We start from the raw sequence: 72089 nt of genomic DNA, 5'->3' as shown, positions 1-72089 counted from the left end.
CCTAACTCTAATCCTAACCCTAAGGCTATGTGCCCACGTTGCGGATTCGTGTGAGATTTTTCCGCACGATTTTTGAAAAATCTGCAGGTAAAAGGCACTGCGTTTTACCTGCGGATTTACAGCAGATTTCCAGTGTTTTTTTGTGCAGATTTCACCAGCGGATTCCTATTGAGGAACAGGTGTAAAACGCTGCGGAATCCGCACAAAGAATTGACATGCTGCGGAAAATACAACGCAGCGTTTCTGCACGGAATTTTCCGCACCATGGGCACAGCGGATTTGGTTTTCCTTAGGTGTACATGGTACTGTAAACCTGATGGAAAACTGCTTCGAATTCGCAGCGGCCAATCCGCTGCGGATCCGCTGCCAATCCGCGGCCAATCCGCTGCGGATCCGCGGCCAATCCGCTGCGGATCCGCGGCCAATCCGCTGCGGATCCGCGGCCAATCCGCTGCGGATCCGCTGCCAATCCGCTGCGGATCCGCGGCCGATCCGCGGCCGATCCGCTGCCGATCCGCTGCGGATCCGCGGCCGATCCGCTCTGTGTGCACATGCCATAACCCTACCCCTAACCCTAACCCTACCCGTAACCCTAACCCTACCCCTAACCCTACCCCTAGTTCTAACCCTAGTTCTAACCCTAGTGGAAAAAGAAAAAAAAATATTTTCTTTATTTTATTATTGTCACTACCTATGGGGGTGATAAAGGGGGGGGGGTTATTTATTATTTTTTTATTTTGATCGCTGTGATAGAACCTACCACAGCGATCAAAATGTACCTCTAATGAATCTGCCGGCCGGCGGGCGCACTGAGCATGCGCCCGCCATTTTGGAAGATGGCGGCGCCCATGATGGAGGCGGACGGGGACCGGGAGCCTCGGTAAGTATAAGGGGGGGGAGATCGGGGCACGAGGGGGGCGTCGGAGCACGGGGGGGTGACATAGGAGCAGGGGGGAGCGGGCAGGAGGACGGGGGAGCGGACAGCAGGACGGGGGAGCCGGCAGGCGGACGGAGGGGACCGGACCCTATAACGGAGCACTGGGGGGGGCGATCGGTGGGGTGGGGGGTGGTCACTTCAGGTTTTCAAGCCATGGCCGATGATATTGCAGCATCGGCCATGGCTGGATTGTAATATTTCACCAGTTTTTTAGGTGAAATATTACAAATCGCTCTGATTGGCAGTTTCACTTTCAACAGCCAATCAGAGCGATCGTAGCCACGGGGGGGTGAAGCCACCCCCCCTGGGCTGAAGTACCACTCCCCCTCTCCCTGCAGGTAAAATAGGAGTTAACCCTTTCACCCGATCTGCAGGGATGCGATCTTTCCATGACGCCACATAGGCGTCATAGGTCGGATTGGCACGGGTTTTCATGACGCCTACGTGGCGTCAAAGGTCGGGAAGGGGTTAAAATAATGAAATTAAAAAAAACACACATGTGGAATTACTGCATCCATAAAAGTCTGATCTATCCAAATATAATCTGATTGATAAACACTGTAAATAGAAAAATGAAATCAAAATGCCAGAAATTTGTTTTCTCAGCCCCTGCAAAAGAGCAAAAAAATGCAATACAAAGCTATCAAAATGTCATATCTGCCCCAAAATGGTATGAATAAAAATGTCAGCTCGCAAAAAATCAACCCCTCCCACAGCTCCATCCAGAAAAAAAATGAAAACGTCACAGGTCTTGGAAAATGACAACAGAAACAAAAAAAAATGTATTACAAAATTCAAACTGATCATATTGCCAGGTCATTTCTACTACAACATGAATGCATAAAAGCAAAACATACAAATCAATCGTGGATAGACATGAGCGAATTTGATCGGAAAACGTTCTTCAATCTCAAATTTTGCATGAAGTTTGCACATTCAGATTCGTGTTCGGGCTCTTTCAGACGTCAGTGTTTCCTGTGGCAGCACTGGTCACAAAACATCCCGCACACATGCACATTGACGACACATGCATGATAACTCTGTGTCATCAGTGTGACATGCACTGATGCCTGGGAATCAGTGGCACTGTTCACTCTGTTCCCCGGCGCTGGGTGCTGAAGTGAAGACAGCTCGCTGCACAGTCCCCTGCTCACGCTGCGATCAGTGCTAGCAGGGGACAATGTTGAGAGTTGTATCCAACTGTTAACAGAGAGAGCAGGCGATGGCTGATGGGAGTATTCATCAACTAACTCCTGCGCTATAAATAAAACTAAAAATTTAAAAAAATTATGTGATGTTCCTCTGTATTTTGATAACTGAGTGAGCTGAACTGAGTTCATTGGCAGTGAACTCGCAGGACCTTTCTGACGGCACCGGCGAGCATGAGAAAGCATGCTTGCAGTGACGTCAGTCAGGTTATAGGAGTTAATTGCGAGACACTAAACAACAGTAGCACATAGTGCTCTGAGAACCTGCTTGATAGCAGGCTGTATAATCGCTTCATGCAACAATGCAGCCTGCCATCTAGATGTATCAGAGCTAGATCTTTTTTGGGGACAAATTGGTTATTATCTTCTCTGTGGACAGGTGAAGAATATTGTTGGTTATTATTTTAATTCTGTTACAGGAGACATTGGCTTCTGTGGACTAGGCGATGATGTGTGTATGGTTAGATTCACTAAAGGAGTCTATGTAATTTTTTCAATTAAAGGACTTTATTCTGTGTATGTTTTTTATACAATATGAATATGGGCTTAGTAATGGGGTGTCTTATAGATGGCTCTCCATTACTAACCTCTGGGCTTGATGTCACCTGGCAATACAAAGGTGACATCAACCCAACTATCAGCCCACTTGCCACCGCACCAGGGCAAGTTGGAAGTTCGAGGTTAAGTGCCAGATTTGAAGCATGTTATGGATGCACCATTTCTGGGGTGGTCGAGAGCTGATGTTTTTAGTCTTGGAGGGGCAAATATCCATGACCTCTTCCTAGGCTATTAATATCAGCCCACAGCTGCCTGACTAGCCTTTTGATGGTTGTTGAATATAGAGGGACCCTATGTCATTATTTGTGGGGTTCCCCAATTTTAATAACCAGGAAACTATTAGTATACAGTTATGAGCTGATAATAATTGCCTAGAAACTTTATGAATATTGTCTCTTTCCCAGAATATTAACAACAGCCCCCAGGTGTCGGCTTTCCTTCTGCTGATTTTGAAAATTACAACAGACCCACACGTTTTTAATTACTTTTTCAATTGTCTACAAGAACAGAAAGGTCACCTGTTCATAGCAGTTGCCAGTGCTGGACTGATGAATGGCCTAAAGTCCAGCACTCGAAGTCCAACAATCATCAGTCCTGTGCTGGAGATACTGTGACACCTTGTGGCTTAAACTCAGGTAACCTTTCAGGTTATGAGAATTCACAGCCGCTGGTTTCCCCGCAGCTGGGAGGCCCAGAAACCTCATATGAAACTTTGAGGGACATTTTAAGGTTACTGAAGTTTCCAGCTGCTGGAAAACCTGAAAGCTGTAAACTAAAGTTACCTTAGGTGTGCATTTTAAAGTACTTGTAAATAAATAAAAAAATAAATAAAGAAAAACAGAGTGGGGTCCCCCGTAATTTTAATAAACAGCTGAGGGAACGCGAATGGCTTAATTGTTAAGAACCTCATTTCATGCTAGACGCACAAACACACTGAGCAATTCAAACACATAAATATGCTTTGATCTAAACCATTCCATTGTAGATCTGGGAGTATATTTAGGGTCAGTGTTCTGCTGGAAGGCGTATCTATGTCCCAGTCTCAAGTCTTTTGCAGACTCTAACAGGTTTTCCTCCAGGATCGCCCATTATTTATCTCCATCCATCTTCCCAACAAGACTAGCCATCTTGCCGGTCTCTGCTGAAGGAAAGTATCCCCATAACAGGATGATGCCCCCAACATGTTTTACAGTGGAGATGGTGTTTTCAGGGTGCTGAGGAGTGTTAGTTTTCTCTCATACATAGGGTTTTGCATTTAGCCCCAAAGGTTCTACTTTGGTCTCATCTGACCAGTGAACCTTCTTCCAACATGTTAGTTGTGTTCCCTACATGGCTTTTTGAAAACTGCAAATGAGACTTCTTATGGCTTGCTTTCAAAAATGGCTTTCTTCTTGCCTCTCTTGCATAAAGGCCAGATTTGTGGAATATACAACTAACAGTTGTCCAGTGGACAGATTTTCACACCTGAGCTGTGGATCTTTGCAGCATCTCTAATAAGTGCTTTCCTTGGTTGGGATGTCAGTTTAGGTGGTCTGCTCTTTGCAGGACTGCCACCAGGAATTTCATGGCCCCATACAGGCAAAATTTTCGGGCCCCCTTGACACTCTGCCCAGGCTCCACCCCAGCTCCGCCTCCACACCTTGAACCTTCCACAGTCCCACCGCCCACTCTTGGAAAAACTTCACTTCTGCACAACATCCTTACCAATCACACAGTAACAGTTCCCATATAAGACCAGATCACATACACAGCCAGCAGCTTTTGTTTGAGCCAAAAGATTTTTTAAGCGGCGACCATGACAAGGTAGACTCTTCTGGCTGGGCCCTACTCTACTCTAACCTATTAAACATGCCTGGTTCCCACTTTGAAGCATGGAGGAGGAAGTGTGATGGTGTGGGGGTGCTTTGCTGGTGACACTGTTGGGGATTTATTCAAAATTGAAGGCATACTGAACCAGCATGGCTACCACAGCATCTTGCTATTCCATCCGGTTTGTGTTTAGTTAGACCATCATTTATTTTTCAACAGGACAATGACCCCAGACACACCTCCAGGCTGTGTAAGGGCTATTTGACCAAGAAGGAGAGTGATGGGGTGACCTCCAGTTACCAGACCTGAACCCAATCAAGATGGTTTGGTGTGAGCTGGACCGCAGAGTGAAGGCAAAAGGGCCAACAAGTGTTAAGCATCTCTGGGAACTCCTTCAAGATTGTTGGAATACCATTCCCGGTGACTACCTCTTGAAGCTCATCAAGAGAATGCCAAGAGTGTGCAAAGCAGTCATCAAAGCAAAAGATGGCTACTTTGAAGAACCTAGAATATAAGACATAATTTAAGTTGTTTCACACTTTTTTGTTAAGTATATAATTCCACATGTGTTAATTCATAGTTTTGATGCCTTCAGTGTGAATGTACAATTTTCATAGTCATGAAAATACGGAAAAATCTTTAAATGAGAAGGTGTGTCCAAACTTTTGGTCTGTACTGTATGTCCCCTCATCCTGTCCCTCCACATGTCTCCATCCTGCACCATAACTGTCCACTCATCCTGTACCCTCACATGTCTCATCCTGCCCCCATATATGTCCCCTCATCCTGTGCCCCACATGTCTCCATCCTTCCCCCACATATGTCCCCTCATCCTGTCCCCCCACATGTCTCCATCCTGCCCCCCATATGTCCCCACATCCTGTCCCCCATATATCTCCATCCTGCCCACATGTATGTCCTCTCACCCTGCCCCCCCCAAAATGTTTCTCCATATTGCGGATTTTAGTGAAAAAAAAAGTTTTTCCTTACCTGGCCACAGCCCAGCGGTGGACTCTTCCTCAACTATTTGAGGTTCTGGCGCATGCCGGTGACTTGAGCTGCTGGCCTCTAAAGGTATTTGCCCACGTTCAGGATTGCTATGGTTTTGACGTACTTATGCAGAGTCAAAACTGCAGTGGCCAGATGTTACCACTGCAGAAGAATGTAGAATGTAAGTCCATAAGGACAGGGTCCTCTCCCCTCTGTACCAGTTTGTGATTGTAATTTTTTTTTACTGTAAACAATATCTATAACTCTGTATGTAACCCCTTTCTCATGTACAGCACCATGGAACTAATGGTGCTATATAAATAAATAATAATAATGTTACAGCATAGTGGATGGGATTTCTAAAATCCCACGTCCACTATGCACTATGCGTGTATGTGCACCTGCGGATCACCTACGGAGATGGACAGCACGGCGCAGGTTTATGAGATGCTGCAAAAATGTCAACAATAGAAATGTATTTGGATGCAGTAAATCCGCATGGTTCACTGAACACATGCGGATTTACCTACGTGATTAGAATGCAGCACTTTGGACGTAGCGAAAATACATTGTGCGCAAATCGCTGCTACTTCCTGATTGTGGGAACATAGCCTAAATGGCCTTTCGGGTGCGAGCTGTGATTACGAACCATACAATGTAGTGTAACCACGCAGCAGACTAACCTCGCAATGGGGTGTACCCACACACTAGACTGGTGTATATGCAGACTAATCTATATATATAATTGTCTAAAGGTTTTTCTGTCTGTCTGTCTGTCCTGGAAATCCCGCATCTCTGACTGGTCGAGGCCGCCAGGCCTCGACCAATCAGCAACGGGCACAGCATGGCGACGATGATGTCATAAAGGTTGCCTCGACCAATCAGCGACGGGCACAGTCTGCCGCGAATTCACCTCGACCAATCAGCGACGGGCACAGTATCGACGTAGATGTCATAATGGTTGCCATGGCGACGATGATGTCATAAAGGTTGCCTCGACCAATCAGCGACGGGCACAGTCTGCCGTGAATTCTGGAAACATCATTGTCCATATACTACAGGGACATGCATATTCTAGAATACCCGATGCGTTAGAATCGGGCCACAATCTATATAATTGTCTAAGGGTTTTTCTGTCTGTCCTGGAAATCCCGCGTCTCTGATTGGTCGAGGCTGCCTGGCCTCGACCAATCAGCGATGGGCACAGTATCGACGTAGATGTCATAATGGTTGCCATGGCAACGATGATGTCATAAAGGTTGCCTTGACCAATCAGCGACGGGCACAGTCTGCCGCGAATTCTGGAATCATCATTGTCCATATACTACGGGGACATGCATATTCTAGAATACCCGATGTGTTAGAATCGGGCCACAATCTAGTCTATATATATATAATTGTCTAACGGTTTTCCTGTCTGTCCTGGAAATCCCGCGTCTCTGATTGGTCGAGGCCGCCTGGGCCTCGACCAATCAGCGATGGGCACAGTATCGACGTAGATGTCATAATGGTTGCCATGGTGACGATGATGTCATAAAGGTTGCCTCAACCAATCAGCGATGGGCACAGTCTGCCGCGAATTCTGGAATCATCATTGTCCATATACTACGGGGACATGCATATTCTAGAATACCCGATGTGTTAGAATCGGGCCACAGACCGGAACTCAGAGATACGGTGACGTGACATCACAGGAATTCAGAACACAGAGACCAAGCGACCAGGACAGCAGCTCAGGTAACAGAGGGATGAGAGAAAGCAAGGTAAGTCCACAGGAGCTTCTCTGGGGCAGGTATTTCATAAGTCCCTGTCATGAGAACCACCTGCCCCAGAGAAGCTCCTGTGTATCTATATATATAATTGTCTAAGGGTTTTTCTGTCTGTCTTTCTGTCTGTCTGTCCTGGAAATCCCGCGTCTCTGATTGGTCGAGGCTGCCAGGCCTCGACCAATCAGCGACGGGCACAGCATGGCGACGATGATGTCATAAAGGTTGCCTCGACCAATCAGCGACGGGCACAGTCTGCCGCGAATTCGCCTCGACCAATCAGCGATGGGCAAAGTATCGACATAGATGTCATAATGGTTGCCATGGCGACGATGATGTCATAAAGGTTGCCTCGACCAATCAGCGACAGGCACAGTCAGCCGCGAATTCTGGAATCATCATTGTCCATATACTACGGGGACATGCATATTCTAGAATACCCGATGCGTTAGAATCGGGCCACAATCTAGTCTATATATATAATTGTCTAAGGGTTTAATTGTCTGTCTGCCCTGGAAATCCCGCGTCGCTGTTTGGTCGAGGCCACCAGGCCTCGACCAATCAGCGACGGGCACAGTCTGCCCCGAATTCTGGAATCATCATTGTCCTCCACTGCTGTCAAGTGCTGCCATTGTGTAGGGTGCGTGCCTGCGTCTCCCTGTATGGGCGGCATATCCCTGTGTTTCTATCTTAGAATGGGTCGTAAATAGTGTTGAGCGATACCGTCCGATACTTGAAAGTATCGGTATCGGAAAGTATCGGCCGATACCGGCAAAGTATCGGATCTAATCCGATACCGATACCCGATACCAATACAAGTCAATGGGACTCAAGTATCGGACGGTATCCCTGATGGTTCCCAGGGTCTGAAGGAGAGGAAACTCTCCTTCAGGCCCTGGGAACCATATTAATGTGTAAAATAAAGAATTAAAATAAAAAATATTGCTATACTCACCTCTCCGACGCAGCCTGGACCTCACCGAGGGAACCGGCAGCGTTCTTTGCTTAAAATGCGCGCTTTTGCTTCCTTCCGTGACGTCACGGCTTGTGATTGGTTGCGTGCCGCCCATGTGGCCGCGACGCAACCAATCACAGCAAGCCGTGACGTAATTTTCAGGTCCTTCTAGGCATTCAGTATTTTAAAATTACGTTCCGGCTTTGTGATTGGTCGCGTCGCGGTCACATGGGCGACGCGACCAATCACAAGCCGTGACGTCACGGGAGGCAGGAAGTGCGCGCATTTTTAAAATTATGTCACGGCTTGTGATTGGTTGCGTGCCGCCCATGTGACCGCGACGCGACCAATCACAGCAAGCCGTGACGTAATTTCAGGTCCTGAATGCCTATTTTATTTTTATTTTATTTATTTTATTACCGAAAATCTAGAACCCTGGCAAAAAGTTGAACACAGGCCAGACTTAGTCGCATGCGTATTTCGACTGAAACTCATCAGCATTTTGAAAGACATCAAAAATGGGCTTTTTGGAACAGTCGTAGCAATGGTACACGTCATAGAGTTTCAGAAACGAGGTCTCCCACATGTGCATATACTAATTATCTTAGACACGGATTCCAAGATTCGTACGGAGGAAGAAATCGACAATATAGTGTGGGCTGAAATTCCTAACCAAGAAAAGTATCCTGAACTGTATAATATTGTAGTTTCTCATATGGTTCATGGCCCATGCGGTGTAGCAAATCCAAAAAGTCCATGCATGGAAAACAGAAAGTGTACAAAAGGGTTTCCAAAGGAGTTGAAACAGCACACTGTTAAAGACTTGGATGGCTACCCATCCTACCGGCGACAACACATTGATAACATTGCTTGCAACAAAAAAAATATAAATAACTCATGGATAGTCCCATACAACCCATAATTATCAAAATGCTACAACTGTCACATCAACGTAGAAATCTGTGCTTCAATAAAAAGTGTAAAATATCTCTTCAAGTACATCTACAAGGGGCATGACAAAGCTAACATCGAAATACAACAGAAAACAGTCAATCACGATGAATCATCAACTTTTGTTGACTCAAGATATGTCAGTGCTCCAGAAGCTGCTTGGAGGATATTTGCATTTCCAATGCATTCACAGTCCCATGCCATTATACGTCTAGCTATTCATTTACCAAATCAACAGCAGCTTTATTTCATTGAAGATGCTGAAGTCAAAGATGTCTCAAAAACTTTAAGCACGACATCAGCATTAATGGAATGGTTTTTGCTGAACCAACGTCACAAAACGCAAGGCACTATTTGTACCGAGAGATTCCAGAGCATTACATTTGGAATAAAACTTGGACTCCAAGACAACGAGGAGTTAGCAGAATAATTGGATGCATGTATACTGTTAGTGTCAAGGATCAAGAAAGATATTGCCTTCGGCTGTTACTACTGCATATCAAAGGAGCTAAAACTTATGACGATTTGAAAACAGTTAACGGAGTATTGCACGATACATTTAAAGCTGTAGCTTTGGCTTTAGGTCCTCTATTGGATGATACTGTATGGAAACTTACTTTAGAAGACGCAGTTACCCTACATATGCCTAAGCAACTTCGTGAATTGTTTGCCTACATCTGTGTATTTGGACCGCCTACAAATCCAGCTCAACTTTGGACAAATTTTAAAGAACATCTAACCGAGGACTACTGCTTACGTCTTCACAACAGAAGTGGAAGTTGTCAAAATTGCGAATCTTATGCCATGCAAGATGTCCAAAATATCTTACTACTACATGAAAAAACGTTTTCAGACTTTAATTTGCCTCAGCCTGCCATTCAAGTTCCATAAGTTCCAGAGTATGATGAAGCTTACGAATTATTGTTGGCAACAGAGAAGACAAACTCCTTAAATGAACAACAACGGATTGCATATGACACTATTGTGAGCGCTATAGAAAACCAAGCAGATGCAAGGCCAAAATGTTTCTTTATTGACAATCTAGGAGGGAGCGGTAAAACATACCTCTATGAAGTTATAATGCATCACGTTAGAGGGTTGGGAAAAGTCGTATTGCTCTTCTCCATGCGCATCTAAGCAAGAGTGATCACTGGATCAGCAAAAGGAGATGAAGTGTTCATTCCACGCATTGATTTATGTCCTTCAGACACGGGTCTTCCATTTAGGCTTCGGCGTCGACAGTTTCCAATAAAACCAGCTTTTGCTATGACAATAAACAAGTCACAAGGTCAAACTCTACACCGTGTTGGCATATATCTACCGCAGCCCGTTTTTGGTCATGGACAACTCTACGTTGCATTTTCAAGAGTTAAAATGAGATCCAACGTCAAGGTGCAAGTTCTTCCTACCCCTTTACAAGGAAAGTTGCTTATAGGTAGTCAAAAGGTATTCACAAGAAATGTGGTGTACAAAAATATTTTGGCTTGATATTGTTAATAAATATATTATAGTGTCAATGTCCTTCTTTTGTCCGATGATTTATTTAAATACAGTTACAGTTCATGTAATGTGGTTTATATATTTTGATGATCTGTTTCATAATTTCATTCAATTGTATTAAGTTCTATGACTAATAAAATTTAATGATAATAAATATATTTTACCCATTATTGCATTTTTCTTCAATCTTAATAAATAAACTACATACATATTCTAGAATACTACGCTATATACTACGTGGCCGGCCGCGAACAATCAGCGACAGGCGACAGGGATATGGTGCCCACACTGCTAAATACTGCGTGGGCTGTGTGATATACTGCAGGGGCTGCTATATACTACGTGGCCAGTGTTATATACTGGGTGGGCTGTGTGACATACTGCGGGGGCTGTGCTATATACTACATGGGCAGTGTTATATACGTGTGCTGTGTGATATACTGCAGGGGCTGAGCTATATACTACATGGGCAGTGTTATATACTTAGTATATAGGAGGCATGTAGTATATAGCAGACAAATAGTACGTGGCCTGTGCTATATACTATGTGGCTGCTATATACATACATACATATTCTAGAATACCAGATGCGTTAATACAGGCCACGCACTATATATAACACAGCCCACTTACTATATAACACAGCCCATGCAGTATATAGCAGCCACGCAGTATATAACACAGGCCACGCAGTATATAACACAGGGCACATAGTATATAGCACAGCCCATGCAGTATATAACTCGCCCTCTGCCTGAAGTCAGTGCAGAGAGACGGGACCCTGAGGAGCAGCAACGAGAGGTGAGTATGTGATATTTTGTTTTTATTGCCTCAGCAGCAGCATTACATGTGGCACAATGCTGTATGGAGCGTCTATGGGGCCATAAAGAACTGCATGAAGCATTACATGGGGCATCCATGGGGCCATAACTGCATGGAGCATTATATGGGCCATCTATGGGGCCATAACTGCATGGAGCATTATATAGAGCATCTTTGGGGCCATAACTGCATGGAGAAATATATGGGGCATTATATGGGGCATCTATGGGGCCATAAAGAACAGCATGGAGAATTATATGGGGCAATTATGGGGCCATAACTTAATGGAGCATTATATGGGGCATCTATGGGGCCATAACTGCATGGAGCATTATACTACGTGACTGGGCAAAATACTACGTGGCTGTGCAATATACTGCGTGGGCTGTGCAATATACTACGCATACATATTCTAGAATACCCGATGCGTTAGAATTGGGCCACCATCTAGTAGCATAAACATAAATGCGTGGTGTACCTCTCCTGCCACTCCGACCTTGTGTATGAAAATGCTCTGTAGTTAATACGGTTCAGGTAGAGCTATCCGATAGCGATATCCATGAAGAAACTGATTGGTGCGATCAACGTTTACATTGATTGTGCCAATCAGGGCACAGCGGCAGTGTGACCGCGCTGTGACCTGGCTGTGGCCTGCCTAGGATCGGAGCTGTAAGCTCCAATTCTAGGCTGTTACCTGGCAACGCCAGCATCACCAGGTCAAGCTCTGATTGGTGCAATTGATGTCATCATCAGTCGCACCAATTACAGGGCACAGCAGCGGTATGAACGCTCTGTGACCTGTCTGTGACCATGCTGCAGGTCCTCACACTAGCTGAAGATTCCTGCAGGGCAGTCATGCTACAGGATCTGCTGCTATGCTGGGCCTTGTGGTGCCACAGAAGCCTGTGACACCACAATTCCTGCTGAAGAAAGAAAAACAAAGAACAGAGAAGAAAGAAGACAAGACAGAAGAAAGAAGAGAGACAACCAGTGTGTTTTTATCCCTGATCCCTGCCCGATTTCTCTTCATCCACCCCAATCTCCCTCTTCCCCCCTTTCACCCTTCCTCCTCTTTTTACCCCCCTCCACCCCCTTTTGCGCCACTTCTGTGTGGACATCCTGTGTGTTATGATCCTTAGTGGTTGAGGATCACAAATTACTCCAGCTAAGTAACAAACATAGGACAAGCTCTAGGGAGGTGGCAAACTGGACTGACCGCAAATCGAACCTATCCAAACACACTAGAAGTAGCCGGTGAACGTGCCTAAAAATCCTAGACGTCTCGAGCCAGCCTGAGGAACTAACTACCCCTAGAGAGAAAGAAAAGACCTCTCTTGCCTCCAGAGAAATAATCCCCAAAGATATAGAAGCCCCCAACAGATAATAACGGTGAGGTAAGAGGAAGGCACATACACAGGGGTGAAAGCAGATTCAGCAAATGAGGCCCACTAATACTAGATAGCAGAAAATAGAAAAGGGAATCTATGCGGTCAGTAAAAAACCCTTACAAAATATCCACTCTGAGATTTCAAGAACCCCCACACCAACTAACGGTGTGGGGGGAGAACCTCAGTCCCCTAGAGCAACCAGCAAGCGAGGAAATCACATTTTAGCGAGCTGGACTAAAAACATAATGAACACTGATAATCAAAAAATGATCAAACAAAAACTTAGCTTGTCTTGGAGAGACTGGGAGCAAGGTAGACACGAGGAATCTGAAGAGCACTGAATACATTGATAGCAGGCAAGGAACTGAGTATTCAGGTGAGCTAAATAGGAAACCAACCAAGGATAACGAACCAGCTGATGCTGCAACCTGCAGAAAGACAACACTACACAGTACCGCTTGTGACCACTAGAGGGAGCCCAAAAATAGAGTTCACAACAGTACCCCCCCCTTGAGGAGGGGTCACCGAACCCTCATCAAGACCCCCAGGGCGATCAGGATGAGCTGCGTGGAAGGCACGAACCAAATCGGCTGCATGTACATCAGAGGCGACAACCCAGGAATTATCCACTTAACCAAATACTGAAGCCTCCGTCTAGAGATACGAGAATCCAAAATCTTCTCCACCACGTACTCCAATTTGCCCTCGACCAGCACCGGAGCAGGAGGCTCAACAGAAGGAACCACAGGTACCACATACCTCCGCAACAAAGACCTATGGAACACATTATGAATGGCAAACGATGCTGGGAGATCCAAACGAAAAGACACCGGGTTAAAGATTTCCAAGATCTTATAAGGACCGATGAAGCGAGGCTTGAATTTAGGAGAGGAGACCTTCATAGGAACATACCGGGAAGACAGCCACACCAAATCCCCAACACGAAGTCGGGGACCCACACCGCGGCGGCGGTTGGCAAAGCGCTGAGCCTTCTCCTGTGACAACCTCAATTTGTCCACCACATGGTTCCAAATCTGCTGCAACCTATCCACCCCAGAATCCACCCCAGGACAGTCAGAAGACTCAACCTGACCCGAGGAAAAACGAGGATGGAAACCAGAATTGCAGAAAAAAGGTGAAACCAAAGTAGCAGAACTAGCCCTATTATTAAGGGCAAACTCGGCCAAAGGCAAAAAAGTCCCCCAATCATCCTGATCAGCAGAAACAAAACATCTCAAATAAGTTTCCAACGTCTGATTAGTTCGCTCGGTTTGGCCATTAGTCTGAGGATGGAAGGCCGACGAAAAAGACAAATCAATGCCCATCTTGGCACAAAAAGTCCGCCAAAACCTGGACACAAACTGGGATCCTCTATCAGACACAATATTTTCAGGAATGCCGTGCAAGCGAACCACATTCTGAAAAAATAGAGGAACCAAATCGGAGGAAGAAGGCAACTTAGGCAAGGGCACCAAATGGACCATCTTGGAAAAACGATCACACACCACCCAGATGACAGACATTTTATGAGATACTGGAAGATCCGAAATAAAATCCATAGAAATATGCGTCCAAGGCCTTTTCGGAACAGGCAAAGGCAAAAGCAAACCGCTGGCACGAGAACAGCAAGGCTTAGCCTGAGCACAAATCCCACAAGACTGCACAAAGGAACGCACATCCCGCGACAAGGAAGGCCACCAGAAGGACCTAGCCACCAAATCTCTGGTACCAAAAATCCCAGGATGACCCGCCAACACCGAAGAATGAACCTCGGAAATAACTCTGCTGGTCCATCTATCCGGGACAAACAGTCTCTCTGGTGGACAACGGTCAGGTCTATCCGCCTGAAATTTCTGCAGCACTCATCGCAAATCTGGGGAAATGGCAGACAAAATCACTCCCTCTCTGAGAATACCAGCCGGCTCAGAAACTCCCGGAGAGTCAGGCACAAAACTCCTAGAAAGTGCATCAGCTTTCACGTTCTTCGAACCAGGCAGGTATGAGACCACGAAGTTGAAACGGGAGAAAAACAACGACCAACGAGCCTGTTAAGGATTCAGGCGCTTGGCAGATTCAAGGTAAATCAGATTTTTCTGATCAGTCAAGACCACCACACGATGTTTAGCTCCTTCGAGCCAATGTTGCCACTCCTCAAATGCCCACTTCATAGCCAACAACTCCCGATTACCAACATCATAATTCCGCTCAGCAGGTGAAAACTTTCTTGAAAAGAAAGCACATGGCTTCATCACAGAGCCATCAGAGCTTCTCTGCGACAAGACAGCCCCTGCTCCAATCTCAGAAGCATCAAGCTCGACCTGGAAGGGAAGAGAGACATCTGGCTGACATAAGACTGGAGCTGAAGAAAACCGGTGCTTCAGCTCCCGAAAGGCCTCCACGGCCGCAGGAGACCAATTAGTCACATCAGAACCCTTCTTGGTCAAATCCGTCAAAGGTTTAATCACGCTAGAAAAATTAGCAATGAAGCGACGGTAAAAATTAGCAAAACCCAAGAACTTCTGAAGACTCTTAACAGACGTGGGCTGAGTCCAGTCATGAATAGCCTGGACCTTGACTGGGTCCATCTCCACAGTAGAAGGAGAAAAAATAAAACCCTAAAAGGAGACCTTCTGTACTCCGAAGAGGCATTTTGAGCCCTTCACAAATAAAGCATTAGCACGCAGGACCTGAAACACCATCCTGACCTGCTTCACATGGGACTCCCAATCATCAGAAAAGACCAAAATGTCATCCAGATAAACAATCATAAATTTATCCAGATATTCTCGGAAGATGTCATGCATGAAGGACTGAAACACAGAAGGAGCATTAGAGAGTCCAAAAGGCATCACTAATACTCAAAATGGCCTTTGGGCGTATTAAATGCTGTTTTCCATTCATCTCCCTGCTTAATGCGCACAAGGTTATACGCACCACGGAGATCTATCTTGGTGAACCAACTGGCACCCTTAATCCGAGCAAACAAATCAGACAATAGTGGCAAAGGATACTGAAATTTGACTGTAATTTTATTCAGAAGACGATAATCTATACAAGGTCTCAAAGAACCGTCCTTCTTGGCCACAAAAAAAAAATCCTGCACCAAGAGGGGAAGAGGATGGGCGAATATGTCCCTTCTCCAAAGACTCATTTATATAACTCCGCATCGCGGCATGCTCTGGTATAGACAAATTAAAAAGTCGTCCCTTAGGGAATTTACTACCAGGAATTAAATTTATAGCACAGTCACAATCCCTATGAGGGGGCAGGGCACTGGACCTGGGCTCATCAAATACATCCTGGTAGTCAGACAAAAACTCAGGGACCTCAGAAGGAGTGGAAGAAGCAATAGACACCAACGGAATATCGCCATGAATTCCCTGACAACCCCAACTTGACACAGACATAGCTTTCCAATCTAAAACTGGATTATGAGCTTGCAGCCATGGCAGACCCAAAACGACAACATCATGCAAATTATGCAGAACGAGAAAGCGAATCACCTCCTGATGTACGGGAGTCATGCACATGGTCATTTGCGTCCAATACTGAGGCTTATTCTCAGCCAATAGCGTAGCATCAATTCCCCTCAGAGGAATAGGAAATTCCAAAGGCTCCAGGACAAAACCACAGCGCCTGGCAAACGACAAATCCATCAGATTCAGGGCAGCACCCGAATCCACAAAAGCCATAACCGGGTAGGACGACAAAGAACAAATCAAAGTAACAGACAAAATAAATTTAGGCTGTATAGTACCAATGGTGACAGGTTTAGCAATTTTTTTTAAGCGTTTAGAGCATGCTGAGATAACATGAGTAGAATCACCACAGTAAAAGCACAACCCATTTTGACGTCTATGACTTTGTCGCTCAATTCTGGTCAGAGTTCGGTCACATTGCATAGACTCAGGTCTCTGTCCAGAAAATGCCACCAAAGGATGAGCCGATTTGCGCTCCTGCAAACGCCGGTCAACCTGAATGGCTAAAGCCATAGAATCACTCAGACTTGTAGGGGTGGGAAACCATAACATTCTTAACGGCCTCAGAAAGACCTTCTCTGAAATTTGCAGCCAGGGCACACTCATTCCATTGAGTAAGCACCGACCATTTCCGAAATTTTTGACAATACACCTCTGCTTCATCCTGACCTTGAGAGATAGCCAGCAACGCTCTTTCTGCCTGATTCTCAAGATTAGGCTCCTCATAAAGCAGTCCAAGAGCCAGAAAAAATGCAGCTACATTAAGCAATGCAGGATCTCCTGGGGCCAGAGAGAAAGCCCAACATTGAGGGTCGCCACGCAACAAGGAGATAACAATTTTAACTTGCTGAGCGGAATCACCAGAGGAACGAGGTCTCACAGATAGAAATAACTTACAATTATTCTTAAAATTTTGAAACCTAGATCTATCTCCAGAAAACAACTCAGGAATGGGTATCTTTGGTTCTGACATAGGGCTACGAATAACAAAATCCTGAATACTTTGCACCCGTGCAGTAAGATGATCCACACTAGAAGTCAGAGTCTGAACATTCATGTCTGCAGCTGAGCTCAAAACCACCCAGAGTTCAAGGGGATGAAAGAAGCTAAACAGACTGCAGCAAAGGAAAAGCGGGAGGAAAAAAAAATGTACTCAGGTCTTCTTTTTATCCCACTTCTGTGAACACTTTTTGGCCTGCTATACTGTTATGATCCTTAGTGGTTGAGGATCACAAATTACTCCAGCTAAGTAACAAACATAGGACAAGCTCTAGGGAGGTGGCAAACTGGACTGACCGCAAATCGAACCTATCCAAACACACTAGAAGTAGCCGGTGAACGTGCCTAAAAATCCTAGACGTCTCGAGCCAGCCTGAGGAACTAACTACCCCTAGAGAGAAAGAAAAGACCTCTCTTGCCTCCAGAGAAATAATCCCCAAAGATATAGAAGCCCCCAACAGATAATAACGGTGAGGTAAGAGGAAGGCACATACACAGGGGTGAAAGCAGATTCAGCAAATGAGGCCCACTAATACTAGATAGCAGAAAATAGAAAAGGGAATCTATGCGGTCAGTAAAAAACCCTTACAAAATATCCACTCTGAGATTTCAAGAACCTCAGTCCCCTAGAGCAACCAGCAAGCGAGGAAATCACATTTTAGCAAGCTGGACTAAAAACATAGTGAACACTGATAATCAAAAAATGATCAAACAAAAACTTAGCTTGTCTTGGAGAGACTGGGAGCAAGGTAGACACGAGGAATCTGAAGAGCACTGAATACATTGATAGCAGGCAAGGAACTGAGTATCCAGGTGAGCTAAATAGGAAACCAACCAAGGATAACGAACCAGCTGATGCTGCAACCTGCAGAAAGACAACACTACACAGTACCGCTTGTGACCACTAGAGGGAGCCCAAAAATAGAGTTCACAATACTTGTGCTTGCTATTTTCACTTTTCCTTTTCACCCCTCTTTCCGCCACCCCGTGCGCATATCCAGCAGCCGCACAGCTTTGATTAGTGATGCATTTCACTCAACAGAGCTCATGCCTGCTGTTTTCTGCTTTTCTTTTTTACCCTCCTTTTGCGCCACCCCCATGCGCACATTCAGCAGCCACCGATCTTTGATTAGTGACACAGTTCACTCATAAGAGCTCGTGCCTGCTGTGCTCCACTTTACTTTATCACCCTCCTTTTGCGCCACCCCTGTGCACACATCCAGCAGCCGCCGAACTTTGATTATTGATGCAGTTCACTTATTAGAGCTCGTGTCTGCTGTTTTAGACACATTTCTTCTCTGCCACCTCCGTGCGCACATCCAGCAGCCGCCAAACTTTGATAAGTGATGCAGTTCACTCATCAGAGCTCATTCCTGCTGTTTTACACTATTCTTTTCACTGACTTTTTTTCTCCATGGTTGCTGCTTTTTTTCTTTTAGCTTTTTCCTTTCAGAAAAATAACTTTACACCAAGCACTATCTCACACACACACACAGTTAAATAAAAGACTAACTGACTGACACCATATTCATTAAAAAAAATGTTGTCGCTCTCATCCCGTTTGTCCCAACAATGCTATTTAGTGGAGGAGGCATATGCTTTCCTTGCCTTTGACACTGATAGCAAGGGAGATGATCCCAAATTTCTTATTTTTCAGATTTGTCCTCCTCGTCCTCTTCCTCCTCCTCATCTTCCTCCTCAGGTCCTGCTGAACTGCCACGCAGACGTCCCAGGAGAGAAGATGAAGCAGCACCCCCTATTCCAGAAGATGAAGCAGTATACCCATTACACAAACTGTATGCACCTCACCCCAAAAAAAATTATGAGCCACTGATTCCTGATTTTGTGGTAGAATCAGGAATCAAGTTTCTGTAATAATTATAGGGGATAACTCAGGAGACTCTCTCCATGGAACAAGACAACTACAGGACACAGTTTTATAAGTGGTAAAGTCTATATTATCACATGGTGATTCAAACAGGTGCAGAGAGAAACTCAAGTCCACAACACTTGGTGTAAATATTAAACGCAGCTTAACAGTCTATAGGAAACTTCAGAGGAAAATGCAACCACGCAGAAAGTCTATGAAGCACAATCATTCTTGAGGATACTCGACACGAATAAGTCCTTGTTTTAGTCCAAACGCAGATAGCTATGCTTATAACTTATAAGGCATTTCAAATAATATCTTAGCACAACCAGGGAGGCCTGGGTAATAGTCTCAGGTTTTTGCAGAGCAGCAACAGCTTACATGTCCAGCAAATGCAGATGGAAGTAAACACGAGCAGCAGATGAAGGACGATTACTGGAAACTGGTGAATGCAGCAGAAACTCAGAGCAGAGTAGCAGGATCACCACACAGGTTCACAGGAGCAGGTATATAGCCAGGGAGTCACCAGGGGTCATCCAAATAGATCACCACAAACTGGTCCAACAAATCTCTGAAAATGTCATTAGCAAGGTGTTGAAATGTTGCAGGGGTGTTACAAAGCCCGAAGGGCATCACAAGATATTCAAAGTGTCCATACCGGCATCCACTCATCCCCTGGACGAATACGCACCAAATTATAAGCCCCACGAAGATCCAGTTTAGAGAACACCTTAGCATGGCGGACTCTTTCCAATAATTCGGGAATCAGAGGCAAAGGGTAATGGTTTCGTATGGTTACCTTATTGAGTTCCCGATAGTCAACACAGGGTCTCAGGGTCTCATCCTTCTTTTTTACAAAAAATATAGGTGCCACTGCTGGTGAGGAAGAAGGACATATGAAGCCTTTGGCCAGATTTTCATCAATATACTCCTTTAAGGCTTGAAGCTCAGGTGCCGCCAAAGGGTATACGTTACCAAATGGAATAGCTGCCCCAGGAAGCAGCTCAATGGGACAGTCATAATGCCTGTGTGGAGGAAGCTGATCTGCATTCTTCTTGTCACAGATGTCAGAGAACTCTTTATATGCTGAAGGTAAAGTAAATACCTGTACATGTGGTTCCATAGCCGTGGACTCAGGGACAGCTTCTGTTAACGCTGAGTTGCTCCTTTTTGGAAAGATAATCTCCTTGGTCTCCCAGTTGATAATTGGGTTCTGAGAACGCAACCAAATTAGCAAGAAAGAAAGTTGCTCCTGATGATTAGGCACCAACAAAATTTCAAGGGGTACGGTCTCCTGATCCACAGGCCCAGAGATTAAAGGTGACCCATCCACTGTTTCCATGGTAATTGGAGAGGCTCTTTGCTGAATTCCAATACCATGTTCCCTGGCAAATGCGATATCCATGAAATTGCCACCTGCACCAGAGTCAATCATAGCTGCACTGGAAATCCACTGTCCTGAACACAGGATCTTAATAGGGAGAGAACAGTGAGAGTTCTTTTCCTTAAGCTCCTTGAGGGGTGAAGTCATCGAAAGTGAATGGAATACAGCGTTTAAAGGCAGGCTACATTCAGAGATGTCAGACTCATCATCACAGTTGTCATACTCCCCTACTGCTGCTAGCACCTTGTTAGGCCATCTAGGACACTTAGGACAATTGATCAAAAAGTGGTCAGACTGGCCGCAGTAGTAACATAGACTTTCACAAAGGCGATGCTCCTGGCGCTCAATAATCTCGCGCCTCTGAACGGAATCAATTTGCATGGGCACCTCCTCCACCTCCCGGGATGTTTTACCTGCAGGCTCTTTGGAAGGAATGGAAAAGTTAGAGATCCCGTTAAAGGCAGCAAACTTCTCCTGCCTACGTTCAGTAAGGCAAATGTCTATGCACACACAATGCTGTATAAATGTTTCTAGCTCTTGTGGTGACTCTGAGCGAGCTAATTCATCTTTTACAATACTAGACAGACCCCTTTTAAAAATAGGCAATTGTGCATAACTGTCTCAATTGGTATATACCGCTAATCTCCTGAATTCAGTAGCATACTCAATAACAGAACGTTTAGCCTGGCGTAAAGACAATAAAGCAGATTCAGCGGTTGCACGGTGATTAGGATCATCAAACATTAATGCCATAGCGGCCAAGAAATCATCCAAGTTATTTAACCGTGGGTCACGAAACTCAATCATCGGATTCGCCCAGGCGAGCGCTCGTGAGGTCAGCAGCATTATTACACACAATACTTTGGATCTATCATTAAGAAAACGGTCAGCATGCACATCAAAATATAGCATACATTGATTCACAAAGCCACAAAATTTGTCGCGATCACCATTAAATCTGAAAGGGGGCAACTTAGGTGGGCTAGCTGGTGGCGGTTGCCCAGAGGGTAAAGTCGCTTGTGCAGCTATTTGCGTGCATATGTCCTGAAATGCCCATCCATACTGGGACTCTATGCCAGCAAGTTTGTTTTCCTGGGCTGCCATGCGGGTGCTTAAGTCCTGCAAAGTTTGTCCAAACACTTGTTGATTGTGTTCAAAGCTTCCAAACTTCTTTTGCAGACCTTCCACATCTTTCTGCAGTGATCTAATTATGGAAAACACCTGCTCTATTCTGCTCTCTGCAGTCATTGTTCCAGCAGTCTCCTCTTTTGTGGCTAGAGTATCCTGTAATAATTATAGGGGAAAACTCAGGAGACTCTTTGCATAGAACAAGACAACTACAGAACACAGTTTTATAAGTGGTAAAGTCTATATTATCACACGGTGATTCAAACAGGTGCAGAGAGAAACTCAAGTCCACAACACTTGGTGTAAATATTAAACGCAGCTTAACAGTCTATAGGAAATTTCAGAGGAAAATGCAATCACGTAGAAAGTCTATGAAGCAGAATTATTCTTGAGGATACTTGACACGAATAAGTCCTTGTTTTAGTCCAAACACAGATAGCTATGCTTATAAGGCAGTTCAAATAATATCTTAGCACAACCAGGGAGGCCTGGGTAATAGTCTCAGGTTTTTGCAGAGCAGCAACAGCTTACATGTCCAGCAAATGCAGATGGAAGTAAACATGAGCAGCAGATGAAGGACGATTACTGGAAACTGGTGAATGCAGCAGGAACTCAGAGCAGAGTAGCAGGATCACCACACAGGTTCACAGGAGCAGGTATATAGCCAGGGAGACACCAGGGTCAGGAGCTGGATGCAAGGCAGAATACTCTAGCACAGACTGAAGGCTGGGGTGGAGTTTTATAGCAGGAAGACACAGTGCACTTGAGACCAAAGATGCCATCTTGGAAAAGGGCAGTAATGCACAAGAGGTAATAAAAAATGTTCAGTGTCCTGACAGTTTCACACCACCAGCCTCACAGAACTAGACTTTTTCAAACTTTATTCTCTGAGGATTTTGTTACCCTCATGTTGAGCCAAACTAATTTACATGTTCATCAATTTTTGGCACAAAACCACCGTTCATTATTTTTTAACTGGTCTCCTGTAGACACAGTTGAAGTGATGCAGTTTTGGGGCCTGGTCCTTCATATGGGGATCGTGAAGAAGCCAGAACTTCAGCAATACTGGAGTGTTGATGTTTTATACAACACTCCAGTGTACTGAATGGTCATGGCCCGGACACGTTTTGAGGCCACCCACAAATTCCTGCATTATACCGATAATGCACAGTGTCCCCCACGAGATGACCCCAACTTTGACCATCTGTTCAAAGTTCAGCCGGTCATCGAACACTTCAACAAAGTTTGGTGGTGTGGGTGCCCCAAAGGGACATCTACGTGGATGAGTCCTTAATTCACTTTGAGGGGAGGCTCAATTTCCATCAGTATCTTCCCAGTAAGAGGATCAGGTACTGAATTAAACTCTATAAGCTGTGTGAGAGTACCTCAGGGTACACCCACAGATTTAGAGTTTATGAAGGGAAGGACACCCGGATTGAACACCCTGAATGCCCCCTGTCCTGGGAGTGAGTGGGAAAATTGTGTGGGATTTGGTGCACCCACTGCTGGATAAATGTTATCACCTCTACATGTATAACTTTTATACCAGCATCCCACTCTTCAAAACCCTCTCTGTTTGAGGTACCACAGCCTGCAGCAAAAATCAGAGAGGCCTCCCAAAAACGCTAAATTGAGCACATGCTCAGAAGGGGTGACAGCAAAGCCCAATGTAGCGACCACCTACTGGTGGTCAAGAACAAGGATAAGAGGGATGTCTTTTTCTTGACACCATAAACGGTGATGGCAGCGACCTCGTCACTGTACGAGGTACCTCTGCACAGGTCAGCAAACCAGACTGTTTACTGGGGTACAACAAAAACATGGGGGGCGTTTATCTCTCTGATCAATTCCTGCAGCCATGCAGTGCTTTGAGAAAGGCCAATGTGTGGTACAAGAAACTGTCCGTGCACATAGTACAGATGGCAATGCTCAATGCTTTTCTGCTGTCACAATTTGCAGGACACACTGATACGTCATACCTTCAGTTCCAGAAGGTAGTGATCAAGGCCCTGATATTTGGCACTCAGGAAGGAGCGGCCCCAGTAATTGCTTGTATCATACCAGGTCAACATTTCCTGGGGGAAGTCCCTCAAATTGGAAAAAAAGGTAAGTTGTAAAAAAGGTGCAGAGTGTATTACAAAAGGGGACTGCGCAAGGACACCATTTATCATTGTGAAACATGTCCCAATAAACCTGGTTTGTGAAAGAATGCTTCAGACTGTACCACACCTCCATGCACTACTTAATTAATTTCTGACTTACACAACTGACGTATGACTGACAACCTGACGAACGTTACACAGCTGGCGTATTGTGATGAGCGAATACACTCGTTACTCGAGATTTCTCGAGCACGCTCGGGGGTCCTCCGAGTATTTTTTAGTGCTCGGAGATTTAGTTTTTCTTGCTGCAGCTGAATGATTTACATCTGTTAGCCAGCATAAGTACATGTGGGGATTCCCTGTAAACTAGGCAACCCCCACATGTACTTATGCTGGCTAACAGATGTAAATCATTCAGCTGCGGCAAGAAAAACGAAATCTCCGAGCACTAAAAAATACTCGGAGGACCCCCGAGCATGCTCAAGAAATCTCGAGTAACGAGTATATTCGCTCATCATTACTCTCATATGCCACTACATTATAAAATTTACATAACAGGAAGAAGCAGATTAGTTCCAAAAAGGGGACACTGTCATGATCTCAATGGCAAGAGAACATAGCATCAGCATATATAGGAACTAGCTCTTGGAAGATGGAAACTAAGCTGACCATGAACTAAACCTAACGCACAACTAGCAGTGGCCGGGTAGCATGCCTACGTTGATTCTAGATGCCCAGCACCAGCCGGAGGACTAAATAAAGCTAGCAGAGGAAAATATTAGTCCTAGCTCACCTCTAGAGAAATACCCCGAAAGGAGACAGAGGCCCCCCACATGTATTGGCGGTGAGTTAAGATGAAATAACAAACGTAGTATGAAAATAGGTTTAGCAAATTTGAGGTCCGCTTACTACATAGCAGAAGACAGAAAGGACACTTTCATGGTCAGCTGAAAACCCTATCAAAACACCATCCAGAAATTACTTTAAAACTCTGGCATTAACTCATAACACCAGAGTGGCAATTCCTGTTCACAAGAGCTTTCCAGACACAGTAACGAAACTACAGCTGTGAACTGGAACAAAAATGCAAAAACAAACATGGACAAGAGTCCAACTTATCTAGTAGTTGTCTAGGAGCAGGAACAAGCACAGAGAGGCTTCTGATAACATTGTTGACCGGCAAGCAACTAACAGAACAGCAAGGTTATATAGCGACTCCCACATCTTGATGGGAACAGGTGAACAGAGAAGATGAAGACACCAGTTCAATTCCACCAGTAGCCACCGGGGGAGCCCAGAATCCAAATTCACAACAGTACCCCCCCCTCAAGGAGGGGGCACCGAACCCTCAACAGAACCACCAGGGCGATCAGGATGGGCCCTATGAAAGGCACGAACCAGATCAGAGGCATGAACATCAGATGCATTAACCCAAGAATTATCCTCCTGGCCGTATCCCTTCCACTTGACCAGATACTGGAGTCTCCGTCTGGAAACACGAGAGTCTAAGATTTTCTCCACAACGTACTCCAACTCACCCTCAACCAACACCGGAGCAGGAGGCTCAACGGAAGGCACAACCGGTACCTCATACCTGCGCAATAATGACCGATGAAAAACGTTATGAATAGAAAAGGATGCAGGGAGGTCCAAACGGAAGGAAACAGGGTTAAGAATCTCCAATATCTTATACGGGCCAATAAACCGAGGCTTAAACTTAGGAGAAGAGACCCTCATAGGGACAAAACGAGAAGACAACCACACCAAATCCCCAACACAAAGCCGAGGACCAACACGACGGTGGCGGTTGGCAAAAAGCTGAGTCTTCTCCTGGGACAACCTCAAATTGTCCACCACCTGCCCCCAGATCTGATGCAATCTCTCCACCACAGCATCCACTCCAGGACAATCCGAAGATTCCACCTGACCAGAGGAAAATCGAGGATGAAACCCCGAATTACAGAAAAACGGGGACACCAAAGTGGCAGAGCTGGCCCGATTATTGAGAGCGAACTCCGCCAATGGCAAAAAAGCAACCCAATCATCCTGGTCAGCAGACACAAAACACCTCAGATATGTCTCCAGGGTCTGATTAATCCGCTCGGTCTGGCCATTCGTCTGAGGATGGAAAGCGGACGAAAAAGATAAATCTATGCCCATCCTAGCACAGAATGCCCGCCAAAATCTAGACACGAATTGGGTCCCTCTGTCAGAAACGATATTCTCAGGAATACCATGCAAACGAACAACATTTTGAAAAAACAGAGGAACCAACTCGGAAGAAGAAGGCAACTTGGGCAGAGGAACCAAATGGACCATCTTAGAAAAACGGTCACACACCACCCAGATGACAGACATCTTCTGAGAAACCGGCAGATCTGAAATAAAATCCATCGAGATGTGCGTCCAAGGCCTCTTAGGAATAGGCAAGGGCAACAATAATCCACTAGCCCGAGAACAACAAGGCTTGGCCCGAGCACAAACGTCACAAGACTGCACAAAGCCTCGCACATCTCGTGACAGGGAAGGCCACCAGAAGGACCTTGCCACCAAATCCCTGGTACCAAAAATGCCAGGATGACCTGCCAACGCAGAAGAATGAACCTCAGAGATGACTCTACTGGTCCAATCATCAGGAACAAACAGTTTATCAGGTGGGCAACGATCAGGTCTATCCGCCTGAAACTCCTGCAAGGCCCGCCGCAGGTCTGGAGAAACGGCTGACAATACCACTCCATCCTTAAGGATACCTGTGGGCTCAGAGTTACCAGGCGAGTCAGGCTCAAAACTCCTAGAAAGGGCATCCGCCTTAACATTCTTAGAACCCGGTAGGTATGACACCACAAAATTAAACCGAGAGAAAAATAATGACCAGCGCGCCTGTCTAGGATTCAGGCGCCTGGCGGTCTCAAGATAAATCAAATTTTTGTGGTCAGTCAATACCACCACCTGATGTCTGGCCCCCTCAAGCCAATGGCGCCACTCCTCAAAAGCCCACTTCATGGCCAAAAGCTCCCGATTCCCAACATCATAATTCCGCTCAGCGGGCGAAAATTTACGGGAAAAGAAGGCACAAGGCCTCATCACGGAGCAGTCAGAACTTTTCTGCGACAACACTGCCCCAGCTCCGATCTCAGAAGCGTCGACCTCAACCTGAAAAGGTAGAGCAACATCAGGCTGACGCAACACAGGGGCAGAGGAAAAACGGCGCTTAAGCTCCCGAAAGGCCTCCACAGCATCAGGGGACCAATCAGCAACATCAGCACCCTTCTTAGTCAAATCGGTCAATGGCTTAGCAATATCCGAAAAACCAGCAATAAATCGACGATAAAAGTTAGCAAAGCCCAAAAATTTCTGAAGACTCTTAAGAGAAGAGGGCTGCGTCCAATCACAAATGGCTTGAACCTTGACAGGATCCATTTCAATGGAAGAGGGGGAAAAAATATATCCCAAAAAGGAAATCCTCTGTACCCCAAAAACACACTTAGAACCCTTCACACACAAAGAATTAGACCGCAAAACCTGAAAAACCCTCCTGACTTGCTGGACATGAGAGTCCCAGTCATCCGAAAAAATCAGAATATCATCCAGATACACAATCATAAATTTATCCAAATAATCGCGAAAAATATCATGCATAAAGGACTGGAAAACTGACGGAGCATTTGAAAGACCAAAAGGCATCACTAAATACTCAAAGTGGCCCTCGGGCGTATTAAATGCGGTTTTCCACTCATCCCCCTGCCTGATTCGCACCAAATTATACGCCCCCCGAAGGTCAATCTTAGAGAACCACTTGGCCCCCTTTATGCGAGCAAACAAATCAGTCAGCAACGGCAATGGGTATTGATATTTAACAGTGATTTTATTCAAAAGCCGATAATCAATACATGGTCTCAAAGAGCCGTCTTTTTTTGACACAAAGAAAAAACCGGCTCCTAAGGGAGATGACGATGGACGAATATGTCCCTTTTCCAAGGACTCCTTTATATATTCTCGCATAGCAGCATGTTCAGGCACAGACAGATTAAATAAACGACCCTTTGGGTATTTACTACCCGGGATTAAATCTATGGCACAATCGCACTCTCGGTGCGGAGGTAACGAACCAAGCTTGGATTCTTCAAAGACGTCACGATAGTCAGACAGGAACTCAGGAATTTCAGAGGGAATAGATGATGAAATGGAAACCACAGGTACATCCCCATGAGCCCCCTTACATCCCCAGCTCAACACAGACATAGCTCTCCAGTCGAGGACTGGGTTGTGAGATTGCAGCCAAGGCAATCCTAACACCAAATCATCATGTAGATTATACAGCACCAGAAAGCGAATAATCTCCTGGTGATCCGGATTAATACGCATAGTTACTTGTGTCCAGTATTGTGGTTTATTATTAGCCAATGGGGTGGAGTCAATCCCCTTCAGAGGAATAGGAGTCTCCAAAGGCTCTAAATCATACCCACAGCGTTTGGCAAAGGACCAATCCATAAGACTCAAAGCGGCGCCAGAGTCGACATAGGCGTCCGTGGTAATAGATGACAAAGAGCAAATCAGGGTCACAGATAGAATAAACTTAGACGGTAAGGTGCAAATGGAAACAGATTTACCAAGCTTTTTAGTGCGCTTAGAGCATGCTGATATAACATGAGTAGAATCACCACAATAGAAACACAACCCATTTTTCCGTCTAAAATTCTGCCGCTCGCTTCGGGACAGAATTCTATCACACTGCATACTCTCTGGCGACCTCTCAGTGGAAACCGCCAGATGGTGCACTGGTTTGCGCTCCCGCAGACGCCTATCGATCTGAATAGCCATTGTCATGGACTCATTCAGACCCGCAGGCACAGGGAACCCCACCATAACATCCTTAATGGCATCAGAGAGACCCTCTCTGAAAGTCGCCGCCAGGGCGCACTCATTCCACTGAGTAAGCACAGACCATTTACGGAATCTTTGGCAGTAAATTTCCGCTTCATCTTGCCCCTGAGATAGGGACATCAAAGTTTTTTCTGCCTGAAGCTCCAAATGAGGTTCGTCATAAAGCAACCCCAAGGCCAGAAAAAACGCATCCACATTGAGCAACGCAGGATCCCCTGGTGTCAATGAAAAAGCCCAGTCTTGAGGGTCGCCCCGGAGCAAGGAAATCACAATCCTGACCTGCTGTGCAGGGTCTCCGGCAGAGCGAGATTTCAGGGACAAAAATAATTTGCAATTATTTCGAAAATTCTGAAACCCGGATCTATTCCCCGAGAAAAATTCCGGCAAAGGAATTCTCGGCTCAGATACAGGTGCATGACAAACAAAATCTTGCAATTTTTGTACCTTCGTGGTGAGATTATTCAAACCTGCAGTTACACTCTGAAGATCCATTACAAACAGGTGGACACAGAGCCATTCAAGGGTTAAGAGGAGGTAAGAAGCAGCTAGAAGCAATTAAGGGCTAGGCAGCAAAACTCTGAAGGGAAAAAAAAAAAAAAAAAAAATTTCCCTTAAACACTTCTCTATCTCCTGCTTCAGCCCAAACAATTAACACTTTGTGGCCGGTCAAACTGTCATGATCTCAATGGCAAGAGAACATAGCATCAGCATATATAGGAACTAGCTCTTGGAAGATGGAAACTAAGCTGACCATGAACTAAACCTAACGCACAACTAGCAGTGGCCGGGTAGCATGCCTACGTTGATTCTAGATGCCCAGCACCAGCCGGAGGACTAAATAAAGCTAGCAGAGGAAAATATTAGTCCTAGCTCACCTCTAGAGAAATACCCCGAAAGGAGACAGAGGCCCCCCACATGTATTGGCGGTGAGTTAAGATGAAATAACAAACGTAGTATGAAAATAGGTTTAGCAAATTTGAGGTCCGCTTACTACATAGCAGAAGACAGAAAGGACACTTTCATGGTCAGCTGAAAACCCTATCAAAACACCATCCAGAAATTACTTTAAAACTCTGGCATTAACTCATAACACCAGAGTGGCAATTCCTGTTCACAAGAGCTTTCCAGACACAGTAACGAAACTACAGCTGTGAACTGGAACAAAAATGCAAAAACAAACATGGACAAGAGTCCAACTTATCTAGTAGTTGTCTAGGAGCAGGAACAAGCACAGAGAGGCTTCTGATAACATTGTTGACCGGCAAGCAACTAACAGAACAGCAAGGTTATATAGCGACTCCCACATCTTGATGGGAACAGGTGAACAGAGAAGATGAAGACACCAGTTCAATTCCACCAGTAGCCACCGGGGGAGCCCAGAATCCAAATTCACAACAGGACACTTGTTGGGCATTGCCACTGTTTAGGCACATCAAGATAAATTCCTTGGGAGTCTGGTTTCCAAAATGGGGTCACTTATGGGGGGTTTCTTCAGGTTAGGCACATCAGGGGCTCAGCAAACGAAACATGATGCCCGCAGACCATTTCATCAAACTCTGCATTCCAAAATATCACTACTTCCCTTCAGAGCCCCAACCCTGTGCCCAAACAGTAGTTTTCTCCAACATATGGGGTATCAGTGTTCTCAGAACAATTTGGACAACTTTTTGGGGTCCAATTTCTCCTGTTACCCTTGGGAAAATGAAAAATTGGGGGCTAAAAGATCATTTTTGTGGAAAAAATATGATTTTTAATTTTCACGGTCAGCCATTATAAACTTTAGTGAAACACTTGGGGGTTAAAAGTGCTTACCACACATCTGAATAACTTCCTTGGGGGGGTCTAGTTTCCAAAATGGGGTCACGTGTAGGGGGTTTCCACTGTTTAGGCACATCAGGGGCTCTGCAAACACGACATGATGCTCGCAGACCATTCCATCAAAATCTGCATTCCAAAATATCACTACTTCCCTACCGAGCCCCGAAGTGTGCCCAAACAGTAGTTTTATCCCACATATGGGGTATCCGCGTACTCAGGACAAATTGGACAACAACTTTTGGGGTCCAATTTCCCATGTTACCCTTGGGAAAATTAAAAATTGGGGACTAAAAGACCATTTTTGTGGGAAAAAAATATGATTTCTTTTATTTTCACGGCTGGGCGTTATAACCTTTAGTGAAACATTTGGGGGTTCAAAGCTCACACCAAACATCTAGATAAGTTCCTTGGGGGTCTAGTTTCCAAAATAATGGTTACTTGTAGGGGATTTCCACTGTTTAGTCAAATCAGGGGCTCTCCAAACGCTACATGGCGTCCAATCTCAATTCCAGCCAATTTTGGTTTGAAAAAGTCAAACGGTGCTCCTTCCCTCCCAAGCTCTGTCATGAGCCCAAACAGTGGTTTACCCCCACATATGAGGTATCAGCGTACTCAAAACCAATTGGACAACAACTTTTGGGGTCCAATTTCTCTTGTTACCATTGGGAAAAAAATTGGGGACTTAAAGATCATTAAAAATTATTTTTTATTTTAAATGTTTAGACAAATCAGGGGCTCTTCAAATTCGATATGACGTCCATTCTCAATTCCAGCCAATTTTGCGTTGAAAAAGTAAAACTACACTCCATCTCTTCCGAGCTCTGCAATGCACCTAAACAGTGTTTTTTCCCCATATATTGGCTATTGGCATGTTCAGGACAAATTACATTTTACATTTTGGGGTTAATTTTTTCCTGCTACCCTTTTGAAATAAAAAAAAATTAGTCTAAAGTTACATTTTAGGGAAAAAAAGTTAAATGTTCATTTTTTCCTTTCACATTTCATTAATTCGTGTGAAGCACCTGAAGGGTTAATAAAGTTCATGAATGTGGTTTTGATCAGCTTGAGGGGTGTAGTTTCTAGATTGGTGTCATCTTTGGGTATTTTGTGCCATATAGACCCCTTAAAGTGACTTCAAATGTGAGGTGGTCCCTAAAAAAAATGGTGTTGTAGATTTTGTTGTAAAAATGAGAAATCGCTGGTCAACTTTTAACCCTTATAACATCCTAACAAACAAAAAAATTACAATTTTGAAAATTTCAAAAATGTCAAAATTTTTGCCAAATTTCCATTTTTTACACAAATAAATGCAAGTTTTATCGAATAAATTTTACCACTAATATGAAGTACTATATGTCATGAAAAAAACATTCTTAGAATCGCCAAGATCCATTGAAGTGTTCTAGAGTTATTACCTCATAAAATGACAGAGGTCAGAATTGCAAAAATTGGCCAGGTCATTAACATGCAAACCACCCTCAGGGGTTAAGGCGTTAAAATCTGACCTTAACATTACAATATTGCAAAACGGTCTGGATAAGATGTATGAATTGGCAAACACTTGGACAATTATATTTAATGTTAATAAATGTAGACTAATGCACCTAGGATGGCGTATTGGACCTGTGCACAGTATATACCGTATGGGAATAAACATACTAGAAATAGGAGGAAACCAATATGGCTAAATAGAGCTGTAAGGGGCGCAATAAGGGACAAAAAGAAAGCATTTAGAGAATTAAAGGAAGTAGGTAGTGAGGAGGCATTAAATAAATACAGAAAATTAAATACATTCTGTAAAAAGCAAATCAAGGCAGCAAAGATTGAGACAGAGAGACTCATTGCCAGAGAGAGTAAAAATAATCCCAAAATATTCTTTAACTATATAAATAGTAAGAAACAAAAAAATGACAGTGTTGGCCCCCTTAAAAATAGTCTGGGTGAAATGGTGGATGAGGATGAGGAAAAAGCCAATATGCTAAATGACTTTTTTTCATCAGTATTTACAAAAGAAAATCCCATGGCAGACAAAATGACTAGTGATAAAAATTCCCCATTAAATGTCACCTGCTTAACCCAGCAGGAAGTACAGCGGCGTCTAAAAATAACTAAAATTGACAAATCTCCAGGCCCGGATGGGATACACCCCCGAGTACTGCAGGAACTAAGTACAGTCATTGATAGACCATTATTTTTAATCTTTAAAGACTCCATAATAACAGGGTCTGTACCACAGGACTGGCGTATAGCAAATGTGGTGCCAATATTCAAAAAAGGGGCAAAAACTGAACTCGGTAATTATAGGCCAGTAAGTTTAACCTCTACTGTGGGTAAAATCCTGGAGGGCATTCTAAGGGATGCTATGCTGGAGTATCTGAAGAGGAATAACCTCATGACCCAGTATCAGCACGGGTTTACTAGGGACCGTTCATGTCAGACTAATTTGATCAGCTTCTATGAAGAGGTAAGTTCAGGACTGGACCAAGGGAACCCAGTGGACGTAGTATATATGGACTTTTCCAAAGCTTTTGATACGGTGCCACACAAAAGGTTGTTACATAAAATGAGAGTAATGGGGATAGGGGAAAATATGTGTAAGTGGGTTGAGAGCTGGCTCAGGGATAGGAAACAAAGGGTGGTTATTAATGGAGCACACTCGGACTGGGTCACGGTTAGCAGTGGGGTACCACAGGGGTCAGTATTGGGCCCTCTTCTTTTTAACATATTTATTAATGACCTTGTAGGGGGCATTCAGAGTAGAATTTCAATATTTGCAGATGACACTAAACTCTGCAGGGTAATCAATACAGGGGAGGACAATTTTATATTACAGGATGATTTATGTAAACTAGAAGCTTGGGCTGATAAATGGCAAATGAGCTTTAATGGGGATAAATGTAAGGTCATGCACTTGGGTAGAAGTAATAAGATGTATAACTATGTGCTTAATTCTAAAACTCTGGGCAAAACCGTCAATGAAAAAGACCTGGGTGTATGGGTGGATGACAAACTCATATTCAGTGGCCAGTGTCAGGCAGCTGCTACAAAGGCAAATAAAATAATGGGATGTATTAAAAGAGGCATAGATGCTCATGAGGAGAACATAATTTTACCTCTATACAAGTCACTAGTTCGACCACACTTAGAATACTGTGCACAGTTCTGGTCTCCGGTGTATAAGAAAGATATAGCTGAACTGGAGCGGGTGCAGAGAAGAGCGACCAAGGTTATTAGAGGACTGGGGGGTCTGCAATACCAAGATAGGTTATTACACTTGGGGCTATTTAGTTTGGAAAAACGAAGACTAAGGGGTGATCTTATGTTAATGTATAAATATATGAGGGGACAGTACAAAGACCTTTCTGATGATCTTTTTAATCATAGACCTGAGACAGGGACAAGGGGGCATCCTCTACGTCTGGAGGAAAGAAGGTTTAAGCATAATAACAGACGCGGATTCTTTACTGTAAGAGCAGTGAGACTATGGAACTCTCTGCCGTATGATGTTGTAATGAGTGATTCATTAATTAAATTTAAGAGGGGACTGGATACCTTTCTGGAAAAGTATAATGTTACAGGGTATATACACTAGATTCCTTGATAAGGCGTTGATCCAGGGAACTAGTCTGATTGCCGTATGTGGAGTCGGGAAGGAATTTTTTTCCCCATGGTGGAGTTACTCTTTGCCACATGGGTTTTTTTTGCCTTCCCCTGGATCAACATGTTAGGGCATGTTAGGTTAGGCTATGGGTTGAACTAGATGGACTTACAGTCTTCCTTCAACCTTAATAATAACTATGTAACTATGTAATCCTATTGATCCATATACATTAAATGGGAGTATACTCAGGACTACAGAGTAGGAATAGTAGATTAGTACTCAATGTCAAGCAGCAGCCTCAAAAGCAATTAAGATTTTAGGTTGTATAAAAAATAGATTAAATTCCATGATCCCAACGTATTGTTGCCCCTTTATAAATCACTTGTGAGGCCACATCTAGAATACAAGATTCAATTTTGAGCTTCACATTTAAAAAAGGATATTCAGAAGTTAATGTCAGTTGAAAGGAAACACAACTAGATTATTACAAAGGAAGAAAGGTCTCTCATATGATGAGAGGTTGCAAATGTTGGGCTTGTAGCTTAGAAAAAAGACACCTCAGAGGAAATCTCATTTACATGTATAAATACAGTGGGTACAGAAAGTATTCAATCCCCTTTAAATTTTTCACTCTTTGTTTCATTGCAGCCATTTTATAAATTCAGAAAAGTTCAGTTTTTCCCATTAATGTACACTCTGTACCCCATCTTGACTAAAAAAAACAGAAATGTAGACTTTTTGCAAATTTAATAAATAAGAAAAACTGAAATATCACATGGTCATAAGTATTCAGACCCTTTGCTCAGACACTCATATTTGCATCACATGCTGTCCATTTCCTTGTGATGCTCCTTGAGATGGTTCTACTCCTTCATTGGAGTCCAGCTTCGTTTAATTAACCTGATAGGACTTGATTTGGAATGGCACACACATGTCTATATAAGACCTCACAGCTCACAGTGCATGTCAGACCAAATGAGAATCATGAGGCCAAAGGAACTGGCCAAGAAGCTCAGAGACAGAATTGTGGCAAGGCACAGATCTAGCCGAGGTTACAACAGAATTTCTGCAGTACACAAGGTTCCTAAGAGCACAGTGGCCTTCATAATCCTTAAATGAGAGAAGTTTGGGACCACCAGAAGTCTTCCTATACCTGGCCGTCCAGCCAAAGTGAGCAATCGTGGGAGAAGAACCTTGGTGAGAGAGGTAAAGAAGAACCCCAAGATCACTGTGGCTGAGCTCCAGAGATGCAGTAGGGAGATGGGAGAAAGTTCCACAAAGTCAACTATCACTGTAGCCCTACATCAGATGGGCCTTTATGACAGAGTGGCCAGACAGAAGCCTCTCCTCAGTGCAAGACATATGAAAGCCCGCATAGAGTTTGCTAAAAAAACACATGAAGGACTCCCAGACTATGAGAAATAAGATTCTCTGGTCTGATGAGACAAAGATAGACCTTTTTGATGATAATTCTAAGCGGTATGTGTGGAGAAAACAAGACACTGCTCATCACCTGCCCAATACAAGCCCAACAGTGAAACATGGTGGTGGCAGCATCATGCTATGGGGGTGTTTTTCAGCTGTAGGGACAGGATGACTGGTTGCAATTAAAGGAAACATGAATGCTGCCAAGTACAGAAATATCCTGGAATAAAACTTCTTCCAGAGTGCTCTGGACCTCAGAATTGGCAGAAGGTTCACCTTCCAATAAGACAGTGACCCTAAGCACACAGCTAAAATAACAAAGGAGAAAGGAGTGGCTTCAGAACAACTCTGTGACCATTCTTCACTGGCCCAGCCAGAGTCCTGACCTAAACCCAATTGAGCATCTCTGGAGAGACCTGAAAATGGCTATCCACCAACGTTCACCATCCAATCTCAGGCAACTGGAGAGGATCTGCTAAGAAAAATGGCAGAGGATCCCCAAATCGAGGTGTGAAAAACTTGTTGCATCATTCCCAAGAAGACTCATGGTTGTACTAGCTCAAAATGGTGCTTCTACTCAATACTGAGCAAAGGGTCTGAGTACTTATGACTAGTGTTGAGCGATACCTTCTGATATTCAGAAATATCGGGATGGGATTGTATCTGCCGATATCCCAAAAATATTGGATATCGCCAATACCGGAAACCAATGCAAGTCAATGGGACACAAATATCGGAATGAAAATAAGCAATTTCTTTCCTTGTACATCCTGCTCCAGGGGGGGGAGTGTGGGCGGTGCGTGGGCGGAGACTGCGTGTCTGTGTGAGACCGTCTGGGGTCTGTGCGGGCCTGCCAGGGGTCTGTACGGGCCTCTTGGGGGTCTGTGCGGCCTGCCGGGGGTCTGTGCGGGCCTGCCGGGGGTCTGTGCAGCCTGCTGGGGGTCTGTACAGGCCTTTCTGGAGTCTGTGCAGCCTGCTGGGGTCTGTACGGGCCTCTCGGGGGTCTTTGTGGCCTGCCGGGGGTCTGTACGGGCCTCTCGGGGGTCTGTGCGGCCTGCCAGGGGTCTTTGTGTTTGTGTGCAGGCATCGTCCAATGGAACTACAAGTCCCATCGGGCTATGCCTTCTACATTGGCAGTGATTGACACATTAGCCAATGATGGGACAGTAGTAGTCCCATCATCCGGCTAATGTGTTGAATGTAAAAAAAACAAAGAAATCTAAATACATACTACATACATACTACATACATACATACATACAACATACTACATACATACTACATACATACATACAACATACTACATACATACATACAACATACTACATACATATTACATACATACAACATACTACATACATGCTACATACATACATACAACATACATACAACATACCACATACATACAACATACATACAACATACTATATACTACATACATACATACAACATACATACATACAACATACATATAACATACTATATACTACATACATACAACATACATACAACATACTACATACATACATACATAAATACAACATACCACATACATACAACATACATACAACATACATACAACATACTACATGCATCCACACAACATACATACATCCATACAGCAAACATGCATACTGCATACATACATACTACATACATACAACATACATACATACATACTACATACATACAACATACATACATACTACATACATACAGGTCCTTCTCAAAAAATTAGCATATAGTGTTATATTTCATTATTTACCATAATGTAATGATTACAATTAAACTTTCATATATTATAGATTCATTATCCACCAACTGAAATTTGTCAGGTCTTTTATTGTTTTAATACTTATGATTTTGGCATACAACTCCTGATAACCCAAAAAACCTGTCTCAATAAATTAGCATATCAAGAAAAGGTTCTCTAAACGACCTATTACCCTAATCTTCTGAATCAACTAATTAACTCTAAACACATGCAAAAGATACCTGAGGCTTTTAAAAACTCTCTACCTGGTTCATTACTCAAAACCCCCATCATGGGTAAGACTAGCGACCTGACAGATGTCAAGAAGGCCATCATTGACACCCTCAAGCAAGAGGGTAAGACCCAGAAAGAAATTTCTCAACAAATAGGCTGTTCCCAGAGTGCTGTATCAAGGCACCTCAATGGTAAGTCTGTTGGAAGGCAAAAATGTGGCAGAAAACGCTGTACAACGAGAAGAGGTGACCGGACCCTGAGGAAGATTGTGGAGAAGGACCGATTCCAGACCTTGGGGAACCTGAGGAAGCAGTGGACTGAGTCTGGTGTGGAAACATCCAGAGCCACCGTGCACAGGCGTGTGCAGGAAATGGGCTACAGGTGCCGCATTCCCCAGGTAAAGCCACTTTTGAACCATAAACAGCGGCAGAAGCGCCTGACCTGGGCTACAGAGAAGCAGCACTGGACTGTTGCTAAGTGGTCCCAAGTACTTTTTTCTGATGAAAGCAAATTTTGCATGTCATTCAGAAATCAAGGTGCCAGAGTCTGAAGGAAGACTGGGGAGAAGGAAATGCCAAAATGCCTGAAGTCCAGTGTCAAGTACCCACAGTCAGTGATGGTGTGGGGTGCCATGTCAGCTGCTGGTGTTGGTCCACTGTGTTTCATCAAGGGCAGGGTCAATGCAGCTAGCTATCAGGAGATTTTGGAGCACTTCATGCTTCCATCGGCTGAAATGCTTTATGGAGATGAAGATTTCATTTTTCAGCACGACCTGGCACCTGCTCACAGTGCCAAAACCACTGGTAAATGGTTTACTGACCATGGTATTACTGTGCTCAATTGGCCTGCCAACTCTCCTGACCTGAACCCCATAGAGAATCTGTGGGATATTGTGAAGAGAAAGTTGAGAGACGCAAGACCCAACACTCTGGATGAGCTTAACCCCTTCACCCCCAAGGGTGGTTTGCACGTTAATGACCGGGCCAATTTTTACAATTCTGACCACTGTCCCTTTATGAGGTTATAACTCTGTAACGCTTCAACGGATCTTGGCGATTCTGACATTGTTTTTTCGTGACATATTGTACTTCATGATAGTGGTAAAATTTCTTCGATATAAGTTGCGTTTATTTGTGAAAAAAACGAATATTTGGCGAAAATTTTGAAAATTTCGCAATTTTCCAACTTTTAATTTTTATGCCCTTAAATCACAGACATATGTCACGCAAAATACTTAATAAGTAACATTTCCCACATGTCTACTTTACATCAGCACAATTTTGGAACCAACATTTTTTTTTGTGACGGAGTTATAAGGGTTAAAAGTTGACCAGCAATTTCTCATTTTTACAACACCATTTTTTTTTAGGGACCACATCTCATTTGAAGTCATTTTGAGGGGTCTATATGATAGAAAATACCCAAGTGTGACACCGTTCTAAAAACTGCACCCCTCAAGGTACTCAAAACCACTTTCAAGAAGTTTATTAACCCTTCAGGTGTTTCACAGGAATTTTTGGAATGTTTAAATAAAAATGAACATTTAACTTTTTTTCACACAAAATTTATTTCAGATCCAGTTTGTTTTATTTTACCAAGGGTAACAGGAGAAAATAGACCCCAAAATGTGTTGTACAATTTGTCCTGAGTACGCTGATACCCCATATGTGGGGGTAATCCACTGTTTGGGCGCATAGCAGAGCTCGGAAGGGAAGGAGCGCTATTTTACTTTTCAATGCAAAATTGACTGGAATTAAGATGGGATGCCATGTTGCGTTTGCAGAGCCCCTGATGTGCCTAAACATTAAAAAACCCCACAAGTGACACCATTTTGGAAAGTAGACCCCCTAAGGAACTTATCTAGATGTGTTTTGAGAGCTTTGAACCCCCAAGTGTTTCACTACAGTTTATAACGCAGAGCCGTGAAAATAAAAATTCTTTTTTTTTTTCACAAAAATGATTTTTTAGCCCCCAGTTTTGTATTTTCACAAGGGTAACAGGATAAATTGGACCCCAAAATTTGTTGTCCAATTTGTCCTGAGTATGCTGATACCCGATATGTGGGGGGGAACCACTGTTTGGGCGCATGACAGAGCTCGGAAGGGAAGGAGCGCCATTTGGAATGCAGACTTAAATGGATTGGTCTGCAGGCGTCACGTTGCATTTGCAGAGCCCCTGATGTACCCAAACAGTACAAACCCCCCACAAGTGACCCCATATTGGAAACTAGACCCCCCAAGGAACTTATCTAGATGTGTTGTGAGAACTTTGAACCCCCAAGTGTTTCACTACAGTTTACAACGCAGAGCCGTGAAAATAAAAAATCTTTTTTTTCCCACAAAACTTATTTTTTGGCCCCCAGTTTTGTATTTTCACAAGGGTAGCAGGAGAAATTGGACCCCAAAAGATGATGTCCAATTTGTCCTGAGTACGCTGATACCCCATATGTTGGGGTAAACCCCTGTTTGGGCACACGGGAGAGCTCGGAAGGGAAGGAGCACTGTTTTCCTTTTTCAACGCAGAATTGGCTGGAATTCAGATCGGATGCCATATCCCGTTTGGAAAGCCCCTGATGTGCCCGAACAGTGGAAACCCCCCAATTATAACTGAAACCCTAATCCAAACACACCCCTTACCCTAATCCCAACAGTAACCCTAACCACTCCTCTAACCCAGACACACCCAACCCTATTCCCAACCGTAAATGTAATCCAAACCCTAACCCTATCTTTAGCCCCAACCCTAACTGTAGCCCCAACCCTAGCCCCAACCCTAGCCCCAACCCTAGCCCTAACCCTAGCCCTAACTCTAGTCCTAACCCTAACCCTAATGGGAAAATGGAAATAAATACATTTTTTAATTTTTTTATTTTTCCCTAACTAAGGGGGTGATGAAGGGAGGTTTGATTTACTTTTATAGCGGGTTTTTTAGCGGATTTTTATGATTGGCAGCCATCACACTGAAAGACGCTTTTCATTGCAAAAAATATTTTTTGCGTTACCACATTTTGAGAGCTGTAATTTTTCCATATTTGAGTCCACAGAGTCATGTGAGATCTTGTTTTTTGCGGGATGCGTTGACATTTTTATTGGTAACATTTTCGGACACGTGACATTTTTTGATCGCTTTTTATTCCGATTTTTGTGAGGCAGAGTGATCAAAAACCAGCTATTCATGAATTTCTTTTTGGGGAGGCGTTTATACCGTTCCGCGTTTGGTAAAATTGATAAAGCAGTTTTATTCGTCGGGTCAGTACGATTACAGCGATATCTCATTTATATCATTTTTTTAATGTTTTGGCGCTTTTATACGATAAAAACTATTTTATAGAAAAAATAATTATTTTGGTATTGCTTTATTCTCAGGACTATAACTTTTTTATTTTTTTGCTGATGATGATGTATGGCGGCTCGTTTTTTGCGGGACAAGATGACGTTTTCAGCGGTACCATGGTTATTTGTATCAGTCTTTTTGATCGCGTGTTATTCCACTTTTTGTTCGGCGGTATGATAATAAAGCGTTGTTTTTTGCCTCGTTTTTTTTTTTTTTTCTTACGGTGTTTACTGAAGGGGTTAACTAGTGGGCCAGTTTTATAGGTCGGGTCGTTACGGACGCGGCGATACTAAATATGTGTACTTTTATTGTTTTTTTTATTTTATTTAGATAAAGAAATGTATTTATGGGAATAATATATTTTTTTTTTTTTTATTATTTTGGAATTTATTTTTTTTTATTTTTTTTTACACATTTGGAAAATTTTTTTTTTACTTTTTTACTTTGCCCCAGGGGGGAACAATACAGATCGGTGATCTGCCAGTTTGCATAGCACTCTGACAGATCACCGATCTGCGAGAAGTGCAGGCTGCTTCACAGTGCCTGCTCTGAGCAGGCTTCTGTGAAGCCACCTCCCTCCCTGCAGGACCCGGATCCGCGGCCATCTTGGATCCGGGTCTGGAGCAGGCAGGGAGGGAGGTAAGACCCTCGCAGCAACGCGATCACATCGCGTTGCTGCGGGGGGCTCAGGGAAGCCCGCAGGGAGCCCCCTCCCTGCGCGATGCTTCCCTGCACCGCCGGCACATCGCGATCATGTGTGGTGTGCCGGGGGTTAATGTGCCGGGGGCGGTCCGTGACCGCTCCTGGCACATAGTGCCGGATGTCAGCTGCGATATGCAGCTGACACCCGGCCGCGATCGGCCGCGCTCCCCCCGTGAGCGCCGCCGATCGCGCTGGACGTACTATCCCGTCGGCGGTCATACGGGCCCACCCCACCTCGACGGGATAGTACGTCCGATGTCAGGAAGGGGTTAAGGCCGCTATTGAAGCATCCTGGGCCTCCATAACATCTCAGCAGTGTCACAGGCTGATTGCCTCCATGCCACGCCGCATTGAAGCAGTCATTTCTGCCAAAGGATTCCAGACCAAGTATTGAGTGCATAACTGAACATTATTATTTGATGGTTTTTTGTTTGTTATTAAAAAACACTTTTATTTGATTGGACGGGTGAAATATGCTAATTTATTGAGACAGGTTTTTTGGGTTATCAGGAGTTGTATGCCAAAATCATCAGTATTAAAACAATAAAAGACCTGACAAATTTCAGTTGGTGGATAATGAATCTATAATATATGAAAGTTTAATTGTAATCATTACATTATGGTAAATAATGAAATTTAACACTATATGCTAATTTTTTGAGAAGGACCTGTATTACATACATACTACATACATACTACATACAAACATACATACATACTACAAACATACATACTTACTACATACATACAACATACATACTACATACATACTACATACAATACATTCATACATTACATACAATACATACATGCTACATACATACATACAACATACATACTACATACATACTACATACAATACATTCATACATTACATACAATACATACATGCAGAGATACAGTACATATAACATAGAGTACATACTCACCATCACTTGTCATTTTGATCCCCAAAGCCAGTGTCATCTGTAAAAAATATGAAAATAACAAACAACCAATATACTCTCTGATCTGCAGAAATCCATGTGTGTCCCACGCCGATCTCCCATGGAGAACGGCAGCATCAGTTGATGTGACCACTCTCTAGGGGCTCCAGGACTATAATGACGGGAGGAAGGTATCCTTCTGCACTGTATTCCTCCACCGCTGTAAAAAAATAGTCCCTTGTCTCACTTTTGGCATTGCTGTGTGAGAAATTTTCCCACGCAGCAATTGCCATAAAGTGAGACTCTGAACTCTAGTAACCTCTCAGTGATGCACTGCAGGAGCCATTGTCTCCTGTCAGTGTGTCACTGAAGGTCCTATAGAGCAGTAACATCACCCGATGTCACTGTTCTATAGGGGAGATCGTCATGGGACACTCGTTATTAATTGGACTACAGCGGACAGGTAGTATATGGTTTATTATTTTACATTTTTTGCAGGCGCTGAAGTATGGTAAGTATGGTTAAATGAAGAATATTAAAATACTTTTTTCCATTAAAAAAATGACGTGGGGTCCCCCTATATTTTATAGCAAGAAAGGCTACGCAGAGAGGGGCCATGGATATTGGCCCCCCCGGCTACAAATACCAGTCCGCAGCTGCCCCAGAAATGGCGCATCTGTAAGATGTGCCAATTCCGGCACTTAGCCCCTCTCTTCCCATTCCCGTGTAGCGGTGGGATATGGGGTAATAAGGGGTTAATGTCACCTTGCTATTGTAAGGTGACATTAAGCCGGGTTAATAATGGAGAGGCATCAATAAGACGCCTATCTATTATTATTCCAATGCTAGGACATGGTTAATAAAACACACACATATTAGGAAAAAAGTATTTTAATATTCTTCATTTAAACATACTTACCATACTTCAGCGCCTGCAAAAAATGTAAAATAATAAACCGTATACTACCTGTCTACCGTAGTCCAATTAATAACGAGTGTCCCACGACGATCTCCCCTATAGAACAGTGCATCACTGAGAGGTTGCTAGAGTTCAGAGTCTCACTTTATGGCAATTGCTGCGTGGGAAAAATTTTCACACAGCAATACCAAAAGTGAGACAAGGGACTATTTTTTTACAGCGGTGGAGGAATAGAGTGCGGAAGGTTACCTTCCTCCCGTCATTGTATTCCTGGAGCCCCTAGAGAGTGGTCGCATCAGCTGATGCTGTCGTTCTCCATGGGAGATCGGCATGGGACACTCATGGATTGCTGCAGATCAGGGAGTATATTGGTTGTTTGTTATTTTAATATTCACAGATGACACTGGCTTCGGGGATCAAAATGACAAGTGATGGTGAGTATGTACTCTATGTTATATGTACTGTATGTCTGTATTGTATGTAATGAATGAATGTATTGTATGTAGTATGTATGTAGTATGTATGTATGTCGTATGTATGTTGTATGTATGTAGTATGTATGTATGTAGTATGTATGCAGTATGTATGTATGTATGTAGTATGTATGTTGTATGTATGTATATAGTTTGTATGTAGTATGTATGTGGTATGTATGTAGTATGTATGTTGTATGTAGTATGTACATATGTAGTATGTATGTAGTATGTATGTATGTAGTATGTATGTTGTATGTATGTATTATGTATGTTTTATGTATGTTGTATGTATGTATGTTGTATGTATGTATGTTGTATGTATGTAGTATGTATGTTGTATGTATGATGTATGTATGTGGTATGTTGTATGTATGTTGTATGTATGTAGTATGTATGTTGTATGTATGTTGCATGTATGTATGTAGTATGTATGTTGTATGTATGTAGTATGTTGTATGTATGTAGTATGTATGTTGTATGTATGTATATAGTATGTATGTTGTATGTATGTGGTATGTATGTAGTATGTATGTTGTATGTAGTATGTACATATGTAGTATGTATGTAGTATATATGTTGTATGTATGTATGTAGTATGTATGTTGTATGTATGTAGTATGTTGTATGTATGTTGTATGTAGTATGTATGTTTGTAGGGTTTTTTTACATTCAACACATTAGCCGGATGATGGGACTACTACTGTCCCATCATTGGCTCACGTGTCAATCACTGCCATTGTAGCAGGCATAGCCCGATGGGACTTGTGGTCCCATCGGACAATGCCTGCACACAAACACAAAGACCCCTGGCAGGCCGCACAGACCCCCCGAGAGGCTCGTACGGCAGGCCGCACAGACCCCTGGCAGGCCGCACAGACCCCCGAGAGGCCCGCACAGACCACCGGCAGGCCACACAGACCCCTGAGAGGCCCATACAGACCCCCGGCAGGCCACACAGACCCTCGGCAGGCTGCACAGACCCCCGAGAGGCCCGTACAGTCCCCTGGCAGGCCACACAGACCCCCAGCAGGCCGCACAGACCCTCGAGAGGCCCGTACAGACCCCCGGCAGACCGCACAGACCCCCGGCAGGCCGCACAGACCCCCGGCAGGCCCGTACAGGCCCCCGGCAGGCCCGCACAGACCCCACATGGTCACGCACAGATCCCGCCTGCACACACAGACACGCAGTCTCCGCCAACGCACCGCCCACACTCCATAATAATGCATCATTGCGCTATAGGAACTTCTGATTCCGGTATCCGATATCTTAAAAGTATGTGAACTCAGTATCAGAAATCCGATACAGCGAATATCGGCCGATACCCGATATTTGCAGTATCGGAATGCTCAACACTACTTATGACCATGTGATATTTCAGTTTTTCTTTTTTAATAAATATGCCCAAATTACTGCATTTCTTTTTTCTCAGTCAAGATGGGGTGCAGAATGTACATTAAAATGCGAAAAAATTGAACTTTTTTGAGTTTACCAAATGGCTGCAATGAAACAAAGAGTGAAAAATTTAAAGGGGTATGAATACTTTCCGTACCCACTGTATATGTGTTGTCAATACAAACGACTGGCACATGACTCAATCCTTTCATAGACCATACTTAGGACAAGGGTGCACTCATTATGGGTGGAGAAAAGGCAATTATGACATCTAAATAGGAAAGCATTCTTTAGGCCAGGGTCATACTTGCAGTATGGAAAATCGGTCCGAGTCTCCCTGCCGAGGGTCACACAAGTGTCTCCCTTTGGTCATCCATGTGTAATGCGTTTGCAATGCGGTGATGGGATTTTCTCGCACCTACAGGTCCTTCTCAAAAAATTAGCACATAGTGTTAAATTTCATTATTTACCATAATGTAATGATTACAATTAAACTTTCATATATTATAGATTCATTATCCACCAACTGAAATTTGTCAGGTCTTTTATTGTTTTAATACTGATGATTTTGGCATACAACTCCTGATAACCCAAAAAACCTGTCTCAATAAATTAGCATATCAAGAAAAGGTTCTCTAAACGACCTATTACCCTAATCTTCTGAATCAACTAATTAACTCTAAACACATGCAAAAGATACCTGAGGCTTTTAAAAACTCCCTACCTGGTTCATTACTCAAAACCCCCATCATGGGTAAGACTAGCGACCTGACAGATGTCAAGAAGGCCATCATTGACACCCTCAAGCAAGAGGGTAAGACCCAGAAAGAAATTTCTCAACAAATAGGCTGTTCCCAGAGTGCTGTATCAAGGCACCTCAATGGTAAGTCTGTTGGAAGGCAAAAATGTGGCAGAAAACGCTGTACAACGAGAAGAGGTGACCGGACCCTGAGGAAGATTGTGGAGAAGGACCGATTCCAGACCTTGGGGAACCTGAGGAAGCAGTGGACTGAGTCTGGTGTGGAAACATCCAGAGCCACCGTGCACAGGCGTGTGCAGGAAATGGGCTACAGGTGCCGCATTCCCCAGGTAAAGCCACTTTTGAACCATAAGCAGAGAAGCGCCTGACCTGGGCTACAGAGAAGCAGCACTGGACTGTCTCTAAGTGGTCCCAAGTACTTTTTTCTGATGAAAGCAAATTTTGCATGTCATTCGGAAATCAAGGTGCCAGAGTCTGGAGGAAGACTGGGGAGAAGGAAATGCCAAAATGCCTGAAGTCCAGTGTCAAGTACCCACAGTCAGTGATGGTGTGGGGTGCCATGTCAGCTGCTGGTGTTGGTCCACTGTGTTTCATCAAGGGCAGGGTCAATGCAGCTAGCTATCAGGAGATTTTGGAACACTTCATGCTTCCATCGGCTGAAATGCTTTATGGAGATGAAGATTTCATTTTTCAGCACGACCTGGCACCTGCTCACAGTGCCAAAACCACTGGTAAATGGTTTACTGACCATGGTATTACTGTGCTCAATTGGCCTGCCAACTCTCCTGACCTGAACCCCATAGAGAATCTGTGGGATATTGTGAAGAGAAAGTTGAGAGACGCAAGACCCAACACTCTGGATGAGCTTAAGGCCGCTATTGAAGCATCCTGGGCCTCCATAACATCTCAGCAGTGTCACAGGCTGATTGCCTCCATGCCACGCCGCATTGAAGCAGTCATTTCTGCCAAAGGATTCCAGACCAAGTATTGAGTGCATAACTGAACATTATTATTTGATGGTTTTTTGTTTGTTATTAAAAAACACTTTTATTTGATTGGACGGGTGAAATATGCTAATTTATTGAGACAGGTTTTTTGGGTTATCAGGAGTTGTATGCCAAAATCATCAGTATTAAAACAATAAAAGACCTGACAAATTTCAGTTGGTGGATAATGAATCTATAATATATGAAAGTTTAATTGTAATCATTACATTATGGTAAATAATGAAATTTAACACTATATGCTAATTTTTTGAGAAGGACCTGTATGTATCCGTATGGTATCTGTATGACATGTGTATGACTTTACAATTCTCACTGCTTTTCCTCATTGAATTTAATGATTCAATGGGCTGAAATGAGGAAAATGTGTGAATATTTCATGCAAGCTACACTGAGGGTCCGTGTGGTGTCTGATTTTTTCTCGCACCCATAGACTTGCATTAGCGAGACTCGGCCATTATACGTGCACAATCGCAGCATGCTGCAATTTCTCTCGCACGCAGAATACGCCTGAGAAAAATACCGGTGATGAGAGATGTCCCATAGATTTACACTGGTCCAAGTGCTATGCAATGTTTTCTCGCATAGCACTCATCCGTATTCTACGCTAGTGTGACCCCGGCCTTATAGTTAGTGCTGTCAGACTGTGGAATACCTTACCACAAGCGTTATTAAAGGCAGACACAATAACAGACTTTAAAAAAGGGCTGGATGATTTCCTCAATACACATAATATTGTAGGTTATAGTTAATTTAGTGACAAAATATAAAATTGGTGGAGAAACGTTGAACTTGATGGACCTAGATCTTTTTCAAACTATGTAAATATGTAGCTAATAAAAGTCAAATGGTGCAATATTTCTATTAAACAATAATTGTTCTCAAAGGTCTCCATAGCCTTTACAGGTAAATACATGCTGCAATATTGAGTCCAGTACTTGACGTTACATGATTTTATCAAGCAACAATGTTAAAATATATGTGTTAGGGTTGGCAGATTGCAGTAAATAAATTTAATAGAGAAGTGCAATCGCAACCCGGGGTCCACCATGAAGAGATGTTAAACTGCAGTTAGTGTGAACAATGACGGAACACACAGCAAGCGATTGCTTGTACACACTGAGTTAAATGTCACTCAATGAACAGCACATGAAGAGAACACGCACAAAAAAAAACAGATGCATGCAATAGAGCTGTGTCACTCGCATACAGTAACAGAATAGATGCTCTACATTAGAGCTGTGTCACACAGATTAGGAATTATGCTAGATATGACCCCTGCTAACCTCACAGGGGAATGAAGCCCCTCTCACGGGGTAAGAAGCAAACAGTGGTCACACAGTCAGCAAAAGCACTCAACCAACTCCTCTATGGAGGTGCCGGAATTCTAATGGCTAGAAACCAGCTCTGAATTCATACAGACAAACTCCTCTCCGGAGAATCTGGTCTAACGGCTTAACGCCAAGCCTGAGTATATGCTGGTAAAGACCATACTGATGCAATGTCCTATACACCCATGTAATGAGATTGATACTAGCACGCCCAAGTGCCCCTCTGAGACCCTTTTATATGTTCAGCTCATGTCCAGTCGGAGGACCTTGCTCACGGACCAATCCGGAGCTGCCACATCACCAGAGCAGCTGATGACCGAGCACCAATGAGACGCCGCCACATCATGAGCATGCTCAATAGGGTGATTTCTGGAATGGTGCTCCAGAGCGTCCGCTCGTCGCTGCCTACTATTGGTTACCATAGACTTGGCTGAAGAGACAGCAGAAACCAGACAAACAGCACGAGCTTGAGCAAGATGCTGAGACCGACGTCTATGCTCAGCAGCACCCGCAGCAACCAAAGCTGAATGGGAGACTGCTGATGCAGGCAAGGCTTGGGATCTACCCTGTACAGTGGGAGAATCCCGGTGCCTAACAGTATGTGCACGTGTTCTATTTTTCATTAATTTACCAATAAACACGTTGTTTCATGTTTCTTTAACTCAGTATACCTGAATACTGATTCCACTGTACATGCACATTTTGACACAGAAGCAATAGAAGTAAATAGTGATTGCTCATTAGAAGCCAGTGACATATCTTCATTCAGGTGGCACTGGTGTCATATAAATGAAATATAGATGCAGAAGGACTGTACATTCACAGCATGGAGAGAAGTGTGTAGGATTGAATTTGCTTTGTACAAGCATGATTTAGTGGGACCCCATAGGCAATTACGATGAACTAATCTAAGAATAACAGATACAGGACAGACACTCTCAGCTTCTCCTGGTAATTTGAATAGATTGTTCCATGCAGCGTCTGAGTGCTGCAGGAATTCTTTATTTAGACTTTGAACAGGCTGTCAATTTTGCTTTATTATTCTGTGTGGGGAAAATGGGCACTCTTCTTTAAAGTTTTAAATATTTTATGAGTTCCTTCAATTATAGTGATAAGAATATATACTGAATTAGCATAATTTGAGGAATCCTTAAATCTATGGCATATATGAAAAAATAAATAAATAGAAAAGGAATGAATTTGTTCATTCTCACTACTGCTCAGACAAGACACAGCAGTAAAGGGCCGCTAAATCTAGATTAGTAAACATACAAAATAAAGAATCAAATATAACTAAAAATCAATCAAAAATATATATCATAGGTATGGAGAGGTTTTTTGGGATTCCCAGTGTATCTCCGCTGGGTTTATACCTTGTTTCTTTGGCGTTACTTTTACATGTCTCTGCTTTAACCCTTGCTCCTCTCCCCCTAACTTGCAGGGATACTGTTGTATGTTACCTGTATGGGTGCTACTCAGTTCTCTGAGCTGCTTCGTAGCTGTACATGTGCTGTGTTGTCTTTGCCCTGCTGCATGACCACCCGCATGTGTGGTCCCTGGCTGCCACTGTGGAGGCTATCCGCGGGTAGCGAGGTCCTCTGCAGCTGGTGCATGACTTTCCACATGTGTTTAGGCTAGCAGTCGCTGCCAGGGGCCCTAAGCCACAGTTCCTGTGCTGTCTGTGCTGTAATGGTTTCTGTTTGTGCTTAGGGTGCGCACGGCCACACCTACCCTGCTTTTATTAGGGTTTGAGTGTGCACCTGTGTTGCTTCCTCAGCCTATTGCTGAGGGGCAGCTCCTATATAAATTCCCTCTTTCCTGTTGGGCATTGCCAGAGCATTGCTGGCATTGCACTTTTCCTGGTGCAGTGAGAGTGGCTGTCCTCTGTGAGTTTGAGAAGCCACAAAGATACCAAGAAAGGGATTTACAGTTTCCAGGAGCACCTCCAGGACCCAGAAGCAAGGAGAAGACCACATTTCACAGAGCTGGCAAAAAGCCGTGCGCACCACCGTACTGGACTGGTGGGGGCCTCCCAGAACTGGATCTGAGTCCCCAACATCACCGTGATTTTTTTCCTGTTTTGTGCATGTCAGGGCCTAGTGTAGGCTTCAATAATCAGAACATGGCAGCCATGAGGCCTGCTTGGTAAAGGCCAGGGAGGTTATTGTAGAGTAGCATCATTATTTGTTTATTGTTTGCATTTACTTGTGTGACGTATGCTGATTATGTAATAGTTGGAGCACCGTGCTATTTTATGGACAAGCTAAAAAATATAACTCTTGTAAATTATGTTTTGCCATTGCATACCCCTGTTTGCATCGTCCTCATCCACTTCATTCCTTGCCTTCCAATAAATCTACCCTTTGTTGTTTGCACCTCATCTTGTGTATGGTAGTCTTCCTGCACCGTGGTGGTCCCCCGGCCGAAAGAAGGTGTGGGGTGGAACCTAGCAGTTGCTGCGGGGGCCGAAGAGATGCCATCCCCAGAGTGGAGTAGACAGGTGATCCTTGATCAAATGGAAGTGGACGTGAAGGCTCTGGGCCCTGAGCATGTGCAAGCAATAGAAGCCATGCTGTGGGAAAATCAGGCCTCATTCGTCCATCACGCCGAGTATTTCAGCTGTACTGAAGCCATCACGCATGAGATACCAACCAGAGATGCTCGCCCAATTCGAGAACGATACCGGCAGATCCCACCCAAGATGTATCAAGAGGTCAAAACATTACTGAGGCAGATGCTGGATTCAGGAGTGGTGTAGAGTAGTCAGAGCCCTTGGGCAGCCCCTTTGGTGCTCGTCAAGAAAAAGGATGGGACCATCCAGTTCTGTGTAGATTACAGGAAACTAAATGCCTGCACTGTTCGAGACTCGTATTCGTTGCCCTGCATCGATGAATCCTTGACAGCATTGGGGAAAGCCAAGTACTTCTCCACTCTGGACCTAGCAAGCGGATACTGGCAAGTAGCCGTGGCAGAGAAAGACAAATAAAAAAACGCCTTCATCCTCCTTATGGGGCTCCTTCAAGTTTAACCGGATGCCCTTCGGGCTCTCCAATGCTCCGGGCACGTTTCAAGGGCTGATGGAAAAGTGTTTGGGAGACTTAAATTTTGAGGCTACCTTGATCTATCTGGATGACATCATTGTGTTTTCGGCCTCATTCGAAGAACACCTTGTGTGGCTTGGACAGGTACTCAGAAGACTGAGCGCTCATAACTAGTGTTGAGCATTCCGATACCGCAAGTATCGGGTATCGGCCGATACTTGCGGGTATCGGAATTCCGATACCGAGATCCGATACTTTTGTGGTATCGGGTATCGGTATCGAAACAACATTAATGTGTAAAATTAAGAATTAAAATAAAAAATATTGCTATACTCACCTCTCCGACGCAGCCTGGACCTCACCGAGGGAACCGGCAGCGTTCTTTGCTTAAAATGTGCGCTTTTACTTCCTTCCGTGACGTCACGGCTTGTGATTGGTCGCGTGCCGCCCATGTGGCCGCGACGCGACCAATCACAGCAAGCCGTGACGTAATTTTCAGGTCCTCAATGCCTAATTCTAGGCATTCAGGAATTTAAAATTACGTTCCGGCTTGTGATTGGTCGCGTCGCGGTCACATGGGCGACGTGACCAATCACAAGCCGTGACGTCACGGGAGGCAGGAGACACGCGCATTTTTAAAATTACGTCACGGCTTGTGATTGGTTGCGTGCCGCCCATGTGACCGCGACGCGACCAATCACAGCAAGCCGTGACGTAATTTCAGGTCCTCAATGCAGAAATAGGCATCAGGACCTGAAATTACGTCACGGCTTGCTGTGATTGGTCGCGTCGTGGTCACATGGGCGGCACGCAACCAATCACAAGCCGTGACGTAATTTGAAAAATGCGCGCGTCTCCTGCCTCCCGTGACGTCACGGCTTGTGATTGGTCGCGTCGCCCATGTGACCGCGACGCGACCAATCACAAGCCGGAACGTAATTTTAAATTCCTGAATGCCTAGAATTAGGCATTGAGGACCTGAAAATTACGTCACGGCTTGCTGTGATTGGTCGCGTCGCGGCCATATGGGTGGCACGTGACCAATCACAAGCCGTGACGTCACGAAAGGAAGGAAAAGCGCGCATTTTAAGCAAAGAACGCTGCCAGTTCCCTCGGTGAGGTCCAGGCTGCGTCGGAGAGGTGAGTATAGCAATATTTTTTATTTTAATTCTTTATTTTACACATTAATATGGTTCCCAGGGCCTGAAGGAGAGTTTCCTCTCCTTCAGACCCTGGGAACCATCAGGAATACCGTCCGATAATTGAGTCCCATTGACTTGTATTGGTATCGGGTATCGGTATCGGATTAGATCCGATACTTTGCCGGTATCGGCCGATACTTTCCGATACCGATACTTTCAAGTATCGGACGGTATCGCTCAACACTACTCATAACCTGAAGGTGAAGCCAAAGAAGTGTCACCTTTTCAAGAGAGAGATCGAGTACCTGGGCCACATAGTGTCACAAGATGGAGTTCTACCCTCACAAGAAAAAGTGGCTGCTATTCAGAAGTGGCCAGTCCCTCGAACAGTGAGAGAACTCCAGGCCTTTCTGGGGCTCGCCGGGTAGCGCCGCCGGTTTGTTAAAGACTTCGCTAAGGTGGCGGGTCCTCTCAATGAGCTGCTGAGGGGGACCGCTGGAGTACCGAAGACCCAGTACATCCCTTGGGCCCAGAGACAAGATGAGGCCTTCCAGGCTATAAAGATTGCCCTTACCTCAGCCCCGATTTTGGCCTTCGATCAACCGTTCCTGTTGTACACAGATGGTAGCCTTCATGGACTCAGTGCAGTACTTTCTCAGATACAGGATGGACATGAGAGAGTCATTGGGAGTGCCAGCAGGTCCCTGCGAGACAGCGAAAGAAACCCTCACAATTACAGCTCCTTCTGGTTAGAGCTCCTGGCCCTGGTGTGGGCCATGACAGAGAAGTTTGTGGACTTCCTGACAGGGACCAAGATTCAAGTTCAAACAGACAATAATCCCCTGGCCCACCTTGAGAATGCTAAATTGGGGGCCTTAGAACAACGGTGGGTGGCTTGCCTAGCCAAGTTTGACTTTACCATCCGTTATCGCTCTGCTACCGAAAACGCAAATGCTGATGGGCTGTCAAGAGTGACTGTGGAGACTCCAATGAGGGATCTCGATGAGCAACTCAAAGAGGAGGAAACCGCAGACTTTCATAAGTTTAAGCCCCCAGTGGTTGCGGCCCAGTCAAGAAGGGAGGCCTGCGCATTACCCCAGTCTCTGGGGAGAGCCAATGAGGAATGGGGATATGTTCAGGATAAAGACGAAGGGCTGAGACAGATGAAATTGTGGGTAACTCAGAAACTGGAAGCCTGGCAAACAAGAGAGAGATGATCTGGACTCTGAAATGAAGAGTGTGTTACACCAGTGGGATAGACTGGAAGTGCGAGAGTCAGTGCTATATCGTAAGAGACAAAAGATATGGAAGTAAGGTGGCAGGTGGTCAGCCCAGGAAGAATGGCTCAAGAAGTTGCTAAAGAAGTCCATGAATTTGGAGCTCACTTTGGGCCCACAAAGACCTACCAGTGGTTACAGCGATATGAGTATTGACCTGGTTGGAGTCTGTGGTGGAAGAGGTTTGCTGGCAATGTCGAGTATGTGACCTCATTAAGAGTACCGAACAGAGGGCACCCATCCAGACCATACAAACTAAGGAGCCGCTAGAAGTCTTGATGATCGACTATCTCCTCGTGGGACACTCGGCTCGGGGGCTACAGTACTATTTGGTGAGGACTAGTGTTGAGCGATACCTTCCGATATTTGAAAGTATCGGTATCAGATTGTATCGGCCGATATCCAAAAAATATCGGATATCGCCGATACCGATACCCGATACCAATACAAGTCAATGGGACACAAATATCGGAAGTGATCCTGGATGGTTCCCAGGGTCTGAAGGAGAGGAAACTCTCCTTCAGGCCCTGGGATCCATATTTATGTGTAAAATAAAGAATAAAAATAAAAAATAGGGATATACTCACCCTCTGACGCGCCCTGGTGGTAACCGCTGCAACCGGCAGCCTCCGTTCCTGAGAATGAGCGAGTGAAGGACCTTCGATGACGTGACGGCTTGTGATTGGTCGCATGACCGCTCATGTGACCGCTCACGCGACCAATCACAAGACCGCGACGTCATTGCAGGTAATTCACTCGCTCATTCTTAGGAACGGAGGCTGCCGGTTGCAGCGGTTACCACCAGGGCGCGTCAGAGGGTGAGTATATCCCAATTTTTTATTTTTATTCTTTACTTTACACATGAATATGCATTCCGATCCCGAGTCCCAATAACGCAAAAATATCGGAACTCGGTATCGGAATTCCGATACTGCAAATATCGGCCGATACCCGATACTTGCGGTATCGGAATGCTCAACACTAGTGATGACCGATCATTTCTCTAAGTTCGCAGTAGTCACCCCGACTAGAGATCAGACTGCGGAATCGGCGGCGCGAGCCATCTGTCAAGACTTCATCCAAGTGTATGGGTGCCCAAAGCGCATCCACTCTGACCAAGGCGCATGTTTCTAAGGCAAGGTGATGGAAGAACTGCATCGTATGTATGGCATTGAGGGGTCCCGGACCACCCCTTACCATCCTCAAGGCAATGGAGCATGTGAACACTTCAACCAAACATTACTTCAAATGCTGAGAACATTGGAGGAGGACAAGAAGGCGTGTTGGCCAGACTACCTGCCGGAGCTGGTCTGGATCAGGCCCACTCCACCATGGGTTACACCCCTTATCTACTGCTGTTTGGAAGAGCTGGATGAGATCATTGAGCTGAATTTGGAACAGCCTGAGGAGCTGATGGGGTGAACTGTCACCTCATGGGTGAAAGAGCACCGGCAACGATTACAAATGATTCGGCGGTTGGCGGGTCAGCAGCTGCAAGAAAAAGAACATACGGACTGTAAACCGACTCAAGAGTTACCGCTCCAACCCAGAGACCGAGTATTAGTCAGAGAGAAACACCCCAAGAGAAAACTAAGTGAGAGATGGGAATGGCCTTACAGAGTAATCAAGCGAGGGTATGCTAACAGCCCTGTCTACAAGGTGCAGATTGAGAGTGGGGCGTCCGCCCCTAGAGTACTTCATAGAAATATGCTGCGGCCCTGCTGGTCTGAGATCTGTTCTACGTCATTGTCGCCTGAAGGCGCTACTCCACTTCCTGAATCTGTCATGCCTGAAGATGAAATCGATGATGAGTGGTAGACCGTCCCTGACACAGTAGGGGGTCCTCAGCCGCACAGAGACGGTAATCCCATGGATGTATCTGTACCGCCACGTGAGGATGAGACCAGACAAGAGCCCACGATGACTCCTGCAGCAATTGTTCCTCTGGAAGATAGTCAAGCCTTGCCTGACAGCCAAGAGCTCCAGAGATCCCAGAGGTCTAATGCAGGGGTTCCACCAGTCCAATATGTAGAACAGTGGGCTCTGTCTGTTTTTACAACTTTGTTGCCTCCTCTATAGATGCTGTTTCTGCATTGCACGTTCCTTCATTACACTTTGACCTTAATGCTGTGATGGCCGAGGATGACCATCATTAAGAAGGGAGGCATGCAAGAGGGAGGTGCTGTTATGGACAGTAAGGAACACGCTGTCACTTTAAGAGACTGCACCCCCTTGTCTGGTGAGATGAAATGTTCTGCCTCTCCCCTGCAAGAGGCTGTGTGAATGAGCTGAACTGTGCAGAGGGTGGGGGTGGAGCCTGAACAGCGTGTGTGAGATGAAGCTGCTGCAGAGAGAACTTTGTGCTATTTTTTGCAAGAGAGGACACACAGCCTGTAACAGTTTGAGTTGAGTTTGAGAAGCCACGAAGATACCGAGAAAGGGATTTACAATTTCCAGGAGCACCTCCAGGACCCAGAAGCAAGGAGAAGAGCAAATTTCATGGAGCTGGCAGAAACCCGTACGCACCACCGGTGGGGGCCCCCCGGAACTGGATCTGAGTCCCCAACATCACCATGAGTTTTTTCCTGTTTTGTGCACGTCAGGGCCTAGTGTAGGCTTCAATAGTCAGAACACGGCAGCCGTGAGGCCTGCTTAGTAAAGGCCAGGGAGGTTATATGTAGAGTAGCATCATTATTTGCTTATTGTTTGCATTTGCTTGTGAGACGTATGTTGATTATGTAATAGTTGGAGCACCGTGCTATTTTACGGACAAGACAAAGAATATAACTCTTGTAAATTATGTTTTGCCATTGCATACCCCTGTTTGCATCTTCCTCATCCACTTCATTCCTTGCCTTCCAATAAATCTACCCTTTGTTGTTTGCACCTCATCTTGTGTACGGTAGTCTTCCTGCACCGTGGTGGTTCCCCGGCCATCACTTCAGCTGTACACTGGTGTTATTAAAGAGGAGCTAGTTGGACCTTTTTGAGTGAAGCTGGACTCAAAATCAACTCAAGAGCCTACTAAAAAAAGCCTCAAGAGAACCAACATTTTTATAAAGCACAGTGCTCCATCACATGCATCTAAGCACTCCACTCTTGGCTAGCCAGTAAAGGTCTTAAAGATGAGAGAATAATGACATGGGCCCCTCTTCTACCTGATCTAAAATGTATTGAGAATGGACCTTAATTAACCCATTAACCCCCAAGGGTGGTTTGCATGTTAATGACCGGGCCAATTTTTACAATTCTGACCACTGTCCTTTTATGAGGTTATACCCCTGGAACGCTTGCATGGATCCTGGTTACTCTGACATTCTTTTCTCAGGGCAAATAGTACTTCATGTTAGTGGTAAAATTTCCTCAACATTACTTGCGTTTATTTGTGAAAAAAAATGGAAATTTGGTGAAAATTTTGAAAATTGTGCAATTTTCCAACTTTGAATTTTCATGCCCTTAAATCACAGAGATATGTCACTCAAAATACTTAATAAGTAACATTTGCCTCATGTCTACTTTACATCAGAACAATTTTGGAACCATAATTTCTTTTTGTTAGGGAGTTAAAAGGGTTAAAAGTTGACCAGCAATTTCTCATTTTTACAACACCATTTTATTTTTAGGGACCACATCACATTTGAAGTCACTTTGATGAGTCTATATGATAGAAAATACCCAAGTGTGACACCACTCTAAAAACTTCACCCCTCAAGGTACTCAAAACCACATTCAAGAAGTGTATTAACCCTTCAGGTGTTTCACAGGAATTTTTGGAACATTTTAAAAAATTGAAATTTAACTTTTTTTCACAAAAGATTTACTTCAGATCCAATTTGTTTTATTTTCCAAAGGGTAACAGAAGAAATTCGACCCCAAAAGTTGTTGTGCAATTTGTCCTGAGTACGCTGATACCCCATATGTGGGGGTAAACTACTGTTTGGGAGCATGGCAGAGCTTGGAAGGGAAGGAGTGCTGTTTGACTTTTCAATGCAAAATTGACTGGAATTGAGATATGCCATGTCGCATTTGGAGAGCCCCTGATGTGCCTAAAGAGTGAAACCCCCAACAAGTGACACCATTTTGGAAAATAGACTCCCTAAGTAACTTATCTAGATGTGTGGTGAGCACTTTGAATCCCCAAGTGCTTCACAGAAGTTTATAATGTAGAGCCGTAAAAATGAAAAATCATATTTTTTCACAAAAATTATCTTTTCTCCTCCATTTTTTATTTTCCCAAGGGTAAAAGGAGAAATTGGACACCAAAAGTTGTTGTGCAATTTGTCCTGAGTATGCTGATACCCCATATGTGGGGTTAAACCACTGTTTGGGTGCATGGCAGAGCTCGGAAGGGAAGTTTGACTTTTCAATGCAAAATTGACTGGAATTGAGATAGGACGCCATGTCATGTTTGGAGAGCCCCTGATGTGCCTAAACAGTGGAAACCCCCCAATTCTAACTCCAACCCTAACCCAAACACACCCCTTACCCTAATCCCAACCCTAACCACACCCCTAACCTTGACACACCTTTAACCCCAGCACACCCCTAACATTAATCCCAACCCTAACCATAACCCTAACCACACCCCTAACCCAAACATGCCCCTAACCCAAATCCCAACCCTAACCACACCACTAACCCCAACACACCCTTAACCCTAGCACACCCCTAACCCTAATCCCAACCCTAATTACACCCCTAAATCCAACACACCCCTAACCCTAATCCCAGCCATAACCCTAACCACACCCCTAACCCTGACACACCCCTAACCCTAATCCCAACCGTAAATGTAAACCAAACCCTAACTTTAGCCCCAACCCTAACCCTAACTTTAGCCCCAACCCTAGCCCTAACTTTAGCCCCAACCCTAACCCTAACTTTAGCCCCAACCCTAACTGTATCCCTAACCCTAACTTTAGCCCTAACCCAAACCCTAATGGGAAAATAGAAATAAATACATTTTTTCAATTTTATCATTTTTTCCTAACTAAGGCGGTGATAAAGAGGGTTTGATTTACTATTTATAGCGTGTTCTTATAGTGGGTGTTTATATTTGGCAGCTGTCACACACTAAAAGACGGTTTTTATTGCAAAAAATAGTTTTTGAGTCACCACATTTTGACAGCTAGAATTTTTCCATATTTTTGTCCATAGAGTCATGTGAGGTCCTGTTTTTTGCAGGACGAGTTGACGTTTTTATTGGTATCATTTTCGAGCACGTGACATTTTTTTATCGCCTTTTATTCCGATTTTTGTGAGGCATTCTGCAAAAACCAGCAATGAATTTCTTTTGAGGGGGGCTGTTTATACCATTGTGCATTTTGTAAAATTGATAAAGCAGTTTTATTCTTAGGGTCAGTACGATTAGAGCGATATCTGATTTTTTTATGTTTTGGTGCTTTTATACAAAAAAAACTATTTTATATAAAAAATATTCATTTTTGCATCGCTTTATTCTGAGGGCTACAACTTTTTAATTTTTTTGCTGATGATGCTGTGTGGTGGCTCGTTTTTTGCGGGACAAGATGATGTTTTCAGCGGTACCATGTTTATTTATATCTGTCTTTTTGATCGCCTGTTATTCTACTTTTTGTTCTGTGGCACGATGATAAAGCATTGTTATTTGCCTCGGGTTTTTTTTTACGGTGTTCACTGAAGGAGTTAACTAGTGGGACAGTTTTATAGGTCGGGTCGTTACTGACGCGGTGATACTAAATATGTGTACTTTTATTGTTTTTTTTTATTTACATAAAGAAATGTATTTATTGGAACAATTTTTTTTCCTTTAATTAGGAATTATTTTTTTATATATTTTTACACAGTGTAATTTTTTTTTACTTTTTTACTTTGTCCCAGGGTGGGACATCACTGTATAGTGACACTGCATAGTACTGTGTCAGATCAGCGATCTGACAGGCAGTGCAGGAGGCTTGCCGGTACCTGCTCTCAGCTGGCGCTTGCAAGCCACCTCCCTGCAGGACCCTGAAGGACCCCGGTGGCCATCTTGAATCCGGGGCCTGCAGGGAGGAGGACGGAGGAGACGCTCGGAACAACGTGATCACATCGCGTTGTTCCGAGGGTCTCAGGGAATCACGCAAAGAGCCCCCTCCCTGCGCGAGCTTCCCTATGCCACCGGAATGCTGCAATCATGTTTGATCGTAGTGTACCAGGGGTTAATGTGTACTAACCAATACAAAAGTGACTGAGCTTTTGTATGATCTAAACAAAATGAAGGAACAGATAAAACTATGCATACATGGACATAATGACTGTATACACATGTGGCATAGGCATTTAGGCAACAGGCATCCAGAAAGTGAAAAGCTAAACCGAAATCAGACAAAGGATCTAATAATACCTGCTTGTCCAATCACCCTGAGATGTAAATGTTACAAGGCAACTCTTTCTACTGAAAGTCAGACAAGAGCCACTCGACCACTTGACCTAGTTCATATAATTAACACTGAGAGCCAGAACCATGAATACAAAGGAACGAGTTGAGAAGAGATCCATGATAAAAATTATTTTTATTAAATCGCAAATAAATAAAGCCAGTAGCAAAAACAAGCAGAAATATCATATACAGGACGCTAACAGGTAAGAAATAACCAAAGATAGATATGTTGGTATAGTCAGGGAATTTATCCCCTTGCCGACATCGGTTGGTGTGGGCTCCGGCGCCGGAGCCCGCACTTTTCCGGACACATGACAGTGGATGGAATCGCGGGTGTTAACCTGCTAAATGCCACTATCAATCTCTGACAAGGGGCATTTAACTCGAGCTTCCGGCAAGTGCGTCGGAAATCCCATCCATTTGTGACCCCTTCACGTGATTGAGGGTCACCGATGGGCTGGCATGACAACCAGAGGTTTCCAGCAGACCTCTATAGTTGTCATAGCCAGATTGCTATGAGCAACGCACAGTGGTCGGCACTCATAGCAAGTGAGCATTTCTGCTACATACAGGCGATCGATGATCGACTGTATGTAGCAGAGCCGAACAGACAACTGCAACATCTAGTCTCCCATGGAGGATATTGAAGCATGCAAAAAGTAATAAAAAACGTTTGTTTTTTTTAAATCTAATATATGAAGCTGAATGTGTGTGTGTATGTGTGTATGTCCGGGACTGGCATCTGCACCGTCGCAGCTACAGCCACAAAATTTTGCACAGTCACACGTCTGGACCCTGAGAGCGTCATAGGCTATGTTGTGAGGCGAAATTTTAACCCTGCGCATTCCAATTCACCAAACAATTTTGTCCCTATCTACATAATGGGGAAAAAGTGAAAGGAAAAGTGTTGGAGGCAAATTGACAGCTGCCAGATGTGAACAAGGGGGACTTAAAGAGTGAGATCGATGGCGCCAAAGAGTATATACCGTACAGTTGCTAAGGTGGGCCCCGACATGGGATACTCACCACACATGGGGATATGAACACACACAAAATGCGCCACACACTACCACATGCTTGAACACATATCACCCTCAGCACACATTTCAGCACACATACACCAACCTCGCCACATAGAAGTCGAAACACAAAAGTCGCCGCTCAAAACTCACCACGCGCAAAACTCGCCACATGGAAAACTCGCCACACGCAAAACTTGCACATTTGGAAAAATTGCCACATGCACAAAAGTTGCAACACATGCAAAAGTTGCCTCACACAAAGCTTGCACATACTCAAAACATACCACACATAAAACTCGCCACGCGCAAAACTCGCCATGCGCAAAACTTGCTGCACACAACTTGCTACACTAATCTGTCACATGCAACTCGACACACAAAAAGTTGCTACACGCCTGTACACAAATTCATCTCACAAAAGTCGCTATATGCATGTCGCCACACGCAACACAACACACACAACTTGACCCATGAAACTTGCACTAAAACACACACAAGTCTGGTATTATCTTTCAAAAACAAAAATCTGATTAATAAGCAGACAAACTACAAGAGCAACAACTGTACCATATGGGAAATACGGCAGCTGTCAGTCACATGACCTGTCTATTATGTGTATGTGTGAGCTAATATATACTGCCGGGGGGAGGGCTTCCTGTTGACTGGGGATTTATCAGGCTGCCAATTTAGCTTACAAATACTGAGGTAAAAATACTGAGCAAATAACGTGTGAACGAGGTCTAATACAGGAGGAGATGACACACAGATATATACTATATACAGGGGAGATGACACACAGGTATATACTATATACAGGAGGAGATGACATACAGGTATATATTATATACAAGAGGAGATGACACACACATATATACTATATACAGGGGAGATGACACACAGGTATATACAATATACAGGAGGAGATGACACACTGGTATATACTATATACAAGGGAGATGACATACAGGTACATACTATATACAGGGGAGATGACACACAGGTATATACTATATACAGGGGAGATGACACACAGGTATATACTATATACATGGGAGATGACACACAGGTATATACTATATACTGGAGGAGATGACACACAGGTATATACTATATACAAGAGGAGATGACACACACATATATACTATATACAGGGGAGATGACACACAGGTATATACAATATACAGGAGGAGATGACACACTGGTATATACTATATACAAGGGAGATGACATACAGGTACATACTATATACAGGGGAGATGACACACAGGTATATACTATATACAGGGGAGATGACACACAGGTATATACTATATACATGGGAGATGACACACAGGTATATACTATATACTGGAGGAGATGACACACAGGTATATACTATATACAAGAGGAGATGACACACACATATATACTATATACAGGGGAGATGACACACAGGTATATACAATATACAGGAGGAGATGACACACTGGTATATACTATATACAGGGGAGATGACATACAGGTACATACTATATACAGGGGAGATGACACACAGGTATATACTATATACAGGGGAGATGACACACAGTTATATACTATATACAGGGGAGAAGACATACAGGTACATACTATATACAGGAGGAGATGACATACAGGTACATACTATATACAGGGGAGATGACACACAGATATATACTATATACAGGAGGAGATGACACACAGGTATATACTATATACAGGAGGAGATGACACACAGGTATATACTTTATACAGGAGGAGATGACATACAGGTATATACTATATACTGTATATATACAGGTACTGTACTATATACAGGGGAGATGACATACAGGTACATACTATATACAGGGGAGATGACACACAGGTATATACTATATACAGGGGAGATGACACACAGTTATATACTATATACAGGGGAGAAGACATACAGGTACATACTATATACAGGAGGAGATGACATACAGGTACATACTATATACAGGGGAGATGACACACAGATATATACTATATACAGGAGGAGATGACACACAGGTATATACTATATACAGGAGGAGATGACACACAGGTATATACTTTATACAGGAGGAGATGACACACAGGTATATACTATATACAGGAGGAGATGACACACAGGTATATACTTTATACAGGAGGAGATGACACACAGGTATATACTATATACAGGAGGAGATGACACACAGGTATATACAATATACAGGAGGAGATGACACACTGGTATATACTATATACAAGGGAGATGACATACAGGTACATACTATATACAGGAGGAGATGACATACAGGTACATACTATATACAGGAGGAGATGACATACAGGTACATACTATATACAGGGGAGATGACACACAGATATATACTATATACAAGAGGAGATGACACACAGGTATATACTATATACAGGAGGAGATGACACACAGGTATATACTTTATACAGGAGGAGATGACATACAGGTATATACTATATACAAGAGGAGATGACACACACATATATACTATATACAGGGGAGATGACACACAGGTATATACAATATACAGGAGGAGATAACATACTGGTATATACTATATACAGGGGAGATGACATACAGGTACATACTATATACAGGGGAGATGACACACAGGTATATACTATATACAGGAGGAGATGACACACAGGTATATACTATATACAGGAGGAGATGACATACAGATATACACTATATACAGGAGCAGATGACACACAGGTATCTATATATATAATTGTCTAAGGGTTTTTCTGTCTGTCTGTCTCTCTGTCTCTCCTGGAAATACCGTGTCTCTGATTGGTCGAGGCCGCCAGGCCTCGACCAATCAGCGACGGGCACAGTATCGACGTAGATGTCATAATGGTTGCCATGGTGACGATGATGTCATAAAGGTTGCCTCGACCAATCAGCGACGGGCACAGTCTGCCACGAATTCTGGAATCATCATACTACGGGACATGCATAATATTCTAGAATACCCGATGCGTTAGAATCGGGCCACAATCTAGTATACTGTATAAAAGAGGAGATGACACATAGGTATATAGAGGAGGAGATGACATACAGCAGGGATATACTATATACATGGGAGATGACATACAGGTATATACTATATACAGGAGAAGACATACATGTATATACTATATATAGGAGGAAATGACATACAGGTATATAGTATATACAGAAGAGATGACATACAGGTATATACTATATACAGGAGGAGATGACACATAGGTGCATACAATATACAGGAGGAGATGACATACAGCAGGTATATACTATTTACAGGGGAGATGACATACAGGTATATACTATATACAGGAGATGACATACAGGTGTATACTATATAAGGGAGATGACAAACATGTATATACTGAGGGGAAAATGAGAGGTGTGCGGTGAAAATGAGGGGTGTGAGGTGAAAATGGAAAGGTGTGAGTGCGGGGTGTGGTTTGCACGGGAGCAGGAGCAGACCTATTTTACAGGAGCTCCTGTAATTTCCCAGATCCAAGCTGCTAAAAAGCTTACGAAAGTGGATTATTTGGGTCCCAAAGCTTCTATGAACATGTCTGGAACCGATTACAAGAAGAATGGACCCAATCCTGTGAAGAGAAACCCTTCTCCAGGACAGAAATGCGGACGTGGCTCTGGAGGAGCGCTGCCCTTGCATGGAGGAAAACATGGCGGAACTGCACCTTTGAAGCCGACACCCTGCCGGACCCCAGCTAAGCCGAGGACCTCTGGTGTACAGCGGACCTCCGGGATACAGACCGGCATGAAAGCTCCCCTTCCAGCGACGCTGTTGCTAGTAAGTGGCAGCACAAAGAAGCATGGAGCTGCGGTGGACCCGGGCACCGGGAGGAAGCAAGCAGCAGCTGGGAACAAAGAGGTGATTCATACACTGCAGGCGACTGGCAAGTTGCAGCCGCCCAGCCAAGTATGGAGGAGCAGCCTGAATAACAGGGCACAGGAGTTTGTGCCGAAGAGCCTAACAGCCGCCGGGACCCGGATTGAGACCGCGACACTGACCGCAGCACAGCGGTCACAGAAAGGAGAGGAAGCGGTAACAAGATCGCACCGGGGGAGCTGCACATCGGAGGTACAAGAGGGTGCGCCGCTGCATATAGAAAGGAGTGATGGGATGCCGAACCGAGGGAACCTGGACAAAGAAGAAGATTGCGCTAATACAGGAGTGGACTACAAAACACCGGGACTCGAGAATGGAGAGGACCAAGGGACATCTGCGTGGGTAAGCAATGTGCTGTACCATCCCAATCTACATGAACAGCCATTCCCCAGTTATAACACCGTAGGAGGCTTAGCTGCGCTTACCAGCAATAATGGGAAACATGATTTTACTAAAATCCAATTAAGCCACAACCCTACTGTTACAAGCCCCTCCTGCCATAACACCATAGACTTGCAGAAAGAGAATCCTAAAGTAGCACTACTAGGGAAAAAATCTGGAGTCAAAAGTTTACATTGGATGACCCTAAGTTTAATACGGAGTTCTACAAGTCCCTACTTACTTCCTTTAATAGATTCGAAGCTTCAAGAAGAATGCAGGAGGGGGGAGAAGTAGAGGATGTACTGACAGATCTATCTAATAGCTCTACTGGATCCTTGGAGGGATCAGAGGGTTCAAATTCAAAGGAGTCATCTGTGAATAGTGATGATTTTGATATTACTGACTATGATACGGATTATTTCTCCAGTTATTCTTCATCAAATGAGGTTCCTTGTGAGGCATTTAAAATGCCTGAAAATCGCAGTTTAAAAGACTCTTCCCCTGCATTATTACGATTGGAAGAGATTCCAGCATCTGATGACTATCCAACTGAGGGTTTTATGGTGTCTCTTCTTAAATCATTTTTGATCACAATGAATCTCTGTGGTAAAGAAGTCATTTTTGAACCTAAACAATCATTTAATTCAAAGGCATCTGAAGCTTTTATAAAAAAGCTCTTTCAAGGGATAATAACCTCTGTAAATTCTGTCACTGAGTTAATTCCTCCTATCATAACTACTGGAACTTCATTTGCTTCGGACTCATTTGCATATAACTACAAACATGGAAAAAACTAACATATCATTTCCCAAACCATTTCTAAGCCTTCAGAATCACTGGAGGGGATTCAGAAAAAAATGGATCTACTAAAAACCAATTTAGCCAACTTTGAAGATTTTAGAAGGAAGAATAACATCAAGATTAGGGGTATACCAGAGTCGATTCAGGCTTCCCAGTTGGAGAGTTATGTATCATCAATGATTTCCAACTAACTTCCTAACTCTATCGAAGGCCCTCTGATAGAAAAAGCTGTTAGAATACGCAGACCACCCACGCTTTCCAAGGATCTGTCATGTGACGTTATTGTTACGTTTTACCCAAATTGGGTGAGGAATGCACTCTTAGGTATCTCAAAAAATCTGAGATTCCTCTCATCCCCATACAAATGCAGCACCCCAGAGTCCTGGTCGTTGCAGTACTGATGCTCCGCCGCTAAGGGGGGCTATGGTACGTCTGATGGCACTGAAGGAGTTCACCTGACCAGGTATCACAGACACCAATACACTTCACAGTCTGGCCTCCAGGGGGAGCTAAGGGTGCTATGTATTAGGCCACTCCTCACAATCTGGTAAAACAGGGGGTTGGATAGGAAGTTAGTTAGAAAGCTGACTGGGTTGGAACCAGGCAACATCCTGTGGCAGAGGGTGTTGCAGGGGAAGATTCAGGGGGGTCCCTGTCAGGGGTGGGATCCTGACAGAGGCCTAGCGAACTGAGAGAACGTTATGGGACCGTGCCTGCACCTGATCGCGGCGGTACCCTAAGAAAGGACAAGAAGCGAGGTTTATTGTGCTGAGTGAGAAACGAGATCAACGCAACAAGGAGAAACACCAGTAGGAGTCATGCTGTAAGACGAGGCAACATCCTACTGAGGCGCACAGCCGGTGGCCGGAACGCCGAGGAAGTATAGAGCTCCAGGCCTAACTTCAAACCTATGGCAGGACAGTCAGTTATAGGTGGGCTGTCTCACCCAAATCACCTAAGAAGACATAGAGGGCAACAACAGGAGAGGGGCGACACTAGGGTCCAGGAAGAGCGCCGAGCCTACCTGTGATACGGGTGCATCCTAGCCATATCATCTGGGGGACGAAGAAGAACATCATAATCGAGTTGTGAGGGAACTTCAGAAACAGACACAACAGTTGTGGGGACTATCCCGTAAGCACAGCAGGGGAGGACCACAACACACAAGCGCTAGAAGGTAGGCACAGATTTCCACCTGCAAAGGGAACTCTGGAGGTGCCATCGGACCGGCCGGACTCCCACAGCCCAGTTAACCGTATTCCGGACCGAGGATCCTGAAGCCTTCAGTAAAGAGGTAAAGAGACTGCAACCTGGTGTCCTCGTTATTTACTGTGACCTGCACCGCACCACTACAGCATCACCACCCATACCTTTCATTCGGCGCTCTGTTGTGGACCTGGTGGTTAGGTGCACCAGGAATGACCTGATAGTTAAACACAGAATCGGGACGAGCTCTGGGGAAATGGGAACTCTGCTGACCGCAAACCCTACTCCTATCAACACAACTAGAAATAGCCGTGGAGCGTGCCTGACTCTGCCTAGACGCCTCTTCACAGCCTAAGAGCTAACTACCCCTAAAGAAAGGAAACAAAGCCTCACTTGCCTCAGAGAAATTTCCCCAAAGGTAAAAGCAGCCCCCCACAAGTACTGACTGTGAGTTAAGAGGAAATCACAAACACAGGATGAAATAGGCTTTAGCAAAGAGAGGCCAGTCTAACTAAACAGATTGAGGATAGAAAAGGGATCTTTGCGGTCAACACAACAAACTACAAAAACCACGCAGAGTGTGCAAAAAATACCCCCGCACCGACTCACGGTGCGGTGGTGCCACTCTGCACCCCCAGAGATTCCAGCTAGCCAGGCAGTTTCATGAAAGCCAGCTGGACTAGAACTTAGCAAGAAAAACCATAAGAACAAATGAACAAGCCGGAACTTAGCTTTTGCTGGAGTAGTCAGGTCCTCAGAAAGATACAGGAGAGATCTGAACCAGTACTAGAACATTGACAGCTGGCATGGAGTAATGATCTGAGTGGAGTTAAATGGCGAATCCAGCCTAGCCCTAAACGAGGGCAGGTGGGGAAGGAATCTCAGAACCAGCAGCTCCACTCACAGCCACCAGAGGGAGTCCACGGACAGAACTCACCGAAGTACCATTCATGACCACAGGAGGGAGTTCGAGAACGGAATTCACAACAGTACCCCCCCCCCTTGAGGAGGGGTCACCGAACCCTCACCAGAGCCCCCCGGCCGATCAGGACGAGCCAAATGAAAGGCACGAACTAAATCGGCAGCATGGACATCAGAGGCAACAACCCAGGAATTATCCTCCTGACCATAGCCCTTCCATTTGACCAAGTACTGAAGTTTTTGTCTCGAAATACGAGAATCCAAAATCTTCTCCACCACATACTCCAACTCCCCCTCGACCAACACAGGAGCAGGAGGATCAACGGAGGGAACCATAGGCGCCACATATCTCTGCAGCAACGACCTATGGAACACATTATGGATGGCAAAAGAAGCAGGAAGGGCCAAATTAATTGATACAGGATTAAGAATTTCAGAAATCTTATAAGGACCAATGAAACGAGGCTTAAACTTAGGAGAAGAAACCTTCATAGGAACATAACGAGATGATAACCAAACCAAATCCCCAACACGAAGTCGGGGACCAACACGGCGACGGCGGTTAGCGAAACGTTGAGCCTTCTCTTGGGACAAGGTCAAATTGTCCACCACATGAGTCCAAATTTGCTGCAACCTGTCCACCACAGAATCCACACCAGGACAGTCCGAAGGCTCAACCTGCCCTGAAGAAAAACGAGGATGAAAACCAGAATTACAAAAAAAAGGCGAAACCAAAGTAGCCGAACTGGCCCGATTATTAAGGGCGAACTCAGCCAATGGCAAGAAGGTCACCCAATCATCCTGATCCGCAGAAACAAAGCATCTCAGATAGGTTTCCAAAGTCTGATTGGTTCGTTCGGTTTGGCCATTTGTCTGAGGATGGAAAGCCGAAGAAAAAGACAAATCAATGCCCATCTTAACACAAAAGGAACGCCAAAACCTTGAAACAAACTGGGAACCTCTGTCAGACACGATGTTCTCCGGAATGCCATGCAAACGAACCACATGTTGGAAAAATAATGGAACCAAATCAGAGGAAGAAGGCAATTTAGGCAAGGGTACCAAATGGACCATTTTAGAGAAGCGATCACAAACCACCCAGATGACCGACATCCTTTGAGAAACAGGAAGATCTGAAATAAAATCCATGGAAACATGCGTCCAGGGCCTTTTCGGGACCGGCAAGGGCAAAAGTAACCCACTGGCACGAGAACAGCAGGGCTTAGCCCGAGCACAAGTCCCACAAGACTGCACAAAAGAACGCACATCCCGCGACAAAGAAGGCCACCAAAAGGACCTAGCCACCAAATCTCTGGTACCAAAAATCCCAGGATGACCAGCCAACACCGAACAATGAACCTCAGAGATAACTCTATTAGTCCATCTATCAGGGACAAACAGTTTCTCCGCTGGACAATGGTCAGGTCTATCAGCCTGGAACTCCTGCAGCACCCGCCGCAAATCAGGGGAGATGGCAGACAGAACTACCCCCTCAATGAGAATACCAGCTGGCTCAGGAACCCCAGGAGAATCAGGCACAAAACTCCTTGAAAGGGCATCAGCCTTCACATTCTTAGAACCCGGAAGGTACGAAACCACAAAATTGAAACGGGAGAAAAACAGCAACCAACGAGCCTGTCTAGGATTCAACCGCTTGGCAGACTCGAGATAAGTCAGATTCTTGTGATCTGTCAAGACCACCACGCGATGCTTGGCTCCTTCAAGCCAATATCGCCACACCTCGAATGCCCACTTCATAGCCAACAACTCCTGATTGCCAACATCATAATTACGCTCAGCAGGCAAAAACTTTCTTGAAAAGAAAGCGCACGGCTTCATTACAGAGCAATCAGAACTTCTCTGAGACAAAACAGCCCCTGCTCCAATTTCAGAAGCATCAACCTCGACCTGAAAAGGGAGCGAAACATCTGGCTGACACAACACAGGAGCCGAAGAGAAACGACGTTTCAACTCCTGAAAAGCCTCAACGGCCGCAGAGGACCAATTCACCACATCAGCACCCTTCTTGGTCAAATCAGTCAACGGTTTAACAACACTAGAAAAATTAGCGATGAAGCGACGGTAAAAATTGGCAAAGCCCAGAAATTTCTGAAGGCTCTTCACAGATGTAGGCCGAGTCCAATCATAAATAGCTTGGACTTTAACAAGATCCATCTCGATAGTAGAAGGGGAAAAAATGAAACCCAAAAAGGAAACCTTCTGAACTCCAAAGAGACACTTAGATCCCTTCACAAACAAGGAATTAGCACGAAGGACCTGGAACACCATTCTGACCTGCTTCACATGGGACTCCCAATCATCCGAAAAGACCAAAATATCATCCAAATATACGATCATGAATCTATCCAGATACTTTCGGAAGATGTCATGCATAAAGGACTGAAACACAGAGGGAGCATTAGAAAGGCTGAATGGCATCACCAGGTACTCAAAATGGCCCTCGGGCGTATTAAATGCTGTTTTCCATTCATCGCCCTGTTTAATACGCACGAGATTATACGCCCCTCGAAGGTCTATCTTGGTGAACCAACTAGCCCCCTTAATCCGAGCAAATAAATCAGACAATAGAGGCAAAGGGTACTGAAATTTGACCGTGATTTTATTAAGAAGGCGGTAATCTATACAAGGTCTCAGAGAACCATCCTTCTTGGCCACAAAAAAGAACCCTGCTCCCAATGGTGACGACGACAGGCGGATATGCCCTTTCTCCAAGGACTCCTTTATATAACTCCTCATAGCGGCGTGTTCTGGCACAGACAAATTGAAAAGTCGTCCCTTAGGGAACTTGCTACCAGGAATCAAATTAATAGCACAATCACAATCCCTATGAGGAGGTAGGGTACTAGACTTGGGCTCATCAAATACATCCCGGTAATCTGACAAAAACTCAGGGACTCCAGAAGGAGTGGAGGAAGAAATTGACAACAATGAAACATCCCCATGTACCCCTTGACAGCCCCAACTGGACACCGACATTGATTTCCAATCCAATACTGGATTATGGACCTGCAGCTATGGCAAACCCAACACGACCACATCATGCAGATTATGCAACACCAAAAAGCGAATATCCTCCTGATGCGCAGGAGCCATGCACATGGTCAACTGGGTCCAGTACTGAGGCTTATTCTTGGCCAAAGGCGTAGCATCAATTCCCCTCAAAGGAATGGGATGCTGCAAGGGCTCCAAGAAAAAACCACAGCGCCTGGCAAACTCTAAGTCCATCAAATTCAGGGCAGTGCCTGAATCCACAAATGCCATAACAGAATAGGATGACAAAGAGCAAATCAGAGTAATGGACAAAAGAAATTTAGGCTGTACAGTACCAATGGTGACAGACCTAGCGAACCGCTTAGTGCGCTTAGGACAATCAGAGATAGCATGAGTGGAGTCACCACAGTAAAAACACAGCCCATTCTGACGTCTATGTTCTTGCCGTTCAGCTCTGGTCAAAGTCCTATCACATTGCATAGGCTCAGGCCTCTGCTCAGAGGATACCGCCAAATGGTGCACAGTTTTGCGCTCACGCAAGCGCCGATCGATC

The sequence above is a fragment of the Ranitomeya variabilis genome, chromosome 6 (assembly GCF_051348905.1).
Source record: "Ranitomeya variabilis isolate aRanVar5 chromosome 6, aRanVar5.hap1, whole genome shotgun sequence".
NCBI classification, from domain to species: domain Eukaryota; kingdom Metazoa; phylum Chordata; class Amphibia; order Anura; family Dendrobatidae; genus Ranitomeya; species Ranitomeya variabilis.
This window is presented reverse-complemented; position numbering follows the sequence as displayed.